Here is a 72089-nt window from a genome sequence, read left to right as displayed (position 1 = left end):
TCCCCATCATTGAAGGATGTATGATAACACGGTGAAACATCGTCCAATTTCTCGTCATCCTCCATTAGAGATAAAACACCATGCTCGCCTTGTGCAGTAACATGATACGAAGAACCCACACTTTCTTCGTCTTCATCACGTTCTTTAGTGTAGACCATAGTGTATGGCTTCACCTTCAGTACCTCATCACACGAAACCATTACTTGTATCCCAAACCTTTAAGTGGTTGCCTCGTTGCATCTTCTGATGGGAGCTTCCCTAACTTTGACGGCTCATTGGGATTGTATCCAGCTTTTGCAAATAGCCTATAAGCATTAGGATCAAAACCTTCATCTGTTCGCTTTGTAGGGAGTGCCACATTCTGCAAACGATTTTGGGCTACAAACCCTGCAAGTGGCTTTGAGGATAACTTTACTGCCTAAATTTATTTTACCGGAAGAGTTAACTCCTTTAGCATGTTAGTTTGGATATTAGATGATTCACATTCATCTTTCTTTCTTTTAGGGACATATTGGAGTGCAGGACTTACTTTCTTGCCATATGACACAATATCCCCTCTATGAGATTTATTCGCGTTGGGTTGTACCTCCTCAGTAACAGCTTTGACTCTACCAGCAATCACCTCAGCTCTTTTAGTTGTGGGCTCGTCATTCTTGCTTTTCATGCTATCATCAGCTTTTAGCTCCTTCACAATGCAGTTCTTCAAGTAAAACTTTGCAACAGTGAAGTGTGACTCAGCCTCGGTGAATGGTTCGTCATCAGCAATTATCTTCTTCTCGACTTCACCTTTGTAGTATTTCAAACATTGATGGTAGGTAGATGGAACCACTTTATTCTCATGTATCCAAGGTCTTCCAAGCAAGACGTTGTATGAAGTCATTGTATCGATCACATGCAACCATGCACTTGATTGCATATCTTCAATGGTGATTCCCAACCTGATCGCACCTATGGCTCTTTGCCCCCCTTGGTTGAATCCTTGGATCATCACACGACTTTTCGAGAGTTCGTTCTTGGGAATACCAAGTTCTTTCATAGTGCGGATTGGCAAGATGTTCACTGAGGATCCTCCATCAACCAAAATTCGATTTAACCTTTCATCACGCATATAGCCAACCAGGTACAACGGGCGGTTATGAAGAATGTCACCTCATGGAAGGTCGTCATTTGTGAACGTGACTTTTTTCTCACAAGCATTAACTTCTTGAGTAGTAGACTCAATGAGCTTTTCCGAAGATGGTGCCAACGGTAGGTCATCACTCTCTTTTTTCCCTTCGTCAGCATGGCAACAAGAGGCATCGATACCCCCATGGGAAATCTTCATGCGAAACCAACTTGGTAAAAACTCCTCCAAGGTCACTGGATTTTGTGGCTTTTGAGAGTGGTACACCTCCACTTTTGCTTTCCCCAAACGCATAACTAGATTCTATTTTCTTCGTCTTTTTACCATCATTTTTATTGTTGGTTGTTCTATTGATTCTTTTCGTGGGCTCCTTTTGTGGTGCCTACGACGAGTTACCAACGTCCAACCTTCATCATCATCAGGTTGATTGAACTTTATTGTTCTCCAATAATTCTGCATCTTTACTTTCTTTAAAACCATATAATTCATCCGGACTAAATAAGCCAAAGGTGATAGAGACTTGGTTTGCACTTTCTTTCTCATCTTCAAGCACAATCTTCTTATCACGGGCCAAGTCCCTAACTTTGTCCTTGAAGACAAAGCACTTCTCCAGAGGGTGGCTCACGAGTCGATGGTATTTGCAGTAATTTGGGTCATTCATTTTACCAGCTTCTTGGCTGCTTCGTCTCCAGAAGCTCAATGAGATTTAACTCAAGGAGTTCTTCAAAAATTGCTGGCACATCAGAATCCAAAAATGGGTACTCCTTCTCTTGCATTTCTTTTAGAATCAACTTCCCACTTGGTTTATCTTGAAAAGAAGTGGATTTCATACTCTCCTTCTTGCTCACCTTTGTTGTGAACTTCACAGGTGATGTGTTGACATTCATATCTTCTTTGTTTTCAGACCTGGGTACAAATTTGCTCCATTTCCTCACTTCTTGCTTGTCGTTCCCTTTGCGGGGCTCATAGATAGGCTGCCTTTTGTTTCCAACGGAGGCCATGCTTAACTCCATGTCGTGGGCATGAGTCGTGAGTTCTTCAAATGTGCTAGGCTTGATACCTTGCAAGATGTAGCGGAGTCCCCAATGCATGTCTTGGATGCACATCTCTATGCCAGAAGCTTCACTAAGCCTCTCTTTGCAGTTGAGGCTTGCATTTCTCCAACGATTGATAAAGTCGATAACTAGTTCACTCTTTCGTTGATGAGTATTTGTAAGTTCTATCATACTTACAGTACGTCTCGTGCTATAAAATCGATTGAGGAACTCTTGCTCTAGTTGATCCCAGCTATCAATAGATCCAGCCTCGAGATCTGTGTACCAGTCAAAAGTATTTCCTTTTAGCGAGCGGACAAACTGCTTGACGAGGTAATCTCCATAAGTCCCAATATTTGTGCACGTCTTAACGAAGTGCACCACATATTGCTTTGGATTACCTTTACCATCAAACTGTTGAAACTTTGGAGGTTTATATCCAGCAGACATCTTCAACATATCGACCCTTGCAGTGTATGGCTTTGCAAGGGAGGACTTGGTAGCATCTTCATACTTATTCTTAATGGTTCCTTCAATGAACACCTTCAGTTGATTGATTGGAATCATCCCTTCCGAAGAGACTGGAATTTCCTTAGTGGATGCAACTTGTCGTAGGGGAGGATCAATCTCTTGAACTTCTGGGAGTTTGCCAGGTGCATGTGTGGATTCTTCTTCCATCAAGATTCCCACCCAATCTGTTAGCTTGTCGATTCTAGCATCTTGATTTTGCATGCACTTAGTCAAGCCAGCGATTGCTTTCGTCAAGTTTGCCAACTGCTCCTCCACAGATGAAGTGTTTGTCACCATGGCTTGCATGATTGTCATGGACGATGGAGAGTAGCATGGATTTTCACACAAATTTATCCTTGATTGGCTCACGCTATGTGGTGTAAGTGGGGAGGATTCATCACTTGAAGTATAATCATCTTCCTTCACAGCAAAGTGCTTGGATCCAGAGAGGTCAAGCAGAGCAAGGGTTCTTGATCATTTCAGCAACATCGCTTCCTTCTTCGGGAACATTTGTGGAAGATCTTTCTCCTTTTGAGGATGAAGATCCAAAAATAGGGGTTGATACGGACAGCATTTGGGGTGCTTGTTATCCTAACGAGCTTGCTTTGCTCCTCGTAACTGGTCCAAAGCTTCCAAAGGTAACATCGAGGATGCTTTCCACATCAGCATAGAACCTGGAATTAGCAGCCTTGGCGGAAGTTGAACTGGAGTTGATTTTCTTTTAAGACATTTCAATGTTGTTGAACTTTGATAATTAAAATGTTGAGATGAGAGGTAGAGATTGTCCCACTGGGCATGCCAGAATTTGTAGACAATAAATTTGCGTCGAGAAAATAAAATCAGGACCGAAAAATATTACAACAATCGTAGTATTTGATTTCAAATAATTTGAGTGTACAATCTCTATTTATCCTCTGATTCTTCTTTCCTATCGTAAATAAATTCAAGGGCCTTTGAGCTTGATCTTGAATATGTAGTTGTTTCCACGAACGATGATCTTGAATTCAACTAGGACGAACCTTGATTTATTTTTCGTTCTTGAGCTTGAACTTGATTTGTTCTTCGTTCTTGAGCTTGAACTTGATTTGTTCTTCGTTCTTGAGCTTGAACTTGATTTCTTGAACTTGAACTTGATTGCTTGAAGCTTGAAACTTGTGGAGAAATTTGCACCGTTTGACCCACGAGCTCTTTCTTGCTTCTTGTTATAACTTCTAGTGTCTTTTCTGGATTATGAAGACCTCTATTTATAGTTATGGAAGGGAAGAGTTATGATAAGAACAAACTCTTTCCGACCAATCAAATCGAAGTGTGACAAGGACGCATTTGATTGGCCAGAATATGTCACTTGCACATGTGGCGCGATTTCATTAGCCTTTTAATGTGACTTAGCATGCCTTGTTATTTTGACACGTGGCATGATCCTATTGGCTCTTCTGCTTGACTTGGCGCGCCACGTCATATGACACGTGGCACCAAACTGGGCCTCTAGGAAGATGACATTTTGGGCTTAATGAAGTGGGCTCATCACTTTAGCCCAATTAAATGGGCTAGCCCAATGAATTATGACTTATTTATTTAATCCATATATATTGGATTTATATAATTAATCCAATTATATTAGCCCATAATATTTATTTGGACCAATATATCTTGAATTTAAAATATAGTCCAAATTAATTTATGAATTTAATTTCGCAAATTTTATATACCTACAGATACATTTAACATAAATGAAATAAGATTAACGGACATATTTAAGAGGAATCAAATTAACAATGGAATGTTGTTTTGGAATCGTTTGATTATTAGACAGGAAGAGAAAGTACTCAGAGGTTCTTTTTCTTTTTCTAGTATTTGATATGTAGCAAAGTTTTCGTAAAACAAGTTTTCACAACAAGAATCGATATATTTTCCTTCTTACACACATTTGAAGGAATTATAGTTGAATACAAGTTCCTAACTTTTAGTCCTAAATGTTGGGACTTGGGATACGTTTTCTTAATTTATGTAAAAAGAGGTAGAAAAGGTCAAAGTTGTATAATTATAGTAAGGCAAAATAGTCTAATAGACACCTTTACTTATTCGGTTTTGATATCCCGGTCCCCATACTTAACGAAATTTCATCTAGACATATAACGACTCGACCGGTCGTTTTGTGTATTTGCGCCTCGTTTCCCCTTTTGATGCTACATGTCTAATTTTGGTTTTATGACTTGCAGGGTTGATTGATTTCGTTCCGGAAAGATTTCGGGTTGATTTAGACCCTTTGGCTCTTGGTTTAAAAGCCTAAGTTGATCATGTTGACCAATGTTTGACTTTTGTGAAAACGACCCCAGAACGGCATTTTGATGATTCGGATAGCTTCATATCGTGATTTTGGACTTGGGCGTATGACCGGAATCGAATTCGAAAGTCCGTAGGTTGATTTATGTTGTTTTACCGAACATTGGCAATTTGAGGTTTAGAAGTTTGACCGTAGGTTGACTTTTGACTATCAGGCTCGGAATTAGATTTTGGGACTTGAAATAGGTCCGTTATGCTATTTAGAACCTGTTTGCAAAATTTGGTGTCATTTGGATTTGATTTGATAGGATTCAGACGTTTAGTTGCAATTCTAGAAGTTCTTAAGCTTTACTTTGAAATTCATGCGTTTTGGTATCTGATTCGTAGTTCTAGATGTTAGTTTTGTGTTTTGATCGTGCGAGCGAGTTCGTATGATATTTTTAGACTTGTGTAGATATTTGGTTTGGAGCATGAGGGCTCGGATGAGTTTCGGACGCGTCGCGGAATAGTTTTGGACTGAATCTGAGTTTTTGTTGTGTTGATGCCTCTAGTGTCGTATTTGCGAACACCAGGGTCCTAACTGCGAGCTTAGCAGGGTGATCATAAGTTACGCAATTACAAAGTTGACTTGGTCTACGCTAGGTTCGCATTTGTAAAAGGAACATGGTTCACATTTGCGAACCCATTTTCGCATTTGCAAGGTTTTCCTTAAGACTGTTAGTGCCGCAGTTGCGAGCTTTTCTTCGAAATTGCGAACCCGCAATTGCGACACCTGTAACTAAACAAAAGGTTAGGAAAGTCGGAATTTCATTTCATTTCTCTCATATTAGAATTCTAGAGTCGGTATGAGGCAATTTGGAGAGGGGAGTTTTATCTACAAACATTGAGTAAGTGATTATAATCAATTTTCAATTATGTTCCATTAATATATCTTAGATTTAGCATCAAATTCATGTGAATCAAAGTGAAATTTTGTGAAATTTTTCCTAAGTTTATGAAAGCAAGAATTTGAGTTTTGAGAGTCGATTTGGCCTCGGACTTGAAAACTAATCACATATATGGACTCGTAGGATTATGGGTAGTTGGAATCTATCCTTGGACCAGGTTTTTGATCGGACCGGCCCGGGGTTGACTTTTAGGGAAAAGTGTAAAGATCATAACTTTATTTATTGTAATTGATTTCTCTTGCATTGGTTGATAATATTAAGTCACTTTTGGTTAGATTTGATCCATGTGGAGGCGAATCTTAGGGGAAAAGCTATTTCTGAGGGTTGAGTTGGCCTAGTTGAGGTAAGTAACTTGTCTAACTTTGTGTGAGGGAACCAGTATTTTAAAAGGTATTTTCGGGGCGAGGCGCACCAAAAACACTCTGGGGCGATGGTGTGGGGTTAAAGTCTCAAGAGGCGTACGCCCAGCAATTCGGGGCATATGCTCGGGCATACGCCTGGGCATTCAGGGCGAGTTTTTTAGTGAGACGTAAGCCCTAGAGATGTTTTTAAATTAAAACAAAATTTGTTGAGTAAATCCTTCATATATTATCCAAATTTTCAAAATTCAGCTTAGTAATTACTCAAAAGTTTTAAAAAGGAACTAAAATGTATTAAATTTAAAAGTCAAGACCTTTTTATTGATCGAAGCCCCAATTCATGGTTTTTTCCAATTTTTTATCTTGTCCGCTAGTCTACTAATATCTCTTAAAAGCAACGAATATTTAATTTTTTTTACAAATATAAAGAGAACTCCATTCTCCTTCATATCAGCAAGTTCACAGTTCAAATTGAAGGTTAGTCATCCTTTTTGTTCCTCCATGTAGAAATCTTTATTCTTTTCGACTCAAGTTACTTGAACTTCTAAGTAGCGTATAATAGATTGTTTTGACTAATTTTTTGTGGGGATGAAGCACACATATATATATTTCACATATTTACAGTTTTCTTCATTTTTATGCAATTTTACCTGTTTATAAATATTTACTGTAATTATACTATTTTATAAAATATTAAAAATTAAATACCTATGGGGCTTACGCCTCGCTGAGGTATATGTAAAATGTCTCGCCTTACGCCCACGCTTTTTAAAATACTGGGGGAATTACCCCTTAGGATTTGGGATTGATTTGTTATGTGAAAGTCGTGTAGTGTAAGGTGACGAATGGTTACACGGGCTATATGTGATTTTGGCCGATTTTGGCTATTTAGACTCTTTCCATGCCTTTAATTAAATTGGCATAACATGTCATATCCCTTATTGTTAATCAACTCTTTCATGTGTTAATCTACCCTTACATACTTTAATTGACATTGTTAACGCTTGTTCTATTTCTTACTTGTTATTTTGCTCTTATATGCTTAGTTGAAGTTATTGCCTTATTGCCCTGTTACCTCCTAAATTGCTGAATTACTTTTATTTGAAATTGTTATTTCGTAAAATATCTTCTTGTTGAGTTATTGGTGTTGAAGTTATAAAAGTTGTTATCACGTTGAGGTCAAGTTGTTAGTTGTTGAAATATCGTTCTTGTTGAGCAATTCACATTCATTTTGTTATTGTTGAGATTCTTATACACATTGTGGTTGAGCCATGAGCTAGTTATTGTGGAAACATTGGCATTGTTTATTTTTGGCAAGTTGTGGTATATGGGCACTTATGGTGCGAGTTATTATTGTGTTGTGATATTGATGCGCATGCGGGGTATAAGGATAGGGATTAATATGCATGTAGCGGCATAAGGCGGGATTTATGTGCGTGTTGCTAGTAAGTGAATTACTTGAAGCCACGCGATGACATAAGGTGACCTAAAGTGTGTGTAGCTATTTCAGAAAAAATATTTTCAAAACTATCTAAATGTAAGGCTCACGCATCGGTATAAGGAAAGATTGTGATTGAAATTAAAAAATGTGAATACGAGGCGGTACCTCAGTTGTGGTTCTTATTGTGCATCTCATGTTGAAAAGAGTTATTGGTTGAACAGTTCTTGTTGCTTTTATTCTTCCTTGTCTTATCATTTTTTGTCCGTATTTGACTATTTCCTATTATTTGCTTCCTTCTTGTGTCTTTATGCCTACAATTCTGTCATTAGTTTACGTTATTAAATATTTTCGTTATCATTCATTTCTCCGTTTTCCATTACTTCTTGTTATTATATTTTTGTTTTGTTTATCATATTCTAGTAGGTGTCTTGGTATGACCTCGTCACTACTCTACCGAGGTTAGTCTTGATACTTATTGGGTACCGTTGTGGTGTACTCATACTACGCTTCTGCACATCTTTTGTGCAGATCCAGGTACGTTTGCTCGTGCTGGACTTTACTGATTGACTTATTAACTGCCTTCCGGAGACTTCAAGATATACATGCTCGGCGTCCGCAAGCATCAGAGTCACCTTCCATTATCTTCTCATTTTGTTGTTTTGTTTATTAGACAGTGTTGTAGTAGACGTTTTAGAATATTTTGTAGAGCTTATGACTCTGTTCCACCGGTTTTATGTTGTTGAGGTTATATTTTGGAAGTTATTATGAGTTTATCTGTTTTAATTTAGTATCTCAATTTGGTTATTCCTGTTATGTTATTATTAAATGTTAGGCTTACCTTGTCTTTGAGACTAGGTGCCATCACGACATCCGAAGGTGAAAAATTGGGGTCGTAACAAGATACTTCTACCCGTTCAAACGTAATATTTTAAACTCTTCTGACCGTGTGTGTTCCTCAATCATCTCACTGTATTATTCACGTCGGATAAAAATATTCCACGTCATTATTTTTATTCACAAAAACTATTTTTGGGAAGAAAAAAAAGTTCTAAATATTATATTTAGAGGATATTAGGCTATTCTGCCTTATAGTAAACTTCATAAGTTCTAAATATTAAGACATCGTACATAATTCAATCAAGAAAATATTTAATAACCAAAATTTTAGTCGATTTCAAACTATTAGGAAAATAATTAAATTACAACTTTGTCCAATATAAAATATATTTATAAAGGGTACAAAAGGCGAACGATATTTCACTAAGGGCCTTCGTGCTTTTAATATAGTACTAGTCTTTGGTACTTATCTCAATAAATTAATTTTTTTTTTAAATCATAAATATTATATTATAAATTGTATAACAAAAAATTAATATTATAAAGATAAAGAAGATAATATTCATAAAAAGGAATTAGAAATAGAAATATGATATGCTTTCGATCTCCATTATGGTTTATTCAAAGCTTCAATCACACCACGTACACAAAAATACTAGAGAAGAAGTAGTGTGTGTATATATATATATGTATATATATATTAATTGAGCAAATATACTTAACCAAATAGATTTAAAATTGAAGTGCTTTGGTGAACCCTAGAGAAATTGTGTTGTGATTTCCATTATTAAAGATCTATATTAGTATTAGGGGTGTACATAGGTTGGATTAGTTCGGTTGTATCATCGGATAAAGAGTTGAAATAAAGACTTGCACAACTATTCTTTATGTGTTTAAAATAAACTAAAAATTTCACAAAGAAATCCTAAATTTTAAAAAAGTAATTTATTAATGAAACCTTTAGTTGGTTTTAAAATCTTAAATATTCAAAAATAATTTTAAATTACAAAATTTTATTGTAACATTTATCTTTAGGTAAAATAAAATTATTTTCAAATTATAAAGTTACTTTTAACAATTTCTGACGTAAATAAAAAAGAAATATAATAATTGCGTAGATGGTAATAATTCAAATAGGGGAGGACATAGTAGATAAATATTCAAATAAGGAAAGGATTTACGTAAGGTAATAGATTTAAAGTACCATTTATTAGAAAATAAATTTAATTACAATTATAATTAGTTTACATAATAATATAACCTAACTCTAAAAAAAATTATATTATGTATAATACTTGCAAATTGCTATGAAACCCCAAGATATTTATTTACCAACTATCATCTCTTTGATTACCTAGAATACTACAGCAATTAACTTTGCATAATCTTAAGATCATCAACGTGTCTATATTGGAACTTCGTTTAAAGAATTACAATATTGGTTTACTTCAAATTCATATATATTAGATAGTCTATACGGGCCAAATAATAAAAAAGAGAATATTTCATATTAGGACTTTCTACCTAGTTAAAATTAATAATCAAAATTCTAGTTGATTGTAGTATCCAAAATATTAGGAAGGTAACCTAAATTACAATTTTGTTCAATGTGAACTTTATTTTTAAAGGGTAAAAAAGGCGAATGAGATTTCGCTAAAGGCTTTCGTGATGGATAGATATAGATTATATATTTGTATATAAAGCATGTACATAATGTAAATAGTTGTGTATAATAGCGTATAAGAGTATATTATAATAGTGTATAATACTCTATTGTACAATATTATACACTATCATATAAAAATTGACTATGTCTTCTTCCTTGAATAGCTTCTGAAATTTTACTCAAATCTACTCTAAATCACTTCAAATTTAAGATTTGAACTCTTCATGATATTTCCAATGGACGGGAACAACACCGAATCCAAATAACTTAAAATCCTGAAAAAGGCCCAATTTTCGAAATGGGTCAAAAACATCATCAAATGGATTATAAATTCTAGGATGCTCTTAACCCCAAATAAAATCTTCATTCTTTCCATAAGCAGAAGTATGAGTAGAGCTGCTCTTACAAAAAGTTGACCAAATCTGACCACTATCACTATTTTGTGTTCTCTTCCTTTGTTCTCTTAAAATGCTTAGTTTGGTCGCGCCTCTGTTTCGCTGTAAAATTGTCATAAGACAAAACTTTAAAATGCTCTTTAGAGTGGATCGTGGATCAAACAGTTGGTAGCTGATCTCTTCTTATGAGTTTGTTCGCCTAAAACCAAAGAAATTTTACCGTCCGTCGTCAAAAAAAAAAAAGAAGACTAATCTCATTTAGATTGCTTTTACCTTTGCTACTGCAGTTTCCATCAATCACTAATCAAAATTCCTGATTTAAAAAAATGGGGATAGTAATGAGGGTTAAAGGATGAAAATGTACACCCTGGGCTAATCCGGGTTGAAAGCAAAAATATGGGCCAAAATCGGTTGGGCTGTTGGCCCAACAGACAAAGAGTGTATTTTTTTCCATTATTTATCTTCGTAGAAAACAACCATTAGGTTTATAATTCCTAAATAACAGATCCGTGTACGGTGTACCAAACAACCAGTTCGGGTTTAGACACTCAATTTCTCAAGTAATTTCAAAGAATGATCTGTTTCTTTGGCAGAGTTTTCTTGATCCCTTGATATATCACACGATATAGTAATCAAAAATCGAAATAGCTGAAGAACCTTAGAAAACAGGCAAAATATAAACAGTTAAATAATAAATATTACTATGAATTACCAAGCAGTAATGTCAATATTAAACCATAAAATGACTACTATAATTGGAAAAAAACTGTCTTTGAAGAAAGAAAGAACCCGGACCTTTTGCTAGTAACGAATAGTAGGAATTAATTAAACCATAGTGGCAACTATTAAAAGCATGGACAACCAAAGCTTAAAAGAGAAGATCATTTCTGAGGATCCACTTGCAGCAGGAGATGGTGAAGGTGCCCATGTTGATGATGGAGTAATTGGCTCCAATGGAGAATTAGGCTTAGGCGAAGGCGACGACGAGGACGAAAGTGAGGATGAGGGCGAAGACAATGGCGAGGACGAAGGCGAGGACGATGATTTCGTTGGCTTAGGAACTCTGATGTCAATTTTCTGGCCATTTTGACAATGGCCAGGGAAGCTGCAAATGAAGTAGAAATGGCCTGGCCTTATGATCACAAAGGTGTCATTGCCAGTGTTAAAGGTGGAATAAGTTGTTGTCGCATTGCATGCATTGAAGTTCTTGTGTGTCACTCGAACCACGTTGTGGAATTGCTTGTTGTACTCAAACACTGTCCCAAAGAACACAATAATAAGGGTATAACTCAAAATCAAAAGCGAATACATAGTAATATACATTAACATCCAAAAGTATCTCAATTGGTCGGTTATAATTAATGTCATTTTCAAAGAAGGAAAACTCTTGGTGGTTAATTTCATACCCTAATAGGACCTTATTCCCTAAAAGAAAAACTCTACTGATAATTTATAAAGTAAGAATAAGTAAATCCATATTATAATATATTTGTATACAACTACAACGTAACGAAGTAGGCCAAAGTTTCGCAATACATTAGAATAAAAGATTCTATTTAGTTCCTTGATAAATTATATGATTACTGCTATTTTAACAACAATTTTCCATATGAAGTTCTGCATGTAATAGATGGTGATATTAAACACTGTTTTAATATTATGAATTTGGTTATTTTCGCCTAAAAGAGAATTTAATTACTTTTGCTATTTGATCTAAAGCAGAGAAAACATATTAACACTTCATAAAGGCCGTACAATCATTGGATTTTATGCGGCCTAATTTACTTTTGCATTGAAAGTTCATATAAGCATACCTAAACTTGGTGTTCTTCTGCAAGGAACACAGAAAAAAGATAGATCTATCATCTATGCATGTGACCAAATCTTTTCTCTTGTTCTTAATCCCCTTGGGTGAAAAAAAGCATCTCTACCATTACTCAGTTTTATATAAAATAATGTTAAAACTTTTTAATGACATAGATCCAAAATCCCATCACATTTCTATTTCGAAGAGTATGACTCTTTATTTTTAAGTGATATAACAAAGTAAATACTTTTTTTCTCTATATCGCCATCTCATCATGGTGAATAATTACCAAGCCTACACTTTTGTGATACAATTCCTTTTAGTAATTCAACATTCACATGCCATGAGTAAATTACTTACCAATGGAATCGCCAACACGAAAATTCTTACTGGCAGACCAAGATTTGTAGTCAAAGTGACCAATGTCTGCCCACCCAGTGGAGTCACCAACCTTGTATACTTCACCCTTTGTTACGCCACAAAATACCAGAACCATCAAAAACAACAGCATGGCTTTCTTCGGCAGAGTCATAGCTAATAATTAGTCAAAAGAAATCGAGGCACAAATAAGTTTCGAAAGGTGAGTGAATGAGAGTGTCTAGTTGTATATAACAACCAGTTTTATCAGTTTTTGGAAAGAAAAAGATTTTGTTAATTGTATATAACAACCAATTTTATCAGTTCTTGGAAAGAAAAAGATTTTGTTAGAATTTACCATTTGGGCATATGTGATTTCTGGTAGCTCCTTTAATTCTTTTCAATTCATGATTTTCTTTCCTTTTTTACTACTGATGTTAATTGATACTCACGTAAGTTATTAATGGTTACATCTGTCATTCCAACCTATCATTGTGATTATTATCAGCGATTTGCATTTTTTTTTTCTAGTTTATGTTTGGGAGTACGTTTTATACTCTTATGTCTCTTTCACTTTTTTTTTCCGACGGAGATCAAAGATTCCAAAGGCCTCAAATCTAGTTGAGAATAATAAAATACAGGATTTTATTTACATAGACTTAACTTATTTTCCATATCACTTATTCCAACTTATTTTATAAAATATTATTTGTACCTATCTTTTAGGTGTCATGATAGTTTAAAAATTCTTTTACAGTGTTAGTGATTAGAAGTTAAAACTCTAGAAGAATCATCCAAGAGGACAACTCAATCGTTAAGAGACTACAAAACAGAACGCAATGCACGAGTTCGAATAAATTAAAATCTACTAGCATTCCCATACAGACTCATACTAGAACCCAATAAAACAATGGCTAATCACCAAAATGCTCCAGATCATGAAAATTAAACTACAACATCATATTATAGCACAGTACAATTAAAGTAAATAAACTGAACCAATAACAATCATTAACAAAGTGAGGGAAAGCCTAAGCCCATTATTCAAGAACAATGAGGGGGCACTGCTCTTTGTGACTGGGCTAGGTGCAATTACATGCCCATTAGTAGTAGATGAGGCTGGAGCTGGACTTGGGCTTTTACTACTGAAATCAGTGGGCTCAGAAACTTTAAGGACCCTGACATCAATCTTCTGTCCGGCCTGGCAATGGCCTGGAAAACCGCAGATATAGTAGTAGTGACCCGGACCTTTGATGGTGATGGAGTCGTTGCCGGAGGAGTAAGTGGCGATTGGATTTGCAGCGTTACACGAGTGGTAATCGGGGAGGCTCACTCGTAGTACGTTGTGTTGTGTTCGGTTGTACTGGAAAACTACAGTACCATTTGAAGTTGAAATCAATGACAAATGCTACAATGTGGTAAATTTTGATTTTTATCATCTCACATATCATGAATTTTTCAGGTTATCATGTTATTGTTAAAAGCATTTAAGTAGTACTAAACTAGACAAGTTATACAAGATACAAATTATAGGTAACCTTAGAGAAAAGAAGATATCGATATACTAACCTTAATAAAGGAAATTAGTAATCAGGAAAAATAAGTCAAACATTCTAATTTCTATATCAATAACAACGTTCTAGAATCACATCCACGACTCTAGTTCTCTCACAAGATGTATGATAGGTATATGTATAATATATATATACGTATTCAAACTTACTTTATGTAAATCATGATTTTATTCAACTTATTAAATTTAAATCCTGAATCAAAGAGTACAACTCGATCAAGCATCAGTTAACAATAGTGTTACGAGTACGAAATTTAGTGGAAAGACACAATTTGTTTCTCAATTAAATTGGTTTAATTTTATCACAAGGGGACTACTCAATAGCCCCTAATTTCACGATCAAGAATCTCAATAATTAGTTCTTTGTTCATAAAATTTTCATGCTCTCTACTAACCAAGTGAAAAAGGAAAAAGAACTGCCAAATGTCAATTATCTAAACAATCTTGTGTTACAAGTAGTTAGCCGTGAACCTCAATCGAACACAAATTGCTGGAAGATCTAAAATGATCGTATGGACTCAGGAAATTGAAACTAAAACGGAAGCTTTATACAGAAGGCGGACTTACCGAGAATGTCGCCGACCCGGAAAACTTTAGAAGAAGCCCACATATGGTAGTCAACATTGGCGCCGCCGATCGTCCAACCAGCAGCATCACCCACTTTGTACACGGCGCCGCCGCCTAGCGTGGCTGTAAACAAACTAAAAACAGCCATTGTTGAGAGCAAAAACATAGCTTCATTCGTAAAAACCATGATTCAACAGCCAACAGCAAAAAGAATTCCAGTAATCTATAAAAAGTAACTTAGAATTCAAATGAAAGGAGCGAGTTACACAGAAGTGTTGTTATGGAATCGATAGGAAATGCATTTCACACTGTCATTATATAACGCTTCTGCAGACTGAGTGAAGAAAAAGCCAAGACTTGGTCTTTGTATGACTCACAAATATTTCGTGAATTTGGAGAACTTTGTGAGTTGGTTCCGTTGGGTAATGCATGCGAGATATATGCCTTTGTCCAGATAGGCTAGTCATTACCCATGTGTAGGGTGACAAAAGTTAACCGCCCAGTTTATTCACTAAAAAATGGGTTGGATAATAAATTTTTTAAAAACGGGTCAAATATGAATAATAATCATATTACCCATTTGGATAATAACTAAATGGATAACTAATGAGTTTAACTTTTATATTTGTAAAACCTTAAATTGGGGTTCCTCAACTTTGGGAGATTAGGAATTCTCACAAAAGTGATCATATTCATGAAGCCATAAATAATATGATTACGCATATTGTCCGCCGGTTAACCCGTTTTTTATCCGTATTAAATATGGATCGGATCGAATAATTTATCCATTTTTTTCATTACCCATTTTCGACCTGCCCCCTATCCGACCCGCCCGTTTGTCACCCCTACCTATGTGGATGAAATACCAGTACAAGGCTGCTCACTAATGTGACATATATGTCAAATGATCAATCAATTCAGATACGAATTCAAAATTTTAAATTAATACGTAATGCATGGACATGGTCTCGTTGATTTATTTTCTATGGGAACATCAAGTAGTGGAACTTGATTATGAACGTGTTAATCCAAGAAGAGAATGCTTTATTTAATTCTATTGTTTTTTATAACAATGGAGGAATTTCATACCCTCCTTGTTTAACCCAAAAATAGTTTTTATGGTCAAAACTAATATTAAGAAAAATTGGGTTACTGATAACCAAAATTACTTCACTTTCTTGATAATATAGAAATAAAGTAAACAATTGAGATAATAAGTAAAGGAAAGAAAGCTTATCTTTTATTGCTAATCTCCCCCAGAATTGCGGATTAGAATCTTGAATCAAATAAAAAAAATGATTGATTGCATAAATTTAGAGATATTCAGATGAAAGTACAAAATGAGGTATGGGTCCTTATATAAGGATACACAGTTGTAATGGTTTTCCTACTTAATTCTGACTCGTTAATGGCATTAATTGCCTTGATTGCCCGTTACCAAATTTACTTGTAACGGTTATAGTAATAACAGAGGATCACACGTAATCAAAGCTAATGTTGATTCCCCTTCCATATTTACAACCAATTCATGAATCTTCCCATTTTATGGTCTTCATACATCTCGTGCCTATTTCCTCTTTTTCAGTTATCAGATCTGGTACCTTCTCTGATAAAACAATGTGGGTATTTTATCTGTGTCTTTCTGTCTTTCTTTATTGACCTAATTATAAGTGCCACGTGTCACCTCGTTGTTGGTCCACGTATCATGCCTTTTTTTCACCAATACAGATAGTCTCCCACTTTCTGAATAGTTCATAATGACGGTTTCTAAATGATGTTTTTTTTATTTTTCCTATAAATACCATATCATACACAACTTTGAAAATCTCTTCTACCTCCTTGCATCCATATTCTAACTTCGTCTTATAGTTCTCTTTCTTTCTCTGTGTTTTCACCATTAAAGATGTCTTCTCGTTCTTTAAACCCTTATTCATCATCGGACCCCCGTAAGATAGTGATTATTGATGAACTTTCCCTCTCTTCTGCTCCAATTTGAAGTAGAAGAGGTGGCAGACTTTGTAGCTTAGGCTCTTTTCTACCCCTTCTCGGAGGGATACTGCCAAATCTTCCTCCTCTAGAGCTAGAACTTCCATAACCCATTGTATCTGAGATTGTTCCTCAAGAATTTTCTTTCATACCAAACTGTAAAACTATGAGAAAATAGGTTTCTTTCATGGCATCACTTAACCCTGCTGATCATTACCCTAGTTTGATCACTCCTGGCCTCCTTTCCTTGGTCCGTCGTGAATGCAATTGGAAACCAGATTTCCCAGTGATGACCTCTAGTGCTGATAATAGAATTACCTCTTATCATGAAGGTTATTCTTTTGTTTATACCTATGCTTTTACTTTAGGGTTTAACCCCCCTATTGACCCCGTAATCATTGAATTTTGTCGTTACTTCAATGTCTGCCTTGGCCAAATAGGTCCGATCATGTGAAAGGTAGTAGCTTGCCTCTGTTATTTGTCAAGTTTGGTTTTTGCTCCTTTTACTTTTCGTCACTTACTCCACCTGTACTCCCCAAAGCTCTTTCGCGGGGATGATTTCTCTCTTGTGGCAAGAAGTAAGAGAGTTTTAGTTAGCCCCGAGGATGACCATGACCGTGGCTGGTATGTCCGGTTTGTAGATGTTCTCACTCGTGACTTAGTGGATGATGAGAATGTGCCCTTCCTGAGAAGTGAAACTTTGCACGTGGGTATTTTTCTCTATTTCTTTATTTCTCCTAGGGGTGTTCATGGTTCGGTTTGGATCGATTTTTCTCTAAAAAGAAGCCAAACCAAGTAAGTCGGTTCTTCAAATATTGGAACCAAACCAAACCAATTAAGTCGGTTTTTTATCGATTCGATTCTTGTCGGTTTTTATCGGTTTTTCGGTTATTTATCGATTTTTTTCTTAAATATGAAACATACACTACCAAACACATATTCCGGTGATATTTTCAACGTAACACTATCAAACTAATTGCTCTTTGATAAATATATCATTTACCAAAATATATTGATGATAATTGAATCAAATAGTGATGAATAATTTAAGTACTCAATTAAAAATTAATTATTTTTAACATAAAATAAATTTTTATACATGTACTTAGCAAAAGCAAACTACCAATCAAACTAGAATGTAGAGGCAAAGAATTAGATTATTGTAATAGCAAAGAACTAGACTTAAAATACAAGCGATTAATATGTACCATAACATTTTAGAAACTTTATATAAAAATATACATGTATATAGGTGTAATAATAAATTTAAATAGCTACTTCTATATTCGGTTTGATTCGATTTTTTTCGGTTATTTTTTGATTAAAACCAAAATCAAACCAAATTTGATCGATTTTTAAAATTCAAAACCAAAACTATACCAAACCTAAAAAGTATAAGTTTTCGGTTTGGTTCGGTTTTTCGGGTTTTTATGAACACCCCTAATTTCTTCCAATGTTTCAATTTTTCTCACATACGTTTATATTTATTTTTCAGCTACCATGGAAGTTTTCAGAGAATTCCCTGACTTCCGTGATTGGGTAGAAAAAATATAGATTGTTGCTCTCATGGACCAGAGATCATGGTGGATGGAAAGTGAAAACCCACGATATATTTTTATTTCCATGGTTTTCTTTCCCTTTGTTTTTTTTCTTCTTTGATCCCTTTTGTTATTGCTGTTTCTAGGGTTTGCCAATTCGTGGCATCAGCCCTGCTTCCGTTCCTTCTGCTAGGCTTTCTATTAGCTCTGCACATAAACAAATTTTGAGTGTAACTTCTTCTAAGACGAAGAATGCTGAAGTCAGTGACTCCGAAGAAGAAGATAATGAAGAAGGTTCCTTAGTGAGGAGGCCACGAGTTAGAAGATGCGTGGTTTTAAATGATGAAGCCACTGTTTCTCGAGACCCACCTTCAGGCTCCGCGCCTTTTAGTCTTATTGATCAGCCAGAGAGTGTCCGTTTGGATATCTCTGATGAAGATATTGACCATTTTGGTAATCCCCCTTCAAGTCCCATTGATAGATTTTTCGCCCAAGGATTTGAGGGTGAAAAAGATTTTGGCCTCGTATCTGAAGAGCCACCACTTGCTACTCTTTCAATGACCCCAGTTACTTCTGCTGTTAATCCTCCCATTTCTTCTGCTCCCTTACCTACAGATACCCTTGTTGTCGTTCCTGCCACTGCTTCTTATGATGAAGCCAAACCTTCTAGCGGTATACAAGACATGAAGAAAGTTTTGATTGAAGTCCCCGATGGTGGTAATCTGTTAAAGAAATCAGGCCAAGCTACTGTATGGTTGAAACCATTGATTGGTCCCGTGGAAAGGAAAAAACTTGAATCTCACAGCTCTTTGACCTTAATGAATGACGTTATTCATTCTGCCCTCAAGGTATATCTCCATTATCTTTATATTTCTTCCTTTTCTTTCATGTTTATAATTCCTCTCCTTTGTCTTTCTACAGATCAATTTAACAGGTATGTAGCTCATGAGGAAGATATCTTGGGCTGATCAACAAGTGATTAAGCTGTGCACCAAGCTGATAATTAGAAGGAACAATTTGAAAGCCTTCAACTTGAAAAGGATGTTCTTGCTGAGGAAAAGGGAGCTTTGGAGAAACAACTGAAGATAACCACCGCTAAATTAGTGGTTTTTAAGGCTTCTTCCAATCAAGTTGAAAAGGATAAGGATAGATTGGCATCTTCCTTTGATGAGCAGTACTCAAAGGCAACTGAAGAAATTAGAAGCTTGAAAGAACTTATAAATCAGAATGAGGTATACGTGGGTGATTTGGTGCAAACACTCACCCAAGCTCAAGAGGATCTCCGTGCCTCTTCTGATAAGATTCAATTCCTTGAGAGTTCTCTTGAACCTTTGAAGGCATCCTATAAAGCTTCGGAAGCTGAGAAAGAAGACTTGAGGGTTGAGATAGAGTAGTTAGAGAAAGATTATGAAGCTCTTAAAGACAAGCTAACACTTGATATTAGCTGGGCTTTTCTGAATACTCATCTCGATACTTTGACCGAGACTAACCAGGAGGGTTTTGACCTTAATGATGAAATTGCAAAAGCTAAGGAAGCGATTGAGAAACTTAGCAACATCAAAGCTTCTCAACACCCGAGGATGAAAGTTTCAAAGGTGATGGAGATAGACTTAATCCTGGTGAAGCAGATGTCCAACCTTCGTCTTCTCAAGTTGATCTGTCTACCCCCGTTAATGATGCTCATTAGTTTTTACCCTTTGTCTCAGAAGTGGCGTGTGTTGGTGTTTGTTGAAACTTTATTGTTTTTATTTCTAAGTAGTTTCTGGGAAGTTTTGCCTTCCCTATATTCAGGATGTTGATATAAATATCATTTCGTTGCATATTATGCCTTTTTGCTCTTTAAGTTCTCGAGCTTATACTTGCATTCAAAAATGCTTTAATAGACCACGTTTTTAGTATGCACAATTTTTTTATATTAAAAAATGGACCTTTTATATTAACAACACTAATTATGATGGCGTCTCATCTTCATATTGATGTAAAGATATGAAATATGAAGTAATTTGAAGAAGTTTTTATTTTTGAACTTTCAAATAAATATTCATGTACAACATTTTCATAACTGCTTTCTTTATAGCAGGTTTACAAGTACATGTACATTTTTCCGTGATTAAATCTATGGCCTTAACCTAAATTTTCATGGGAGTTTTCTGTAGGTTCTTCAACTCTTTACTGCCCATTCTTTCTGCGAGCTTGAACACTTTGAAAATTTGACATTTTATTCCAAGTTTTGCCTTTGGCTAAGTTATGCTTTTGTGGTGTACATCTTATTTTCTTGTGTACTCTTCCATATGCATAGTCCCCCCAGTTTTGGAGCATTGAAGCATGAGGTCTTGAACACTGGATCAACTGCATACTTTGGTCATTTCCCTAAAAAAAGAAACACACACGGGACTCAGAGGTAACTTTTTAGATGATGACTGCTTAACCCTTGCCATCAGAATTGTTGTAACCTAGACCGAAAATAATTAAATATTCTGCGTGTCTTTCGGGTCTAATGTCATCATTTTGTACGGGCTAGCTTTTTGCCTATTGTCTACAATAGTTAGTAAAACTTAAATGAACAACGTAAAAAATGAAATTCTAGGATACCTGACCATGGGTATTAACTTCTTCAGAAGTAATACTTCTTCAAATGGACTGCATTCCAATAGGATGGTAACACCTTGCCGTCCATAGTTTCCAACTCGTATGCTCCTTTTCCAGCAATGCCTTTAACTCTATATGGGCCTACCCAATTTGGACTCAACTTTCCTGCATTTTCTGCTTGTGTTGATCGAAACACTTTTTTGAGGACAAAGTCCCAAATTTTGAAATACCTTAGGTTCTCCTTCATGTTGTAGTACCATTCAATCATCTATTTTTGAGCCGCCATCCGAGTCCATGTTGCCTCTCTTCTATCTTCTGTCAAATCTAAGTTTATACAAAGTTCTTCTTCATTTGACGCTTCATTTGTATGCGTGTATCTTGTGCTCGGTTCCCCTATCTCTACTGGAATTAAAGTCTCAGTCCCATATACAAGCAAGAATGGGGTTCTCCCGTGCTTATCTTTGTCGTAGTTCGGTAAACCCATAATACCCCCGATAGTACTTCTGACTACTCCTTTTGATTCTTCCAATCGCTTCTTTAGGTTGTTGATGATGACCTTATTTGTCGACTCAACTTGACTATTAGCTACGAGGTGATAAGGTGCCGAAGTAATTCTTTTAATCTTCTAACTTTTGAAAAATCAGTAACTTTCGCACATACGAATTGGCCCATTATCATAAATGATTTCCTTTGGGACTCTAAATCGACATATTATGCTTCTCCAAATGAAGTCCATAACTTCCTTTTCTCGTACCTTTTTAAAGGCATCTTCTTCTACCCATTTTGGAAAATAATCCGTTAGAATTAACAAAAACCGTACCTTTCCTTTAGCTTGAGACAGTGGACCTACGATATCTATTCGCCATTTCCTGAATGGCCAAGGTGATATGACTAAATGTAGCAATTCTGTTGGTCGATGCATATTATTTGCGTACACATCTTGTTACGAAATTTTCTGCTTCATCTTCCATTTTTGGCCAATAGTATCCTGCTCTTATTAGCGATTTTATCAACGATCTTTCCCCGCCATGATTACATCACTGCCCCTCATGTACTTCTCTCATTACATATTCTGTTTGTGAAGGTCCAAGGCACTGTGCTAAAAGGTCTTCCAAATATTTTGCGATATAAATTGCTTTCAATTGTAGCAATCGAGATTTATTTTTATCATCGGGCAACATTCCTTGCTACAAAAAGTTCACAAACTCGTTTCTCCAATCCGAAGTTAAATTATTGAAGTTTACCTCATTCTTAGTTTGGTCGAGGGCTGAATAAAACAAGTGTACCACAACTGTATTTTCTGCATTTGACGCATCAGCCACAGATGCCAGATTTGCTAATGCATCTGCTTCTGCGTTTTTCTCCCTAGATATTTGTACAGCTTTTCAAGTCTGGATATGCCTCAGTAATTCCCATACCTTTTCTAGGTATTGCTACATTCGTGTCTCTCTTTCCACATAAGTTCCTTGCATTTGGTTTACTACCAGTTGCGAGTCGCTTTTGATTATGATTTGTTCAATACCAAGCTCTCTCGTGAGCTCCAAACCTGCAATCACAGCTTCATACTCTGACTCATTGTTAGTAATTAGATAACACTTTATTGCCTGCCTTATGACTTCTTCTGAAGGTGAAATTAAATTAATTCCTAAACCTGCTCCTTTAACATTTGAAGAACCGTCAGTAAACAAGGTCCAAGTCCTCGGATTAGCTCCAGTGAACACTCGCAGCTCTTTTTCTGCTTCTGGAATCAGGTTCGAGCTAAAATCTGCTACGAAATCCGCTAGTACCTGAGACTTTATAGCAGTTCTAGGCTGATATATAATATCATATTCACTAAGCTCTATAGATCATTTAACTAATATTTCTGACAATTCTTGTTTGTGTAATATATTCCTTAGTGAAAAAGCAGTTATAACAGAAATGGGATGACATTGAAAATAAGGTCGTAACTTCCTTGATACCATAATTAAAGCTAATGCAAGTTCCTCTAAATATGGATACCATGTCTCGGCATCTAATAAGGATTTATTAACATAATAGACCGGAGGCTGCTTACCTTTGTCTTCACGTACCAGTACAGGGCTTACCGACACTTCTGACACAGCAAGGTAAATGAGCAATCTTTCCTCGTCTCTTGGCTTTGCTAACAGGGGCGGTTTTGATAAATATGACTTTAAATCCTTCAGAGCTTGTTGACATTCATTATTCCATTCAAATTGATTTTGCTTTTTCAATATTGAAAAGTATTTAAAATATTTTTCTGAAGATTTGGATATAAACCTTCCCAGAGCTACTACTCTACCTATTAATCTTTGTACCTCTTTTTTGCTCGTGAGTACATCAGGTATTTCCTCAATTGCTTTGATCTGCGCGTGATTTACTTCAATACCCTTGTTAGAAATAAGAAAACCCAAGAATTTCCCTAAAGATTAGAAAACGTGCTCCAAAATTTACAACAATTTTTAACCCCGATCGAAAAGTCGATAAAAATCACCCTCGGGCCCATGTGCCCGAATTCTAAAAATTTTTAAAGATAAACTCTGCCCATGACATCACAGACTCAAATATATAATTTATTCTCAATTCCATGTCCAAAATTCGTGGTCAAAATCCAAATATACAAGATTCTAGATTTTTCCACCAAAGCCCTAATTTCTACTAATTCCCATGTCCAAATCCATATAAACTCATGTATTTAACTCAAAATTGTGAAGAAGGTACTTACCCTATTATGATCGATGAAGATGGCACTCCAATGTGCTCCAAAAGCGGCTCCCATGGGCGAAATGAAATGAGATTGAGCCACACCTTCGTTTTAAAGAAGACACTGCCCAGCTCCGACTTCCGCACCTGCGGTCACTTGACTGCTTCTGCGGTTCCGCTGGTGCGGCCCAACTACCGCTTCTGTGGTCTTTTACCAGACCCCTCAACTCCGCATCTGCAGCTCCACGCGTGCAGGTGCGGTCCCGCTTCTGCGGATCTTGACCGCATCTGCGGTCCATGCCTCCCCCAGCAAAATCCGCTTCTGCAAGTCCTTTTCCCGCACCTGCGGCCCTCCTCACGCAGGTGCGATTACACCAGAAGCTCAGCAGCTTCAGCCCTTCTTCAAATTTCAAATTCTATCTGTTAACCTTCCGGAATCCACCCGAGGCCCTCGGGACCTCAACCAAATATACACATCCCGAAATACGTTACAAACTTAGTCGAGCCTTCAAATCACATCAAAATAACGTCGGGCTTACTGAAATTTAGAATTTCAACTTCTACATTCGATGCCAAAACCTATCAAATCACGTCCGATGGACCTCAAATTTTGCACATAAGTCACATTTGATATTACAGACCTACTCCAACTTTCGGAATCGGATTCCGACCCCGATATCAAAAAGTTCACTTCTGGTCAAACTTCTCAAAACCCTTCAAATTTATAACTTTAGCCAAATGACTCCAAAATGACCTACGGACCTCCGAATCCACTTCCGGACGCGCTCCCAATACCAGAATCACCATACAGAGCTATTCCAGACTCGGAATCCCAAACGGACATCGATAACATTGAAATGCACTTCAACCTAAATTTATGAAATTCTTCCAAAATGCTAACTTCCACAATAGGTGCCGAAACGCTCCCGGGGCATCCAAAACCCGATCCGAACATACGCCTAAGTCCAAAATTATCATACAAACCTGTGGAACCTTCAAATCCCGATTTCGAGGCCGTTCACTCTAAAATCCTAACTTAGTCAATTCTTTCAACTTAAGGCTTTCGAAATGAGAATTTTCTTTTCAATTCAACTCCGAACTTCCCGAAATTCAATTCCGACCACATGCACAAGTCATAATACCTAAAGTGAAGCTGCTCATAGCCTCAAACTGCCGAACGATGCGCTAGAGCTCAAAACGACCGGTCGGGTCGTTACATGTACGTTACCCCATTAACTTCTTCTTCCCCGGTTATGACGTTTACCGTTCTTTTTGGAGATGGGAAATTTGGTGGTTCTTGCCTGTTTTTCATGTAAGATTGTTTTTCTTTCTTACTGAGCGGATCAGTGAGATAGCCTTGCTTCAGTAGATATTCAACTTCCCCCTATAAGAGCCTGCAATCTGATGTTCTATAGACATGATCGTTGTGAAACTCGCACCGAAATTCCTGATCCCTTTTGCCAGGATCTGACTTCATTTATTTCGGCCATCGTACCTTGTCGCCCATTCCTATCCGAACAACCACAAATTCGGATGTACTGATGTTGAAATTGTAATCTCCTATTTTTGCATGAGAGTTTGAATCATTGCCTCATGTATTATGTTCCCTTTTGAATCGGAAAGAGGAACTCGTCTCCTTTTGTCTTGATCTTGAATCAAACCGTGCATTTTCTTGTTTAGATCGGGAATCTCATCCTGCGAGTCCCATGTAGGGCTCGTACCTGTTCTTACCAGTCATTTTTTCCATTTTTGAACGTCTAGATCTTGGCCTTTCTTCTACCCTTGGTTGAGTAACCATGTCTTCTTCTATTCGCAACTTCGTGTTGTATCGATTGTATACATCGTTCCAAGTAGTTGCAGTAAACTCCCACAAACTCTCTTTCAACCTCCTCGTGGCTTCTGAACTTTTCTCATTCAAATTACTTGCCAAAGCCGCCCAGTTATCAGGTACTTGTGGCAACATCATTCTCTCACGTTGATATATTCCATCATTTTTTCTATTTTTTTTGCCCCCAAATGTGCTTTTATAAATGAATATGCAAGCTCATCAAAAGAGTCAATAGAGTTTTCAGGTAAGAGTGAGTACCATGTTAACGCCCCTTTCGTGAGAGTTTCGCCAAACTTTTTGACCAAGACTAATTTAATTTTTTGCTTGGTTAAATCATTGCCTTTGACCCCTGTGGTGAATGCAGTAACTTGATCTCGTGGGTCGGATGTCCCATCATATTTAGGGATATCAGACATTTTTAACCTTTTGGGAATTGGTAAAGGTCGCACTTGGCTTCCAGGGCTGTTACGAATATTTGTCATTATTCGCACCCTTGATTACTGGAGACATGCCAGGTATTTGCTCTATACACTCGTTTTGCTCCTTGAGTTATTTCTGCAAAGTTAGTACTAAACTTTGTAAATTAGAATTATTAGGTGTACCTGATCCTCCATCTCTGGATTCGTTTGATATTTCTTCACTTCCAGAATTGTCAAGCCCTGAACGCGGGTTTTCCAAGGTGGTATGTACTAGTGGAGGAGTTTGCACAACGTTGGGCAATCGACTCGCAAAAGCCCGCAGTGCTTCATTCACGTGTTGTGCAATCAACTGTTTCAAAGTATCTTGCTCGTTAGCTTGTTCACCTGCTTATTGCCCATCAATGCGAGTAGCAGACCTTTCAGGTGAACTTTCTTGTGAATGTTGTGGAGTAGCTATGAGTGTGTGATATGGTAGAGTTCCGCCTTGTTGATTTATTTGATCAATTTCGTAAGCAGTAGATATGTTTTGTTGCTAAAAAATGACATTGGGAAAGTTAATAGATTATCAGATTCCCGGTTACGGAACCAATTTGTTTAACTCAAAAATAATTTTTATGGTCAAAGCTAATATTGATTCTCCTTCCATATTTACAACCGATTCATGAATCTTCCTCTTTTATGGTCTTCATACATCTCGTACCTATTTCCTCTATTCAAGATGTCAGATCCGGTGCCTTCTCTGATAAAACACCATAGGCATTTTTTCCGTAACTTTTTGTCTTTCTTTATCGGCCCAATTATAAGCGCCACTTGTCACCTCGCTGTTGGTCCACGTGCCATCCCTTTTTTCCACCAATACACTCCTAAATTGATTTTGGGTAACAATTTTTTTTCAAAATAGATTTTTGAAAGAAAAAAATATTCAAAATTTCTTTTATAATTCGATCGGTATGATTACAATCAACTGTTTTTTCCTCCGTCAAAGTAATATGCATTAAGCTAAAACATTAGTCAACTGCTTACCTAATGAGTTTAATAGCTTGTTTGGTTCAACTTCTAATATCAGCTTATTTTAAAAAGTGATTTTAAGAAAAGTACTTTCAGTGAGAACCGATTTGTGTTTGATTAGTTAATTTGAAAAGCACTTTTGAATAGTAATTTGTGTTTGGTCAAGCTTTTAAAAAGTATTTTTAAGTGTATTTTTCTCAAAAATGATTTTCAAAAAATTGGAGAGAAACTATTTTTTTCCGCTTCTACTCAAATATACTTTTTACTTGCTAAAAGCTTGGCCAAACACCTTAACTTTGGAAAGAAAAAAAAAACAGATTTCACCACACACAAAAAAAAACACTTTTGACAAAAAAGAAGCTAGCCTAAATTTGCTATATTTAGCATATTGTATTTGTGTATATAAACTATGTATAACTTGAGTCTAATTCGATACTTTTTCCCTGATTCAAATATTCAAAAGCTAGCTCATATAATATATGTTCTATTTAGTAATTAAATTTTTGTATGTTTAAATGGCATGCTTATGCATTGAGACTAATTAGTGATCAAGGTCTGCTAAAATGACATACTAATAGTTTTGAGATCTTGAATTCTAATTTCTTGAGTTAGGTAATTTTATTGCACTGCAAAAAAGAACAAACAAGCATATATACATAGCAAACACACAATTCGACTACAACGCTGAGTTATGTGTTGTGATACATTTTATCAACTGTTAATCATGTTAAATATTTTAGTGAGAAAATTTTTTTACCGTGTTTTTCTTCTTCTTTTTATAACACTTCTTAATTTCGTATTTCAGAATTACAGAACTTTAACTACTATGTTACGTGAGCCTGTTTGAGATTCTCCAAACTTTTAAAGATTATATAAATGTAGTTCATTTTAGGATTTAAAGAATGAACATCTATTTTAGTTTCACGGTATTTGGAACGAATTTTCGACACACGAAAAATAACTGCAATCACAAAGGAATAAAGTAATTCTATCAATCAATTGTGAGTACAATTATGTTTCTCCTTGATTTTTCTTTCCTGATTATCTCCGTGATTCGAGGGCTAGAGCAGCGTGTTTCTGGAATATAGGATGATATAGACATTCTTGGATGTATCTGATATCCATGAAAGTGTGTTGCGGATCTTCTTGAAGTATTTGATTATCAAGAATTATCCGGCCACATCTTGATCTTTTTGTGAGTATGCCGTGAGTTTATGGGATATTCGAGATGATCTTTATTTTTTAGATGCCATTTTTAAGGAAACATGTAACCCTTTTTATAGGAGTGACCTAAGATTTGGGTAGAGTAGCCTCCAAGTTAGGTTTTTGCTAGAGTAGCTTCCAAGCAACCCTAATAGACTCCTAGAATTTCAAGAGTAGAGTCTTGAATTTAGGATTTAGCCTAAATTTCATATAGGCTTGATCCATTAAAATTTCGATATCTACGCACGGTATCACCCAACCCTGTTAATGCTTTGAGCCTTCATCTTTATTTTTGAACCCTTTTTTGCTAGTATTTGTTTCGCCTCAACAATCAGCCAAGTCCTAAGTGAAAGAATTTTGAATTTACCTAAAAGTTGCTTTTATACTACTGAAATTTGATTGTTCTTTATCGTGTGCGTACTCGCCATTATTCAAAATTGAAAAGAGAGAAAAAACATAAGAAAGAGAATAACAAACTAAAATGTAAGAACTTAAAAGAAACAAGAAAATGATAAAAATATTCCCTTATGTTTGGGGTAGTTTAAGATGATCCTTTAAACATACTATGGGCAGTTTTAGTCATTTATATTTATTAAAATTAAATATTTTTGGTCTTTATTATTATCAAAACACATGATGGTGTTGTCTTTGATGAAGAGAAGTAAGAGAGACGTTTAAAGTGAAGAAAATCGTCGGGACAAACTTCTAGGGATTCATTTCCCCCAATTTGTATCTTAAGAAAAATCTTGTTTAAGCTAATTTAATACACCATTTACTCCCTTTGACCGTCAATATATGAAACCAAAGGATCAACATAAATATCTCCTTTGAACCCTTGATAGCACCTTTTGTTGTTGAAATCTTATCATTCTAAAGAAATTATTATATTAGCAATAAGATTCTCTTCCGTTTAAAATTTAAGTCGCACACATGTTTCTTACAAGTCAATTTTATTAGAATAACCATTATTATGTACTATAAACACAACAAAGATAGAAAAAATAAAACATGTTCATAAGATTCTCTTCAATTTAAAATTTAAGTAGCTCACGTGCTTCTCACAAGTCAATTTTGTTAGAATAACGATTGTTACGTATTACAAACATAACAAAGATAGAAAAAATGCTTAGTTTCCATAAACCAAGGACTAAAACTGATTGGGTGCATATTAGACGAATTATTTTATTAAATTAACCCCAAATATAAGGGAATAAAAAAACATAAGAGACTAGCTTTGTCATTTTCTCAACAAAAAAAAAAAAAGAAAGAAGAAGAAGAAGAAAAGACTTCAAAAAAGAAGAAAAAGAAAAGGAAAGGAAAGAACTCTTATCCTAGTTATCCAAAAGTTTGTGCTGAAGTTTCACTCCAAAAGACAATCAAAAGAAGAAAGATTGTTTCTCTGTGCGTTCCACAATGACGATAGCATTCTCGCCTGCAACTCCAGTCCGTTCGCTGTACCAAAAGCCCAATCCTCCCAAACCCCTCCTTTTCTTTCAAGGTATCTATCTACTACGTACTATTCCTTTTCCTCTTGTCTTTCTCTATGACACGCCGGTTGTAGCATTTCAACAAACACCTTGCAGATGATTTTCGCACTTCTGGTAATGTGGTTTCTTTGACGGCGTCTGCGAACTATGTGAGCTTACGTGTCGGAGCAAGGAGCTTGCAGCCTGTTAAGCTATCTTGGGTAAAGAGGCAAGTCCAATTCTATACTCTTGTGTTGTGCCGTTACTTTTCTTTTACTTTCTATTTTTTGTATGTCAGTTGAAAAAGTGAAGTATCTACTAGACACCCTTAATTTTCTAATTGAATATTGGAATGCAACGGGTCCATATTGAGTGGAATGTATATTGAGGAGTTATATAGACTACTCCAACTAGTTCGGGATTTAGGTGTATTAGTAACAATTTTTGTTGTTGTTGTCTTGCTGTTGCTTGCATTTATTTTCCGTGTTGACCAGATGCGAATTTGAACTTTATGGGTTTGTGTTCGAAATTCTACGGCAGCCCATTTGATTTACTGGATCAGAAATCTATTATTTGTACCTATTTAGTGGATCTTTTAACACATATGTACGGTCTGAGTCAAAGTTACGGGGTTTGGATGAAACCGTAACTAGTACACTAAGTCCGCCCCTGTTGTTGAATCTCCATGTACATAACTTGGGCTTGATTTTTTAGAAGAGGAACTGTGAGGTGTGCAACCATCGAACAAATAGAAGCGGAAAAAGCTGCGATTGAGAAAGATGTGGTGAGTATAGTGATTTTCGTTTTAATTATGAAAAGGTATGGCAACTCGTTTATTTATCCTTTTCATATAACCCTTGTATTTTACTTCAGAAAGAAAGGATGGAAAAGACAATTGACAATGTTAGGTCAAATTTCAACTCTATAAGGACGGGACGAGCTAGCCCAGCTATGCTAGATAAAATTGAGGTAAGACGTTTGTAGTTAACTTTTTTTTCAGATGACATTATGCTTCGTTGCTTATGATTAACATGACAAATTATTGATAACCATCATATTTGAATCCGTAGAACATAATGGAGGGCTTACAAAACCATTGAAATCCTATCAACAAATTTATAATTTATAAATGAATTGAAATTCATGTTATTGTAGGTGCCACATTGACGTTATGCAGCTTATGGCATTCTGCAAATTTGTTAACCGACATGTTTTCCTGTAAAATTTTCTTCAGGTCTGCCTAGAGTAACAGTTCCTTTTGTTTTTTCTTTGTCAATTGTACCATGTCCCTTCCCCTCTGGTGTATTATGACTTTTGAGTGATATATACATGTTCTTGCTTAGAGGCTGCTGCACCTTTCTCATTACTTCACTGCAATCCCCTAATATTTCCTTAGTATTTCTCATGTATTCATACTTCATAGTAGTTATCTGGTTGTAGAAATGTGTTGTCTGAGATATGGTAGGCAGTGACTAATATGCTTCTTGGGTAATTAAATTCCAGTGGTAAAATATATCGCTTTGTTTCTTATATGCAAGATGTCTAAGTACAACTTTTCTTTTTTTTTTTTCATTTTAATTGCTGATACAAGGTGGATTACTATGGAACTCCAGTCAGCTTGAAAAGCATAGCGCAAATAAGCACTCCTGATTCAAGTTCTATCTTGGTGCAGCCCTATGACAAATCCAGGTTGAACTTCTGAAACAATTGGAAAAAAAGAAAATTACCTCGGCTAATACTTTGGATGTGTGACCATTATCTCTTGCTTTCTTGATATCAATACTACTTGTAGATTCTTAGATGCATTTTGAAATAGGGTGAGCAAAAGAGTGAGTTCTGGAATTTGGATGTATCAAACAATAGGACGTCAACTTCATCAGACTCATTGCCTTTGTATACTGTTTTTCTTGTATAATTTACATGATAACAAGTCATAGAAGTTGTTTTCATTTTTAAGCTTTAGGCTAATGAAAGTGTCCTCGTGAGAGATTTCGTAGAACCATTTTGATCAACCAATGCATGTATTTGCTCTGCACTCAGCTTTACTTTTTGACTTAATTTTCAGTTTAAAAGCTATAGAGAAGGCTATTGTCAGCTCTGATCTTGGTATGACACCAAATAATGATGGAGAAGTAATAAGAATGTCTGTACCCCAGTTGACATCTGACAGGAGGAAGGTATTAAGTTTTCCCGTGCTCAGTCAAATTTGTTTCTTTTAGATGCCAACTTTGAGCTTGAATTTAACTGTAGCCATTTATGATGTAACCCCATATGGTATGGGTTGGATAGATATTATCTCCAATTTATTAACCCAGTTTTCGGTTAAGTCATGCTTTCTCGTCCTGTATCTTGGGAAAATATTTGTCTATTGTTTCTGGTAATTTTAAATCCCAATTTCATGTTCTCATTAGTGTAGCCACTAATTACAGACAAGGTACTTGCATTTCAGTGCATATCTCTTCATCTGCTCTGTATTAATATCTTGTATTGTTGTCATTAATTTTCTGAAAGTTTTTTGTTTCCTTTATTCTTGTGGTGTATGTGACATCATCTAGTATTATTGACTTGTTTATTTTCGGAGGAGTAGATGACTGGTGATTTTACAGTCTTATAGGTCATACGGAAACAAGAACATTAGGGGCACTAGCTTCACTATGCAGTTTATCTAAAATGACTGGATATCTAGGTTTAATAACTGGTTGGGAGTGACCTTGTTTTAATTAGAGGACTAGCAAACTTGAATTGCACCATATCCCAACTAGAGGTGACTCTTTGCTATTCAAGCTATGTGATTGGCGTACACTTAGGGTACAGAATGTCTTGCTGCCAAATTGACCGGCAGCCATTCTGTTATTTGATTGAGAATTCCTTTTTGATTATGATAAATCAAAAGTTTATGTCTTACAATAGCATGTTTTTATGAAAAAATGTAGTTACAACTTTTGATCTAATTCCAACTTAAGTCTACTTCACCCCGTGGGTTTTCTCAATGTTAAAAAAAAAGGGCAGCCCGGTGCACTAAGCTCCCGCTATGCGCGGGGTCCAGGGAAGCGCCAGACCATAAGGGTTTATTGTACGCAGTATTACCCTGTATTTCTGCAAGAGACTGTTTCCACGGCTTGAACCCGTGATCTCCTGGTCACATGGCAACAATTTTATTGGTTAAACCAAGGCTTCCCTTCGGGCTTTCTCAATGCTTATGATTTGGTAAATATGTGACCTTTCACACCTCTTGACCATGGCATTTATGTCTCTCCTCTGCACGTGCCTGAACCATCTCAGCCTCGATTCCCGCACTTTGTCCTCCACCGAGGCAATACCCACCTTGTTCCTAACAACTCCATTCCAAATATGTGAATAGTTCAGTACATTCAATTTCTATTTGAGTTTGCACTTTTACTTTTCTTATTTTTCTTCATTTTATGTAGGAGCTATCCAAAATTGTTTCTAAACAGGCAGAGGAAGGAAAGGTAAGTTTTATCTATTTTAGAAGCATGCTGTAACTCCTTTCTATTTTCTTTTCTGCTTTTAAAAGAAAATATCCTCTATTCATAATGTAGTGGGATCTACTATCAGAAATAACTCCAATTTGTCCTTTGGTGAACTTGATGTTTCGGATTTACAATTGATCACGACTGTGGTATAGTTATACCTTTACTCTGGTTCTTTTAGAGGTACCCTATCCATGGTCCTTATGGTAGCAAGCAGTAAACTTGGTGTTAAACTGCTCAATAGACTGAAATATGGTTGCAGTCAGTGTATGACATACACAAAGTACTTCATATTCTCTATCCCAATTTGTGATACACAATTACGATGGAAATTCAAACAACTTCTCTCTGTACATGGATTTCCTAAACAACTTAACTAGCCTTTCAATTTTAATAATGTGTTGAATGTAGTGCTGTTATTCTAATCTAAAATGTCCTATATCAATTTAAAGCTTAGATAGCTTCACCCACTATGACTCTTTCATTTGTTTAGGGATGGAGGAGGTAGTGTGTTTATATTGCCTATTAATCAAGTCCACTGGATACTGCTAGCTCTTTCTTATGAAACATTTGCAGGTAGCTTTAAGGAATATAAGAAGAGATGCCTTAAAAGCTTATGAAAAGCTTGAGAAGGTTTGTTGAGCTCTTGGCAACTTATGGTCCTTATCTTTCGGATGTTAGATATTGAGGAATCTTGCCTTTTTTCAGGAGAAAAAGCTTTCTGAAGACAATGTGAAGGACTTATCTGGTGATTTACAGGTACCTAACAAAGTTTGGTGTTCATGGCACAAGAATTCAGAAACAGAAAGTGATTATCCATAATTGTTTATTACCATTTGGCATGTTGGTGTGGAGATAATCCCACCAATTATGTACTCATTTTGTATGAATTTGCTGTGTCAAATTCTCAATCCATATAGAAGGCCAGGCTATACCCTCCTTCAAATTGTATCTTTTGCATTGCAATGGTAATAAAATCGTGACTTGGAACTAAAAAAAGAAAATTGTCTCATAAATCGTAATTTTAAACTGTAAATTACTACTTGGTTGTTTCGACGCCTTGGATTCTAATGGATGAGAGGAACTAAAATTGTTTTCTGGGTTTCTCGTAATACCTACTTCTGCTCTAATTTCTCAAACCCACTGAAGGAAATACCTCCAATGACTAATAAATATCACTACAGAACAACCTGAAGTCTTGCTTCTTATGACATTCTTCCTGCTTCTATGCAGAAAGTCACAGATGAATATATGAAGAAGATTGATACCGTCTTCAAGCAGAAGGAGAAGGTATGTTAATCAAGAATACTCACATGGTCTTTTGAGATTAAATATGCACAAAAATATGAGTAGACTCCAAATTCCCTGGGAACTTTTTCTAATAAGTAATAAACTAGCAGAAAAACTGAGTAGCAACAGTTAAGTTCTGATAGGGGCACTAAAGAAATATTTTCTTCCCCATCCTTTTACCATACCATGTTTCTCTGCAACTTTTCTGCTTCACTAGGCCCTTTCATATACTGTATGTTTCTCTATGCACATTGACTATGTTCTGAATAACAGGAAGTGAGTCTAGTTTCACGTTGTGGCTTCTATGTTCTGAATAACAGGAAGTGAGTCTAGTTTCATGTTGTGGCTGTTTACAGGCAATCCTTTAATCAGATGGAACCATTAATTTCATGCGTGCACGCCCTGAAGAAGCCTTTTACCATTCATATTTTTTCGAACTTTCTAGATTTGTGTTGTCTAGCAATCTTCCTTTTGCTCACCAATAAATAGGGCAAAGTTGGTCATCTTTTGAGAAAGGGTTCTATGGAGTGGCAATATTATATTCTAATTGTTTCAATTTATATTCCATAGCTGCAGCTGAAGCTGCTTTCCCCTCCCATTTACCCTTAACCCAACTCAGTCGTACCCCATAGGTAGTATGATCGTAGTTCATTATCTCTCCATTGTTTTCCACTTCCTCGTGAGGTTTGGCTGCTCACTAGTTTGCCATGCTTTACCTTTTGACTCGCTTATGCTTCCAATCTATTTATCCAATGAGGGTTAGTGGAATTTTTATCGAACACATCTACTTTTTACTCTCAGGAACTGCTGACAGTTTGACTACAGTTCCGTGCAATGTGTACATGGAGTTGGTGCAATAACGAAATTTTTCTTGGAAGGTTCATCTGGTGCATAGGCTTGTAACATGTCTTTGTTTTTCTGTGGAAATGACGTAAAGAGCACTCAGGAACTGGAATGGTCCCAGTTAATTTTGTTTGAATCTGTTGTTACTGGAAAGTATTGCTTAAAGAAGTTAATATGTTTGTAACAACCTGATTTGAGCACCCATCTTCAAGTTGAGGCTGCTGGGTTTTGTAACTATAGCATCCAGAGTTGAACGTACTTGTTGATTGTGAAAGATATACTGTCGTTGCTCTTCTTTCTCTTTATTTTGGAAGGCTCTATTGTCTATTTGTTTGACTAAAGTTGTGACATCTTGTTCATTAATGTGTATATATATACTCTTTTGAGAAGGAATACGCCATTGTCGATGGTGAAGCCAATAGTTTTTGCAAGTTTTCTAAGTCCGGGTAGTGCATTCGCTTTGTGAGCCTCTCTATGCATATACATAAGTGTATGTTTACCAGTTAATTTACTTGTCTGCCAGACGTATTCTTGTAAACCCCTTATATTGTTTGATATAATGGACAACAAAGTAACATACTTCAAACCGTTTCACTTGGCAACTCCCATTCCTTGTCTTTTAATATTATCTTCGAAACACTTTCAATCAAAGAACTCATAGAGCAACAGAAGCACTCGTTGGTTGTCAGCATTCAAAAGTGAATAAATTATTGATTTATCAAGATTTTTCTTACCTTTTGATGTCATTCCGTCTGTGTTGTCTTTAAGTAATTGCTTATGCGAATCTAAGCTTCCCCCTTTAAGTTCAGTTGTCTGTCTGCTTGTATATCACTCATTCAATTATTACATTATATAATATTGTTGAATATAAGTGATTGCCAAAATATAATATTATTGTTATAAAATAAAAGCAATTTAGTAAAACATGAACAAGACATGTTGTTATGAAATAAAAGCAATTTAGTAAAATATGAACAAGAAATGGAGATAGAGAGAAGGAAGAGATTTTCTTCTTCAATTGTGTGTATTTTCTTATCTATTACAAGGCCTTTATATAGGCATGAAAAGTGAAGAAAAATATGTCATTGAATATGTCATTAAGCATAGAAATATGTCATTGAATATGTCATTAAGCATTTGAGAAGATCATGGAGGAAGAGTAGACATCCATCATAATTTGATTTTTCTTATAACACTCCCCCTTGGATGTCCATAGATAATGTACCTCGTTAAAACCTTATTAGGAAAAACCCCTATGGGAAAAAAATTCTAGTGAAGGAAAAAGAGTCCACATGTTTAGAAATACGCCTTTTGGTTGCCTCGTTAAAAACCTTGCAAGAAAAACCCAGTGGGACAAAACCTTGTAAGGGAAAAAGAGTACAACGCGTATTAACTCCCCCTGATGAGAGCATCAATTCACATCCTTGAACCTTCGCATCCCAATCTTGTACACTAGTTTCTTGAAGGTTGACGTCGGTAGAGATTTGGTGAACAGATAAGCCATATTATCACTTGAACGGATCTGTTGCACATTGATATCACTATTCTTTTGAAGATCATGTGTGAAAAATAACTTTGGTGAAATTTGCTTTGTCTTATCCCCTTTATGAATCCCCCCTTCAATTGGGCTATGCATGTTGCATTGTCTTCATACAAAATTATGGGTAGTTTGTCACACTTCAAACCATATTTGTCTCGAATAAGGTGTATTATAGACCTCAACCATATACATTCTCGACTTGCTTCATGAATAGCAATTATCTCAACATGATTAGATGAAGTAGCCACGATTGATTGATTAGTCGATCGCCAAGATATGGAAGTGCCTCCATATGTAAACACATAGCCTGTTTGAGATCGAGTCTTGTCTGGGTCATATAAATACCCAGCATCGGCATAACCAACAAGATCGGGACTGCAATCATTGCCATAAAATAATCCCATATCAGTAGTCCCTTTTAGATACCGTAATATGTGTTTGATTCCATTCCAATGTCTCCTTGTAAGAGCAGAGCTATATCTTGTTAAGACATTAACTGGAAAAGTTATGTCAGACCTTGTAATGTTAGAAAGATACATTAGTGCACCAATTGCACTAAGATATGTTACTTTGGGACCAAGAAGCTCTTCATTATTTTCATGAGGTCGGAATGGATGTGTTTTATCCATATAGAATCGCTTTAAAATCATTTTAGTGTATGCTGATTGATGGACAAAAATTCTATTTTTCATATACTCAATTTGTAGACCAAGACAAAATTTTGTCTTTCCAAGATCTTTCATTCCAAATTCTTTCTTTAAAAAGTCTACTTCTTTAGGAAGCTCTACTGCTTTAGGAAGCTCCCTAGGAGTTCCAATGATATTTAAATTATCAATATACACGGTAATTATAACAAATTTAGATCCAGATTTTTTTTTATAAAGACACAAGGTCAAATTGAATCATTTTTGTACCCTTCTTTCAACAGGTACTCACTCACGCGATTATACCACATGCGCCCTGATTGTTTCAATCTGTATAAGGATTTTTTTTTTAAGCTTTATTTAATAAATTTATTGGAAACCTTAATATGCTTCAGAACAATTTAAATCCTTCAATGATTTTCATTATACGCATATCACGTTTTTCTTGTATTGCTAGATTAAAACCTGAAATGGCGACATCCACCACAGGAGAACATGTCTCTATATAATCAATGCCAGGATATTTACATATCTTCTTGTGACACAAGTCGCCTTTATGTCTATCGGCTTGTTTTTTCGTACAAGAACACATTTATACCTCCACTGGCTTTATACTTTCAGGTGTTGGGACTATCCGTCCAACTTCATATTTTTCAGGTGAAATCAATTTTCATTGCGTATTTTTTTTATTTGGACAATCATTTATCTGTCCAAATTTCATAATAGATTTGAGCTCAATATCCTCGTCAATATTAATAATATTGACCGCTACATTATATTAACAATATCGTCAACAATTATTTTATATCGGTTCTACTATTAACCAATAAAGACATAACTTATTGAGATCTCTTTATCTTATTATTTTCAGGTACCTGAGCCTCTCCCATGAGGTCTTATGAAGTATTATGTTGTGGTGCTCTTCTAGAGCATTCGCCTCCTTATTATGACCATCTTGAACATTTGCTCCTCTCCTTCTTCGAGGAGTTTTATTTTTGGAACCGATTAGTCTATTATGCTTCATGCATGTCATAGGCTCTATTCATTATAAACTTTATTTTATTTGGAGCATTAACAACTTAATATGATATTTAGCTTTGGGCCAGCAAATACGCCTGTCAATATTTTGCAAATGAATTATCACTTAAATTTCAAGTTCATATTTTCTCGTACGAGGATCTAGATGTACTCATAATAATTTATTACATGCATTACTTTTTTAGCTACCCATTTTCTTCCCCTATTGTTAGGATCACCAACACATATCCCTAGCCTTATTTGGGGATCCATCTTTGTGCATTGTGGTGAAACAATTAAATCATATAGCACATTCATATTTCTAGATGGAAATTATTTGGTTCTTGACCCTGAACCGATTGTGATAGGGAGAACTTATCATAACTTGGCTAGATGCGTACAAGTGCTATTGTATATTAAATAATACATCACATATCAAATTTTATTTTGGCAGTTTTGTTCTCATAACCAATGGTTTAGATATAATGGAGGCATACAATTTCTGCTAAACCAACTTGGATTTAAACCAGTATTATCAAGATAAATCATCATAATTTTTATTCTGGAACTGTGCTCTAATAATTTGAGCAATCAATCTTGCAAAAGCCAAACTGCAAGTTGATAACAAATGCACATGTGACCATAGAATAGATGCATCTATTAAAATCATATAATAGTAAACGGTCCACATGGAAGGTGACTGGGCCCATATATTTATCACCTTTTATTCATTCCAGAAATCAAGGGATTCAATCCCAACTTTAACTGGTATATCATGAGAATAAGCAGCACAAGAGAATTCTTGAAGAATCTTATATTTCTTCAATATATGCCAATGTAATTCTCAATTAATTTTTTCGCATCATAATTGAACCGAGATGGTCAACCGGTCATGCCAACTAATATTTATTTCAGTAAACCTCTAGTTTACTTGTGGCTTGTGATTGCATCATCATGCTTATACTTGTGTAGGACAAATAGAAGAAAATTCAGGTAACCTTTCATATTTACCCGGTATGATTATAGAAATATAAAGATATTCAATCTTCTTTTTATTTATAGTCTCAATATGCCAACCACTTTGGCTAATATATTTGTAAATCAAAATATTTCTTTTGATACTTACTACAATATTAATGTCATGAACAGTTTCATTCATCCGGGTAGTAACAAATTAGTTCTCTCAGAGCTCATAACTGCTTTTGTACTACAAGATCTTTTGTCATACCATCCATATAATGAATGTCTCCTTCACCAAGAGAATCATATCATAATAATTGTCATGTTCAAAATAATCATAAGCAAAATAATTTCTTGCTTTAATTTTGCTTTTAATAACTTTCATAAGGCTTGACAAAATAATTTTGGCGTATCACATGTATGCGACCAATGATATGTTTATGTAACTACACAGTAATATTTATTATCTTTCTTTGTCTCAAACCTCCCTTAGAGGTGAGTTGTAGTATTTATCCAAAAATGCACAAGTATATTATTATGCATAATCTTTATCACATATATATATATTTTCACATTCACTTTCAGGAATGAGTATGCAATCTCAATGTTTATCACAAGTCACATTCTCTTCAAATAATTTCTCCCTTTTTATAATTACCATAGTGATAACTATTATTATTTTGGCCTTTCGCTCGCCCACATTCATTGGTCAACCACTTGTCTTTATTTAGACTTATCATGCACTGCTATCACATTCACTTCAAGAATGGAGCAAATCAAGGGGGACAAGTTTCATATTTTTTCATGAAAAATACATTATTTTTCTTTAGTTATTATTATTATTATCAATATGGTGCATTAGGACTCAAACCCAATGGCTTACCCATATAAAGGCATGCTAGGCTATAATGCGTTGGAACTTAAATCCAACGTCTTTTCATCAACATAGTGCGTTGGGACTTGAACACATCGTCTTACCCTCAATCTTTGGCATAATAGGCCAAAATTCACTAGGACTTGCACTCGGGCCTTAAAAATATTATTACTTCATAATTATAGGCATAAGTAAATTAACTTTCAAGAATACTTATATAACTATTTCAATCTTGAAGTAGTTCCTCCAACAAAAATATTAGTTATGATATATGCCAATTTTTTTTTAAATGATACAATCATTTTTATATTTTAATAAATTAATTAGGGGAAAGGTGCAGATAACCTATAATCACTTATATTTCAATGACTATAAGAACTTCACCAAAAAAATCCAATACGGAGGAATGAGCCTTATGTTTCCGACAAAAAATATTTAAGGCTTAATGCATAACCGTGACTATTATAAATTATAACTATAATGAGTTTATATTGATTGTATATTCGAATGCCAAATTTGCAAGGTACTGTAAAATCACCTACATATTTGATAATTTTGCTTTCAATGAAATACATCATGTGATGGTAAAAATATTATTATTAAATTACCTTAATAATGATCTATCATAGTATGTAAACGGTCAGAACATATATATACGTTGGAATATTATCTTTGTCCTATAAGAGATGTAGCAAATAAAGACATACCTTTCCAGTTCTTTATTTCACTTGATACAATTAAAAAGATATTTTAAATAAACACTGCACATAAAGTTAATGCAAAGATATGAAAGTATGAATGAGTTTAGATGGATGTAAAACTTATCTTTGTATTATCATCAAAGATATTTTTCATTGTACTTGAACTCATTGTTTGCTTATAATTTACATAATCTTGACGTAGAAGATCATGAAATGAAATGAGCAATTCGTGCTGATAACGTGTTATAAAATAAAAGCAATTTAGTAAAACATGAACAAGACATGTTGTTATGAAATAAAAGCAATTTAGTAAAACATGAATAAGAAATGGAGATAGAGAGAAGGAAGAGATTTTCTTCTTCAATTGTGTGTATTTTCTTATCTATTACAAGGCCTTTATATAGGCATGAAAAGTGAAGAAAAATATGTCATTGAATATGTCATTAAGCATAGAAATATGTCATTGAATATGTCATTAAGCATTTGAGAAGATCATGGAGGAAGAGTAGACATCCACCATAATTTGATTTTTCTTATAACAATATGCACAAATGTGCAATATCATATTAATGTTGGTGGTTTTCTTTCTCTAAGAACTTGAGGTAAGGATAAAACAACAGGTAAATGATAATATTAAATAAGGGCTTGTTAAATAATAATCGTACCGCGTACGTAAAGTTTTAAAAAAATATAGAATTTAAAATATAAAAAGGCATTAAAATTGTTCTAGTGTAAATATAGAAAGTGATCTTCTAATTTTGGAAACAAAAGTTATATATTCAAGACACATAATACTATAGATTCTAAAGTTTTAAAGTTAAATTATTAGGAGTACATATATAGTAGATCGATAGTATAAGAATATCACGTGAAGCACGATACGTTGAAATTTTTGGCTTAATTCGGGCTGTTTGCAACAAAGAATATCACTTAAATCCATGCTACTTCTTCTTCAGACTAATAATCTGTATTATCTCCGACGTACAACCAAACGGACTCGTAATCACCAGAATACAACAAGTAAGGAATTAACTAAGATGAAGAAGAAAGGCAAGATTGAAATTCAAAGATCTCAAGTTTGAAGCTAGCTTAGTCCAACTTCATATCTTCATATCTGATGTTTAATTTTTAGATTTTAAAATTCAATTTCAGCCAAAAGGTTTGAAATTGGAACTTGGAAGCTGACTAGCCTAACTTTATTTTCTCATGTCCGAAGTTCAAATTTTAATGATTTTGAAGTGCTAAAATTTAAATATTTTGAAAATTTTAGCTATGTCTCGAGTAGTGGTCCTTCAAGCGGCTATTTGTGCACTTCCACTAATAAAGACACCAATGTTTGATTCTCGTTGGCTACCTCCAAATCCTTTATATTCTTGCCTGCCCCTTGTTGCCTTTATTTATAAAGGTCATTTAATATATTTGGTGGTTGGTCAAAAATAATCATACCTTTATATATATAAAAAATATATGCTGATTATATAATATGGGGCGATTTACTGTGTAAAAATCCCATTTATTTATTAAATGAAGTTTAGCCCACGACTTGCATCTTACCAAATGAAAAATTTGGCGGACCCTCGATTATTTTCCTTTAGCAGTAGAATTCCTAACCGCTATGGCCTCTAAATAAAAAACCTCTGAAAAATAAAACTAGACCAGAATTTCAGCGTTGGCTGTTTTCAATCTATAAAAAGAAATCTTTTAAAGTTAAATTGTGTAACGTGTGTTTTAATTGGGATACTAAATGGACCAAGGTTCACAAGTGTGTCAATCTCCCTTAACTACCTCTTTTACTAGGTGATGATAATGTCTCCGATGCACCGTTCTGACTCAACTGAGATCCAACCTGATTCAACGGGAACTCTATCACCTATTGCCAATGGATCTGTTTCGGCCATAAGTTATCTGGCTTTCTCTGATGGGTCCTTTATGATGACACTACGTATAGTGGTACTGTCAAAGCTAATTCTGTCCAGGTCCTTCTCGACGACGGAGGCACTCATAATTTTATTGATCCCCATATGTCAAAATTTCTGAAATTGCCTAATGAAAGTTCCTCAAAATCTCCGGTAATGGTGGGAAATGGTTCACAGTTGAAGTGTTTAGGTATTGTTCGTCAGCTTTCTCTTACCATTTAGGACTATATTTTTGCTAATGACCTTTTTTGTGTGATTGAGTTTGAAGGTGAAAATCTTGTGTTAGGTGTGGTGTGGCTTGCAAATTTGGGCCCAACTGTAACAGATTATGCCACACGTATACGCCAATTTTACGCCCAAAATAAGAGAATTACTTGGGTGGGTATCCCTGGCCCATCAGTGGAATATGTCTTAACTTTAATCCTTGCAGCGTTTACACTCCAATAGCTCTATCGCTTATATGTTTCACCTTGAACTTATTTCTTCCCCGTCCTCTATACCTAGGATATACCAACTGACCTCTGTTCTCTCCTTAACTCTTATCCTAAATTTGTTTGCCCACACTTTATCCCTGGTACCTCATAGTCTCTAAGATAATCGTAATCTACTTGTCCCAAGTTCTACCCTATTAATGTTCGGCCTTACCTTTATCCACATTTTCAAAAATCCTAAAAGTACGGGGGGTTGGGGAGGGTGAATTGACTCCCGTTATTTCTTTTTGAAAGATAGTCGACTAGTTTATCAATTAGTCAACTAATAGTTTGAGCGAATGTAAATAATAAGCGCAAAATGTAAAGTGCAGAAAGTAAATGACACCAATATTTTTATACCAGCTCGGATTCAATGTGAATCTTAGACCAATCCTCTTGGATTGCAAGAGGGTTCTATCTTTAAAGCTCATTAAAATTCTTCTTACACATATTTTGATGAGTAGAACACCCACCAACATCTTTTAGAGATAAAGTAAACTCTTAGTGTTTTGATACAATGCATCATCAATATTTTTAATTCTTCTCTCTACTAGTTACACAGTAAATCAATTAAAGATTACAATGCTGGATAAGAGTATAACAAAGAGCTTGAGGTTGGCCAGATGAAAGTATGTTCTTCTTATACTTGGCCTTCGACTATATATACGTCTTGAGGGATGATTTGTAATTTAAGAGTCTTGATTGGAAAAGATCTCGAGAGATAGGCAACCCAAATGATTTGATCCTTGGATTGAATCTTGATTAATTTCTTCCAAGAATAAGGGCGGAGCTTTCCGATATCTAATCTTTGAAACTCGATAGAACTGGTGTTGATACTCAATTTTGCCCTCATGATTCTCATTTAATCTTTGTGGGTTGGTATGTTTTATAACGTATCTTTATATAATTTTTGAGTATTATTTATAGAATAATTCCTGCATTATTACTCAATGACATGCTTTAAATATTAATTTATTATCTTCATGGCATTTTTCTAAATTTTTTTTCTGGAGTTCTTATTTTTATGTATATTATGAGCACTTTCAACTAATTCCAGCATTTATAATTGATAAATAGATTATTTATTATTCTCTTAAAATTATTTATGAGTTACAAGTTGACCAAATTAGTTATCTACATTTTTAGTATTTTATGCACATTTTATATCATTCCATCTAATTGTACGGCATTTTATATCATTTATCAATTATTTGCGATAATAGCCTATATTTTATAATAATTATATTATTTAAGTCAAAGTAGCATTTTATATTTTTATAATCACAACTTACTACTTTTATGTATTTAATTGCATAAATAAAATCTTATATATATTAGTTAGTTATTTTTATTAATTTATTCTTCTCTTAATTTCGCATTTTTAAAAACAATTCAGCCCAAACCAGGCCAAAATTTGGACCAAAAGGTCAAAAATGCCCATGCCCAATCCCCCTAAACCCGAAATTGAACGACCTAATACCCCAACCAGGATCATACCCGCTACACCCGACCCATCATTCATTTTAATCCCAAAAGATCAACTGCTCACAACTCGTCCTCATCTTTTATCTTACTAGACCCCAAACCCTAATACCATTTCACTCGCTCAAAGCCGCCCTTATACGCTCCCTTCTCTCTTTGACTAAACCCTATCCGACTTTAAAAGATCTTTCCGCACCCTTTCTTTATACGCGGTTATATGCGGTCTCACTTACCTTATTTCTCTCTTACTCACTTAATCATGGTAACTTTTGTTACCAATCCTTCTATGGCAAAAGCGATTCTCCTAAATCGGGCATACACAATCACGACCTTAAGGATTTGGATATGCTTTTGGCTTTATACATCTGGGACGAGGAAATATCTTCCCATTTTGGCATATCTTCGACGATTTCTTCGTGATTGGGGTTTGTGTGCAATTTGCCCTATATCCGACTCCGATTAGGTTTGCATGGTTTGATTCTTTCCTTATTATTTTTAATTTTCTACTGGTATTATATAAATCCCCTTCCCTTTTCCCCCTAGAGGCATACCTAGGTCACTTATACTCTCATACTCAAAACTAGCATATATTGTTCTATGTTCTTTTGATTCCATTTGGTTTTACTGTTTGGTTACTTTGTGGCCGGCGAAAAGCCAATGCCATCGTATATTAATTCTTTAGACCTTTTCACGGTATAAGTACTACTCGGGATCCCAAGAGGTCCTCATGAACTCTGACTTGCTGAGATTCGAGGTTCTGGAGATACTATTGGGGCTCTTTGCAATTTCTGTTACCCGTTCTTATTACCGTCTTGACTGGTTAGTCTCTTAGCCATATTATTTTACTCTTACCTATTTAATTGTGAAATCCGCTATGATTGACTTTCCAATTGTGTTCTTTTCTTTGTATGCTTATGATAAATCTTTGCCAGCCTGACTACGCTCAATGTTTATGCAATTAGACCTAGCTAGTCGATTGGGATAAGAACATTGTTCAAATTTTGTTTTCAGATTGCCATTCTTTATTGACTGTCCTGCTATATAGTTTTCTATTAAAGGGTGATTCAAATAGGTTAGAACTGGTTGAATGTGGATTGTAGATGCATCTCACTCGCTGCTTAATAAGAGACTTCACATGTGTTCCTTTACAAGCCAGACCTTAAGTTTGCCTTAATTACTGCTCTTGATGTTCTTAATCCCTGATAAGGCCTGAAACTGGAAGCCACTAGTTCATGTGTATTCATTGAGACATGTTTCTTTCCTTGTTGATAGTGAACTTGTTTTTAAACCTTTGTCACTCGTGATTCATTATGGCTTGGATATCCTGTCAAAAATAAGTAACAAGCATAATGGGGTATAGACGTATAGTATATATGGCTTAACTTATCGCTCGCGTTGTCTATATAAATTCCTTCTTTTTTGCACCATGTTGGTAGTTATTTATTATAATAGACACTAAGCACTAGCACTTAGAGAGTCTGCCTCTAGGAATGTATATCCAGTGGCTCCTAGTCCCTTAACTTGGCAAGCACATGGTTTGGTAAGCCTGTCATCGAGATTAGTCAAATAATACCTTCAATTGGGATTCCTTTCGCTGCCACTGAGTTCTGGTGCAATTTATAGGCCTCATTCGTGTTCTGGGAAACTTTGAAGGCCCAGATATACTTGGGTTCACGCTGTATCTTGTTACTATGTCCTTGGCATGTGGCAGTGTATTATCGACTTTCCTATTGGACCTGTAATTGTCTTCTTGGTTTGTAATAAAAATAATGGGGATAATAGTTTAAAGGGGTTTTGGGATAGTTTAATTCTTGCATAACTAGGTAGACAACAAGCATATAGGTCCAAATAGCCTTGCCTGCTACTTGTCAACCATGCTCTATTTCCACATATTACTTGTTACTAGATATCATGCCCATAGGACCTCCATCTTTGCATGTCTCGCTTAGAAATCATGAGCTTAGGATCTCAAGCAAACGATAATCAAACACTGCCTATGTGATTTGCAACGTTGTTTAGAAACCATGTCTATAGAACCTACTCTGTGCTAATTTGTTCAACTATCTGCGGTACTACACTTAGAAGCCATGCCTATAGGAGTTTTATGCTAAAAAACCTAACAATTTGTGTTACCATATTTTAAGAACTATGTTCCTAATACCTTACACCTATAAATCATGTCTATAGCATTACAATCAATGACCTATATCACTTGACCATTGCATAACCTAATAATTGGAGACTTAAATCATATAGAGATCCTGCCTATAAGATCTAACAATGGAGTCTTCTTTCTATGATATCCACGGAGAAACCATGTTTATAGGCTTAACATCTAATTGGTTCATATTCATTCACTATTACGATTGGCCACTTACAACTTCACCTAGAAATCATGTTCTAGGTCCAGATCTATTAATTCAATAATACAGGTTTACTGGAAAACTATTCGACATGCCTCCACAATTAGAAATAATGTTCATAGGGAAATTTGTTGTTCCAAGCTTTAATTCTACCACCTCCTTATAAACCACTAGATTAGTAATAATTTGGCACTTATGTGAATCAATCTGTGGAGGTAAATGTGAACCCTTTATGCTAACTATGCTTCTGCCGATTCCTATTTATTTTTAACTATTTGATGCTTAGTCTTTTAATTTTGAGTAGCCTAGGATGAGTCTAGAACCACCCTTATAGTTTTCCAACACCTCCTAGAAAATAGGCATGGGACGAGTAGGCACATATGGGGTATGACTTAGAATCGAATCAGCGCGATTCAGTTCATACTAATTTGGTGCTCTCGTTGACCTTCCCTACCAATGGGTGAAGGTGAAGTCCCTAATACTCGATTAAGGACCTTAGATGCTGAATTGAAACTGGTCCAACAATAACTGGCTGCTCCTGAGAAGAAGTTTGATAAAATCTCCTCTACTCTATATGAAATTATCACAAACTTAGTTTTATGAAAGCCCATAACAATCAAACATCAACTCCTAACCCAGCAATAAGTCCTGCTCCAATTATACCACCGATTTTCCGACCTCGATTTCCACCAGTTTTTCATCCAGCTTCACCAAGCTTCCAACCCCATGCTACAACACAACAACCCTCTTTTTACTTCTTACCAACAGACTACATCACCATAAAATATTTTGACTCCTCAACCTCTGTTATACTAACAATAGGCAACTCTTTCCTATCTCTTGAACCCATTTCGCCATGATAAACCAGCTCCAATAGATCTGCCAAAATTTGATGGCTCCTTTGTTGAGAGTTGTGTCATGACCCGAAATTCCCACCCCCGGGACCGTGATGACGCCTAACATTTTACTTGCTAGGCAAGCCAAAGTTAGATGTAGTTATAAAATATTTTTTACAAATTTCAAATACGATGACAATAAAGAAAACTGAATAGTCTGAAACAAGGTAAATAAACTAAAAAAAAGTGACGAAATCCAAATTCAAATCCCAGAACTGGTATCACGAATACATGAGCGTCTAAGATACTACTAATAATGGTCTGAAATAATCATAACTGTCTGAATCAAATAAACAACTATAAGTAATAGAAAGGGACTTCAAAGTTGCGGACGACAAACGGTTGTACCTCAAGTCTCCTTTGAATAGCTGGACCGAGCAAGTCTACGGAATGTCGATGTGAGCAACTCCGGTATCTGCACAAGAAGTGCAGAGTGTAGTATGAGTACAACCCACCCCATGTACTCTGTAAGTGTCGAGCCTAACCTCGACGAAGTAGTGACGTGGTTAAGGCGGGTCACTTACATTAACCTGTACACAGTAGAAAATAATAATACAAAAAAGACTGGAATAAAAGTAAAGCAGGTAATTCATATCAACGAACTCAACACCAACTAACAGAGAGTCCCGAATGACAAGTCATATAACTCATCTCAACAACCGAGGCCAATCCAACAATTACAACAAATATAACTTTTATCAACATGTTGCGGCGTGCAACTCGATCCCACAATATGAACTTTAAACAATCCATTGCGACGCGCAACCCGATCCCACAATATAATCATCTGTCAACATCATAGTCCGTCCTTATTCCGCCTTTTCAATTCATTTCCTTTCAATTTCTGTTACGGCGTGCAACCCGCTCCCCAAACAAGTTCAATTAATAATAATAACTCAGTAATCAAGATTTACGAGAAATCATACGTCAAGAGAACAAATGTACGAGCAATAGAGAATAACATGATAACCGAAGAGACTCGGACTACTCAGATGTCTCAGCTTTACCAATCCAACGGTATCTACCATTTAACAATGCATTAAAGTAAAACTACATCAATGAAGGCAACTGTTAATACGAAACTATAAGGCAAACAAGGCATAAGATAATTTAGATATATAAGGGAAGCAAATAGAGACAAGTAATAAATAAGCATGGAATTATGGAGGGGATGGAAAATTTAATCTCAGAAATACTAAATGGCAAGTAGCAATTATGGCACGGAAATCAAATAAGCATGTGGCAATTAAGGTATGAAACAAGATATACTATGAATCAATGAAAATAGGGAAGCAAGTAATGTAACGGCCCATATACACTCTCCACCTCGCATATACATCGTTTCACACATAATTCACATAACATGTAGTCCAAGGGTCCCTAATTTCCTCAAACCAAAGTTAGACCCAACACTTACCTCACTCTGCAATCAACTCAAGGTTCAACCACGGCCTTGACTTTCGAACAAGCCTCCAAACCAAAAAAATCTAGCAAATTATTAACCTAATGATTCAAAATAAGCTTTAAAAACTACCCGCGAATGAAAAAGGTTCAATTTAGACCATTTTTGAAAAAATCAATAAAGGTTAACCCCGAGCCCGCTTGGTCAAAACCGAAATTCGGACCAAAGCCCGAATACCCATTCACCCCGATCCCGGTTATGTAATTAATTTCTAAATCCGACCTCAATTCGAGGTCTAAATCCCAAATTATAAAAATCCTTAATTCTACCAAAATCTCTAATGTCTACCATGAAAATCCTAGACTTGATGTTGGAATCTTATGAAATGTAATGGGTAAATGAAAAGAAGTATATTAAAGTCACTTACCAATGTATTTAGGAAGAAAATCTCTTGAAAAAATTGCCTCTAGGGTGTTTAGGGTTGAGAGCTTGAAAGAAATGAGCTAAATCCCGTTTTTCTCCTCTTTTGTCCAAGCGCAAATGTCGCAATTGCGATCTCGGGTTCGCAAATACGAACCCCACAAATGCGAGAAATGCTTCGTAAATGCGAAGAAGCCCACATCTCTGCTATCATCGCATTTGCAATGATTTGTTCCCAAATGCGAACACTGGTGTTTCGCAAAAGCGACTAATTGATCGCAATTTCGATCCCTGTTTTCCCAGCCTCTTTTCGCAATTTCGAAGAAATTGTTTGCAAATGCGAACCTGACAGCGGCCCTGTACTATCACAAATGCGAACCAGACCTCGCAATTGCGAGGTTTGAGGCCTGTGCACCAGAACCACCAAAGTCCTAACTCTTTCAATACTTCGCCACGCGTCCTAAACTCACCCGAGCTCTCGGGGCTCCAAACCAAACATGCACACAAGTGTAATAACATCATACGAAATCACTCGCACGAGAAAAATACCAAAATAACATCTAGAACTATGAATCGGACACCAAAACAAATGAAATTTTCAAAGAACTTAAGAACTTTCAATTTTTCAATCGGACGTTCGAATCACGTCAAATTAACTCGTTTTGCACCAAATTTTGCAGACAAGTCATAAATACTAAAATGAAGATACACAATGTTCTGAAACCGTAATCCGAACCCGTAGCATCAAAGTCAACCTACAATCAAAATTAGGAATTCTTTAAACCTTTAAACTAATAGTTTTTAACAAATTACGTTAGATTAAGTTAGGGACTTCCGAATTCGATTCCGGGCATACGCCCAAATCCCAAATCACAATATGAACCCACTAGGACCGTCAAAATACTGATCAATGTATGTTTACACAAAATATAGACCATAGTCAACCCAAATGTGTTTTACTTTAATGCTAAATTTCACGTTTTCATAGATTTTTCACATAATATTTTTTGGAAAAAGATACGGACTGCACACACAAATCGAGGAGGTCTAAACGGAGCTATTCGAGGTCTCGAAGAACAGAAATAAAAGGTAAAACTATAGATGACCTATTGGGTCATTACATTCTCCACCTCTAAAACAAATGTTCGTCCTCGAACGGACATAGAAATGTACATGGACTAGTGAAAAGGTGTAGATGTATACTTCGCATGTCCGACTCGGACTGCATGTGGCTGCTTCGATTGGCTGACCACTCCACTGCACTCGAACTGAAGGATAACTCTTAGACCTCAACTGCCGTACCTTCCGGGCTAAGATAGCCACTGACTCCTCCTCATAAGTCAAATCTTTGTCCAATTGGAATGAGTTGAAATCTAACACATGGAACGAATCGCCGTGATACTTCCGGAGCATAGAAACATAGAACACCGGATGAACTGCTAATAAACTAGGTGGCAATGCCAGCCTGTAGGCCACCCCCCCACACTCTCAAGAATCTCAAAGGTTCCGAGATACCTAGGGCTCAACTTGCCCTTCTTTTCGAACCTCATAACACCCTTCATCGGTAAAACTAGGAGCAATACCCTCTCTCCAACCATGAATGCAACATCACAAACTCTACGGTCGGCATAACTCTTCTGCCTAGACTTAGTGGTGCGAAGTCGATCCTGAAAAATTTTGACCTTATCCAAGGCATATTAAACCAAATTTGTACCCAACAACCGAGCCTCTTCGGGCTCGAACCATCCAACTGACGAACGACACTGCCTACTTTATAATGCCTCATAGGGAGCCATATGAATGCTAGACTAGTAGCTGTTGTTGTAGGCAAACTTTGCAAGCGGAAAGAACTGATCCCAAGAACCCCCGAAATCCATAGCACAAGCTCGAAGCATATCCTCCAATATCTGAATAGTGTGCTCCGACTATTTGTCCGTCTGGGGGTGAAGTGCTGTATGCAACTCAACGCGCATGCCCAACTCATGCTGTACGACCCTCTAGAATTGCAAGGTAAACTACGTACCTTGATCAAAAGTGATAGACACGGGCACACCGTGAAGACAAACAATCTCGCGGATGTAGATCTCAGCTAACTGTTCTGAAGAATAGGTAACTGCCACTGGAATGAAATGTGCTGACTTGGTCAAACTTGTCCACAATAACCCATATCATATCGAATTTCTTCTGAATCAGTGGGAGTCCAACAACAAAGTCCATAGTGATACGCTCCCACGTCCACTCAGGAATATCTGAAGCAAACCACCAGGCCTCTGATGTTCGTACTTTACTTCCTGATAATTTAGACACTAAGCTACATGTGCAACAATGTCCTTCTTCATCCTCCTCCACCAATAATGCTGCCGAAGTTCTGATACATCTTGGCGGCACCTGGATGAATAGAATACCAAGAACTGTGGGTCTCTTCAAGAATCAACTCCTGAAGCCCATCCACATTGGGCACACAGATATGACCCTGCATCATCAAAACCTGACGAGCGCAAAACACACGCTAAAATATGCTTGCTAGTCGAATATAGTAAATTAAAATACCGTATCAACATGTATTGTAGTTAAACAATATTATTTTAGTTTGTAACTAGATTGCTATCCAATATGATCAACAATTTAGGTTTATGTGATTAAAACTAAAATTTACTAAGAATCTATACTATTGGCTTATGACAATCAATACAAGTATTAAGCAAATGAAGTTATTAATCCTAATAACATGTATGGAGGATAACAAACTTACGTCACTCCGAAAGGTTCAAAGTGTGATTCCAATGAGTCCAGCACGCATCATATATATGTATCTATTTTACTCTTCCGAGTCGCGCTATAGTCGGCCGGGTACGACACCTATTGTACAACCATTGATCAGTTGGGTTTTACAGAGCTCCACATGGCCGGGTACTATTCTATCGAGCCTTATGATGGCCGGGTACGTTTTACCGAGCCTATTACGACCGGGTACGATATGATGATGATGATGCCCACAGAGGAGTATGTTTTAAAAGTTTATGTATATATATGTATCATGCATTTCAGGTCAGTAGCCCTCAGAGGTACCCAAATGTCACAAGTTGTATATTCTCTATCCCTGTTTACATTATTGTTCTTACTTTTGTTTTCCTGCCTCACATACTCGGTACTTTATTCGTACTGATGTTCTTTTTATTTGTGAATGCTGCATGTCGTGCTGCAGGTCCTGTTAGATGAGTGGACGCAGCTCCCCCACCACAGTAGGCTGCGGTTATTAGTGAGATCACTTCTCCGGACTTGCCGTGGTCTTGGTATGCATTTTTGTTATAGATATTATGGGTATGTCGGGGCTCTGTTCCGGCAGTGTTGCAGCACTTATGTTCCTTTAGAGGCTTATAGGCAGGTGTAGACTCATGTATGGTTTGGAATGCCTTGTTGGCTGATTTTTGTTGTATAGTCTTTCATGGCAGCGTGGTAGCTCGTTCCTTATATATAGTTTCTTGACAGTCTTGTTGTCCCATATTATGTATGTTCATGCCATTATCTTTCATTGTTGGTTGTTCATGATCCATGTCTACCATTTATATTGATCTTGTCAGCCATTAAAGATAATAAGGAAGGTTAGATAAAATGTACGTTGGTGCTCGATAAGTATGGCCCGGGTGCTAGTCATGACCCTCTAGTTGGGTCGTGTCAAACTTGGTATCAGAACAAGTCTGTCCTAGGGGTTGTCTATGAGCCGTGTCTAGTAGAGTCTTGATTATGGATGTGTAAAGCGCCACATTTATAATCAGGAGGCTACATGACATCTAGGGTTGTTACCTTCTTCCTGAATTTAGATCGTGCGTAGAGTTGAGTCGTAAGTGTTCATATCTAATATTCACCTTGTTTTATTTCAGCGATGCCTTCGACTAGGAAGCAAGCGATTAGTAAATGGCTTGATACAGCTACGGCAGAGGGCACCAGTCAGGTGCCTCCAGCCAGAGCAGGCAAAAGTGAGACTCAGAGTGAGATGCCGTCTCATACCTCTCCATCTCCTCTAGAGGATATTAGGAGTCACCCAATACCTACAGTTCCTCCGTCTGGCACTACAGACCACGATATGCGTAGTGTAGTGCAGTTGTTGACTAGCTTGGTAGCTGCTCAGGCTCAGAGACAGAATACTGGTGCTACTAATAAACCGGTTAGTTCGAGAGTTTGTGATTTTATTAAACTAGACCCTCCAGCGTTTACCGGATCAGACCCCAAGAAGGACCCGCAGACTTTTATTGATCAGGTTCATCGTACATTGCGGGCCCAAGAATCCGCAGACTTTTATTGATCAGGTTCATCGTACATTGCGGGTTATGCATGCTAGTGATACGGAGGCAGTAGAGTTAGCTTCTTATCGGTTACGGGATTTAGCAGTTTTCTAGTATGATAGTTGGGAGAGATCTAGGGGTCCGAACGCTCCTCCAGCTGTGTGGAAGGAATTTTCTGAGGCCTTTCTTTGTCACTACTTGCCAGTTGAGATACGGCGAGCTAGAGCTGATAAGTTCTTGAACCTTCGACAGGGTAATATGAGTGTACACGAGTATAGTATGCAGTTTGATTCTTTAGCAAGGTATGCTCCCCATATGGTGGCCGAGATGAGCGATAGGGTGCACCTGTTCGTGAATGGGTTGGGACCACATCTGATAAATGAGTGCACGGCAGCCTCCTTGGTAGAGGGAATGGATATTTCCCGTATTCAGGCTTATGCCCAGACCCTAGAGGATCGTAAACGCCAGCAAAGGGCAGATAGGGATCAGGATAGGGGCCAGCATAAGAGGGCGAGATTTGCAGGGTATTCTGATGACTTCATAGGCAGTATAAGGCCCCAGTCTTCGAGGAGTTCGGCGCCACCTGTAGCTAGTGCTCCTCCATAGTTTCAGAGGCCTCGGTATGATCGGTTTACCTATTCTGGTTCAGGTCAGAGTTCGAGGGCATCAGGCTCACAATATCATAGGGATACTAGTCAGACGAGACCCCCAACACCTCATTGTGATCAGTGCGGCAAGGACCACTTTGGAATGTGCTGTCGAGGTTCCGATGCATGCTATTCTTGGGACAGCCTGACCATATGATGCAGGATTGTCCTAACAGAGGAGGTGGTGGTATGGCTTAGCCGACTGGATTTGTGTCTGGTTCTTCCTCATCAGTTCGACCTCCAGCACAGGGTTTTCAACAGTCAATAAGTCATGGTAGAGGTAGAGGTGCAATGTCGAGTTCGAGTGGTGCTCAAAATCAAACCTATGCTCTAGTAGGTCGACAGGATATCGAGTTATCTCCGGATGTTGTTACATGTATATTGTCTGCGTTTTCTTATGATGTGTATGTGCTGATTCATCGGGGATCTACATTATCATATGTTTCACCCTTTGTGGCTAATAAGTTTGGCGTTGAATCTAAATTGATAAGTAAACCACTTACGGTATCCACTCCGATATGAGATTCTGTGATTGCTAGAAGGGTATATAGATGTTGCATTGTGATGGTTTGTAGTAGTCAGATCTCGGCAAATTTATTTGTGTTAGAAATGGTTGATTTCGATGTGATAATGGGAATGTACTGGTTAGCCTCATGCTATGCAAATGTTGACTGTAGTACAAAGGTGGTTAGGTTACAGTTTCCTAGTGAACCCGTCATTGAATGGAAGGGGAACATTGCTACGCCGAAAGGTAGGTTTATTTCATATCTTAAGGCAAGGAAGATGATCTCAAAATGTTACATTTATCATCTTGTTCGCGTTAGGGATGCGGAGGCAAAGCCTCCTACTCTACAATCAATCCCCGTGGTCAATGAAGTTCCAAATGTCTTCCTAGATGAACTTCCAGGCCTTCCTCCTGAAAGGGAGATTGAGTTTAGCATTGATGCGTTGCTTGACACTCAACCGATCTCTATCTCTCCATACAGAATGGCCTCGACAGAGTTGCGAGAGTTGAAGGCGCAGTTGAAGGACTTACTGGATAAGGGTTTCATTAGGCCTAGCACTTCACCTTGGGGTGCGCTAGTCTTGTTCCTGCGGAAGAAAGATGGGTCATTAAGGATGTGTTTCGATTATCGATAGTTGAATAAGTTTACTATAAAGAACAAGTATCCACTTCCAAGGATTTACGACCTGTTTGACCAACTCCAAGGTGCCAAGTATTTCTCCAAGATTGACTTACGTTCAGGGTATCATCAGGTGAGGGTTAAGGAGAAGGATATTCTAAAGACGGCCTTCCGGACAAGATATTAGCACTTTGAGTTCTTGGTGATGTCGTTCGGGCTAATAAATACCCCACCAGCTTTTATGGATCTCATGAATAGTGTATTCAGGCCCTATCTTGATGTGTTCATGATCGTATTAATTGATGACATTCTGGTGTATTCTCGTTCGGAGGCAGAACATGCAGGCCACTTGCAGATAGTATTACAGACCCTTCAGGATCATAAGTTATATGCTAAGCTCTCCAAATGTGAATTCTAGCTGAACTCAATAGCATTCCTTGGCCATTTGATATCTGATGAGGGTATTAGTGTCGACACTCAGAAGATCGATGCAGTGAAGAATTGGCTGAGACCTACAACACCGTCAGAAGTCCGCAGCTTCCCGGGGCTAACAGGATATTATAGGTGGTTTGTAGAAGGGTTTTCCTCTATATCAGCACCATTGACTAAGTTAACACAGAAAGCTACCAAGTTTCAGTGGTCTGACGCTTGTGAACGTAGTTTTCAGGAGCTAAAGAATCGATTGACATCTGCGCCAGTGCTCACTCTCCCAGAAGGAATAAAAGGTTATGTGGTATATTGTGATGCCTCAGGTATAGGTTTGGGGTGCGTATTGATGCAACGTGGGAAGGTGATTGCTTATGCATCAAGACAATTGAAGAAGCCTGAAAAGAATTACCCGACTCATGATTTGGAATTGGCTGCAGTAATATATGCTTTAAAGATATGGCGACACTACTTATACAGCGTCCATGTTGACATCTACACAAATCACAAGAGTTTACAATACATCTTCAAGCAAAAGGAGTTGAATTTGAGGTAGCGTAGGTGGCTTGAATTACTGGAAGACTACGACGTCGAGATATTGTACCATCCCGATAAAGCCAATGTTGTGGCAAGCACTCTCAGTCGTAAGTCAATGGGAAGCTTAATACACATTGAGGCAGGTAGACAAGGGTTAACCAAAGAGCTTCACCAGCTGGCCAATATGAGAATAAGATTGTTAGACTCTGATGATAGATGTGTTACTGTACAGAATACAACAGAATCATCTTTGGTAGCCGACGCAAAATCACGGCAATATGAAGATCCTACCTTATTAAGATTAAGAGAGGGCATTCAGCAGTGTAATATTACAACTTTTGAGATCGGAGGAGATGGGGCACTGAGATACCAGGGCCGATTAGGTATGCCTAGTGTGGCATGGTTGCGAGAGAACATTATGATTGAGATTCATCAGTCCCGATATTCTATCCATCCCGACTCGACAAAGATGTATCATGAAGTTAAAGAGCAGTATTGGTGGGATAACATGAAGAAGTCTATTGCATAATTTGTAGCTCGGTGTCCTAATTGTCAACAAGTAAATATCGAGCATCAGAAACCCGGTGGATTGATTCAGAATATAGAGATTCCGACCTGGAAATGAGAGGTGATTAATATGGACTTAATTATTGGATTACCTCGCTCTTATCATAAGTTTGACTCCATCTGGGTGATAGTTGATCGACTTACAAAATCTGCCCATTTTTTGCCAGTTAAGACAACTTACACGGCTGAAGATTATGCGAAGTTGTATATCAAGGAGATTGTTAGGCTTCATGGTGTGCCGGTATCTATTATATCAGACCGAGGAGCTCAATATATGGCTAAATTTTGGAGGTCTTTTCAGAAGGGTTTAGGCACACAAGTGAATCTCAGCAATGCATTCCATTCGCAGACTGACGGACAAGCTGAACGTACCATTCAGACGCTTGAAGATATACTACGAGCATGTGTTATAGATTTCAAGGGGAATTGGGATGACCATCTGGCACTCATAGAATTCGCCTACAATAATAGCTACCATTCCAGTATTAAAATGGCCCTGTACGAGGCACTGTACGGGAGGAGATGTAGATCATCAATTGGATGGTTCGAAGTCGGTGAGACATAATTATATGGGCCAGATTTTATTCACCAAGCCATTGAGAAGGTGAAAGTGATACAAGAGCGACTGAGGACGGCACAAAGCAGGCAAAAGTCTTATTCCGATGTCCGATGTCGTGATCTGGAATTTGAGGTTGGTGATTGGATTTTCCTGAAGATCTCGCCGATGAAGGGTGTTATGCATTTTGGGAAGAAGGGTAGGCTGAGTCCGCGGTATATTGGGTCGTACAAAATTCTTCGACGAATTGGACAGGTTGCTTATGAGTTAGAATTGCCATATGAATTGGAATTTTTCCACCGGTATTCCATGTATCTATGTTAAGGAAATGTATTGGAGACCCTTCTCGGGTCGTTCCTATCAAAGATGTACAAGTTACAGAGGATATATCATATGAAGAAGTGCCAGTGGCTATATTAGATAGACAAGTCCGCAAGCTGAGAATAAAGGATGTAGCTTCCGTCAAAGTATCTTGGAGGAACAAGAATACAGAAGAAATGACATGGGAAGCAGAAGAGGAGATGTAGTCTATATACCCTTACATGTTCCAGATTGAAGATAACGAGGATGCCGGGGGAAAGCAAGACACATTAGAAGGTGAAACGGCTCTATGAGGTAAGCAATAGTTTGTGAATACTTTATTTTGATACAAAATGGTGATATGCAGATAATGTACATATCCATAATGCTTTGTATAGTCATGTAAGGCGATAGGTTGGTTTTAACTTCTTGCAAGTTTGGCTAGTGTCCATTTTATAGGGGAAACTGAGCCGGAAATTTCCGTCGGAATCCACGATGAGTTAGACTCCCCATAAACCCTTACATTCGAGGATGAATGTTCCTGGGGGGGGGAGGGTGTTACAACCCAAATTCGCGTACCTTAGATCACGCCGTAAGTTAGTCAACGTAAATCCGAGAAGAGATTATCTTTGAGATGATAAGAAGTTAATCCTATTGGTCTTAAACGATACAAGGGTGTATAAGAGTTGTTAACAAGTATTAGAAGTTAAACAAATCAAGGATGTTGTAACCCGTATTTTCGGGTAAAACTAGAGGTGCTTAATTATCCCAAGAGGTCATGTTTTAATTTATTTGAATCATATAATATCCGTATCATAAGTCTTGAAGTCGAGTGTGTTATGAAACAAAAGTCGACAAAAGTTATCGCAACTTACGTTTATAATTTTACTTAAACTTTAAGTCAAATGTTACTACGTTTTTCTCCCAATGTACTTTGAATTACGGGGTGATATACTCACCAAATTGAATATCAATGAGTCTAGTTTAAAACGCATTAAACCGTTAGATGATACGATCTCGAAATAGAGAGATATTTGCGTGTTTGCGAGACTGCGCCAAGCAGCTCTCTATGGGGCCCACATAGGAGGTTTAAGACATATGGATATATATAAGATGCAACAACCTCATTTTGAGTCATTATTTTTCAGTATATTCAGACCTTAGAACCCTAAAAACACTCTTTCAAGGTTCTCTCATGATCCAAGACCCAAACAAAGGGCAAACAACACAAATCAAGTGTCGAGAATCCCGTGGTGCTAGTAAGTTTCTTGTTCTTCTTGTTGTTGCTGATTTTTGTGTTGTTCCAGCTTGCGTGGGAGGTTGTTTTAAGTGTTTTATGTTCTGTAAATACTCCCTCAAGTTTTTAAAATCATCCCTAGGTGATTTCAAGTCTTCTAAAGTAATTCTAATGCTGAAAAAGCCGAATTGATTGCTAGTTTCGCTTCCTTGTTGTTGTGGCAGCATTGGAGGGATATTTTGTGGACAATTAAGGTCAAATTGGAGTTGTTAATTCCGGTTAAAGGTAAGGAACCTCTTACCAGTGTTATAAATAGCGCTCGCCTCAGTGCTAATAGCGTGAGGCGAGGCGAGGCGAGACAGTATCGCCACAGAGCCTCTGTTGCGTTGCGTTTCGAAATAGCGCTCGCCTCTGCCTGCGTGGCGTGAGGTGACAGTGTCGCGAGAAGCGACCATAGCGTCGCCTTTTGTTTTTTTAAAAAAAAAAAAGAAAAAAAGCAAAGACTCAACAAAAAGGGTCGTGATTAGGGCTTGACAACATATCTTCTTCAACTTGAACAAAACAACAGAGCTTCTTTGAGACTTTGACATTCTGAACTCGCGAGCCATCGTCTTCTTCTTTCAGAAACTTGAGGTTCCAGCCATTGAAAGTCCAGGTATGCTTCTTCTCCTTTCTTCTTTCTTCTTTTTTCTTTCTTCTTTCTTCTTCTTCTTCTTCTTTCTATTTTTTTCCCTCTGTTTTTGTCGAAAAGAACAGAAACAGAGGTCTGTTTTCTGCTCTATTTTTCGAGCAAAATACAGAGGTTTCTTCTTCTCCTTTCTTCTTTCTTCTTTTTTCTTTCTTCTTTCTTCTTTCTCCTTTCTCCTTCTTCTTCTTCTTCTTCTTTCAATTTTTTTTCCTCTGTTTTTTGTCGAAAAGAACAGAAACAGAGTTCTGTTTTCTGCTCTATTTTTCGAGCAAAATACAGAGGTTTCTTCTTCTCTTAACAGAAAAAGAGGTCTGTTTTTGTGCTCTATTTTTTTTGGTTCTGTTTTGGCAAAATAACAGAGGTTTTGAAGCTCTGTTTTTGCAAAATTACAGAGGTTGTTTCGAAGCCCTGTTTTTGCAAAATAACAGAGGTTGCTTCTTCTCTTAACAAACTTTCTGTTTCTTTCAGGCCCTGTTTTTTTTTTTTCCAATTATTGACTTATAGTCTCTTATAGAGTAGAATTAATTGCATATTGACTTGATAATTTTTTTTTCAATAAAACAGCGTTGAAATGTCATCCGATAGTAATAAACGAAATGATATAGCTTGGAATTATGCTATACAAGGCTCATCAAGATCCGCAATTAAATGTGTGTTTTGTGAAAAAACATATAATGGTGGGATAACTCGTCACAAGCAACATTTGATAGGTGAATTTAAAAATGTAGTACAATGTACCCTTTGTTCGCCCGAGGTTAGGGAGGAAGTAAAAGCGTTTGTTGATAAGAAAAATGTGACAAGAACTCAAATGAATTTTGAAGCATCGATGAATCTAATTGATGAAGATGATGAAATAGATGAAGATGGTGAAATGAGACCTCCCCCCCAAAAACTCATAAGATATCTTCAAATAGTTCTAGTGGGTCATCCACGATAGCACGTACAGTGACAAAAGGTCCTCTCAATCTTTATTTCTCGGCAAAACAACAAGAAAAGGGAAAAGGTGAAGAAGGTCTAGGTTTAGAAGCCAAGAAGATTTTGAGAGACCGCGCCGTAAGTGCCTTTGCAGCATGGATGTATCATGCAGGGCTTCCTTTCAACTGTGTTAACTACAAAACTTTTGATAAATTCATTGAAGATGTAGGACAATATGGCCCAGGAATGAAGCCTCCTAGCTATCATGAAGTTAGAGTAACTCATCTTAAAAAAGAGGTGAAGAAGATAGACCAAATTATTGAGGAGCATAAAGTGGAATGGAACAAGTTTGGATGTTCCATTATGATGGATAAATGGACAGCACGGAATGAAAAAATGATCATAAATGTGTTGGTGAACTCTCCAAGAGGGAGTGTTTTTCTTGAATCTCACGATGCTAGCAACTCTTCTACGGATGGAAGCAAAATGTACAGCTTGTTTAGAAAGACTATTGATAAAATTGGAAAGGAAAATGTTGTACAAATTGTTACAGATAATGCCAGTGAGAATGTTAGTGCGGGTAGGATGATGGAAGCTATGTATCCACACATTTATTGGACTCCATGTGCTATCCATTGTATCAACTTGATGTTTGGTGACATATTCAAGGAAAACCCATATGCTTCAGGTAACTTTAATATAGTTATTTATACTTATGTCCTATCCTATTAAGTATTAACTATAAAATTGTTATTGTTACTTTTACAGTTTTCACTAAGGCCGTCAGGGTATATTCTTACATCAGTCAGAGGCCGTTGTTGTTGAATTTGATGAGGAAATTCACAAATGAAAGAAATTTGGTGAGACCGGCCAAGACTAGATTTGCAACGGCTTTCTTAACTTTGCATAGTTTTTACTTGCAAAAGAAAAAATTGAGAAAGCTAGTTCTTTCAAATGAATGGAAAGATAATAGATATGCAAAGGAAGTTGCAGGAAAAGAAACTGCTAAAGTTCTTATTTCTCCATCATTCTGGAATGACGTCGTTCAGGCTCTTAAAGTTGGTGGTCCTTTGACTAAGGTACTTCGTATGGTGGATGGGGAGAGAAAACCACCAATGGGCTATCTTTATGAGGCTATGGATAGAGCCAAAGAGACTATTGCAACGTCATTTGAGGGAGATATTAGAAAATATGAGAAAGTTTTTGAGATAATTGATATCAGGTGGGAGAATCAACTCCATCGACCTTTGCATGCAGCAGGCCATCTTCTGAACCCGGGATTATTTTACAAGAACACTAGAGATGAAACTTTGGCTTCAGAGGTGTGGATTGGATACCATGCATGTCTTGAGAAGTTGGTCCCTAATTCAGCGACGATAGATCAAATAGGGGAGGAGTTTGGTAGGTACTCACAAGCAGAGGGCCTATTTGGTTTACAAGCGGCCATTAGAGCCAGAGACATAAGGTCGCCAGGTAACTAACTTTAATATAGATATCCTTATAACTTTAAATTAATTTATTTGATTTATACTTATTAACTTTTAAAATATTTTTCTATAGTTGAATGGTGGAAGCAATTTGGACATCAAACTCCAAACTTGCAAAAGTTTGCCATCAAAGTACTAAGCCTAACTTGTAGTGCATCTGGATGCGAGAGAAATTGGAGCGTATTTGAGCATGTAAGAAGTAGATTTATTATATTAATATATTTTATATTGTATTATTATTAGTATCGATTAATTAATCTAAACAACTTATGCGCAGATTCACTCCAAGAAAAGGAATAGGCTTGAGCTATCGCGTCTCAATGATCTAGTGTATATTAAATACAATAGAACATTGAGGCGACGTTATGAAGCTCGCGATACCATTGATCCAATTTTGTTGGACAACATTGATGAGGCAAATGAATGGTTAACTGGAGCCCCCCAAAATCATGAAGTTGAACAAGTGTATGAAGGAGATGATCTTGATTGGGGTACTGTTTCTATGGCAGTTGGAGTTGAGGAGAATATCTATGGTCTTAGAGGGAGTTCTTCAAGTTACAAGGGAAAGGGAGTAGCAAGTTCAAGCCAGTCCCTAATTGATGAAAACTCCGAGGATGAAGAAGATGATAGCCAATATAATGCTAACATTTATAAAGTTGTAGAATTTGAAAATCTTGAAGAAGAATAGACGTTGCTTGTTTTAGACTATTAGACTTTAGTTTGTGAATCTACTATGAGTCTATGACTATCTATTGTGTCTTTAATTTTTGAATGATATATTTATTAATATATAATTGTTATTGAGTTTTTAGTTATATGTATATAATATTTTATGTTTTTGTATAAATTGTCGCTTCACATCAAAAAGGCGAGCGCTTCGCTGCGCGCCTCTCGCCTCAGTGAAGCGGGCGCTCGTCGCTATTTGTCGCCGCACGCTATCCAAAATACTGCTCTTTCTAAGCTTCCTAGTTTTGGATGCGCTTAGAGAATTTCTTATGAATATCTAGTTAGAACTGAAAATCTGACAGCAGAGGGAAACAAAACTTTTACATAGGGAGAGGGAAAAGTGAAAAGAATGCTTACAGTCTCTTTCTTTCCTGTGCAGCACATGCTTAGTGCTGGATCAATAAAATTCTTACCCTTATCAAAAAGAAAAAGAAAGTAGTTTTTCCATAGAAGCACGTTCATTCCTTTCCCTTGTACCACCCAACATATTTGTGTTGGAATGGCGCTCCAAATTTTTCATAGATCCTTTTTCATCTTACGATCCTCTCCAGCACCAAAAGAGGGGTTTTGACTTTCTGTGATATTACCAGTTTCACCCTAAAAATATAAATAAAATTCAACAGTTGAATCGCAACCCAGTAATTCAAAAAGAGTAATTACTGTTTTCAACCTCCTTTTACACATGCAGCATCTACTGCAAATCTGCATAGCTCTTCTTTGATATTCTTGTCTTCTTGAGTAGACACGCTTCATTAACTATAACCTAACTGAAGCATGCAACCTTATAGGGAGCTCTAGTTTCAGGGAATAGAGATAATCCATCTCTTGTACATGTTGTGTACCATTTCGGTACTATTAATAAAATTTCTTTACTATATAAGGAGCTCTAGTTTCCCAACTAAATTTAATAGGCTATTGTGGGGGTAGTGCCACTTGCAACAGATATGTTTGATAGCAAGACTTCACATTAAATATACCATTTTCTTGGAACTGTCGAAATCAAAGAATCTGGAGCCTCTCACAATGTCTGCACATCTTCCAGGTCTTTCAAAAACTGGGTCATCCTTTCGATTTCCCAATCATAGCAGTGCCTTCCGAAGCTTACTTCTCATCCGTTCTGTCATCTACGTCGAGCTATTGGAACAACTTTGTGTAACATAGAGCTGAACAAGTCTGGGATCTTCTCTTTAGTGGACAATGTACTATCCTGGCTACCTGCCAAAAAATGATTCTTCTACCATACCCTGCCTTAAATAGTATTTTAGGGCTTCACATTTATTTGTAAATGCAACGAAATCCCAATAACTGACTCTCCTCCGTAGGCCCTGTTTTGGAATTTGCTTTTAGTTTCTTGGAGGGGTTGTAGTTTAATTCACGGTTGTACATGTGGTTTCCTGTAGTTTGCTGAATGAACAGAGATGGAAAACCCACTTCTTCCCCCCCACAAAAAAAAAAAAAAACCAAGACACTCCCCTACCACTATGTAGTCCTCTACTGTTCCTCTTATAATAGTCCTATAAGGTCCTAATTAGTAATAATCCTCTATTTTTTTTCTTTTTTAATTCTTCTATTCGGTCTTGACCACAGATACCTGGTACCCCGTGATATGTCCGTTGGCCAATTTATCCACATTCTGAGTGGCAGACTCCATCTGGCTCCTGGGAAAGCTCTCTACATGTTTGTGAATAACACCTTGCCTCACACAAGTAACTCCTAGTTTGTTCACCTTGCCTCAATTTTTTTTTACATGTTATAACACCATGACAAGGATTATTTGCCCCGTCACTGATATCGTATGGATTTTCTTTTGCTGCAGCAAGCTTGATGGAGACTGTGTATGATTCTTTCAAGGATAAAGATGGGTTCTTCTACATGTGCTACAGCAGTGAGAAAACCTTTGGTCGTGCAAATAGTTGAGCATATTGTCACTCTTAGAAAGTGTACATTGTGAACTAAAATATGTAAATGGTATCTGTATTGCATGTCTGGCATGCATGATGGTTCTTCCTGTAAATTCTTGCACTGGAATGTCCATACTCTCAACTGAAAGGGGTTAGGTGTTGGGACCAAACACACTCACGCAAGTATACGCGGTCGTCAAGTAATAAAGTCACTAAAAGTCGGATGTCGAACCCACGAGGACTTATGATTAACTATTAACTAAATTAGACTATCCCAATTATCTAAACAAGAATTAAATCTAAAAATATTTTATTCTAGACTAATTAAATAAGAAATATAAATAACGAACTTTGAACAGAGAAAGAGCAGATTTTTATGATATCAATGTAATGAAAACGATCTAGGGTTATGGGCTATCTAATAATCCTATTGTATTCTTCAATTGAATTGACCGACTAATTTATCTAGCTTATTGGTTGACAGGGTTAATATTGCTCATAAGAATCTGTCGAGTTCTTACTCGCCTATTCAAGCTAAACTAACGCCTATATGTCTATGGAGTTAGAATCAACAAGAACGCATTTATAATTCCTGTAAATCAACCAAGCAAGGCAATTAGGTATATGTCTATCCTAACCACGAATCCGTTCCCCGATGCCCGAGTTCAAGAACTTGCTTACTCAATCCTATATGCAATCTAGAATTCCCACTTTCGAGTTCAATTCTAGATTCGTGGATAATATTTAATTGGTGATCAAGCAATTAAATAATGAAGCGCAAGATTGAATAAATAAACTAATATGATAAATCAAGAAGTCAAAATCAATATCCGAATAATAATAGTCATGAAAGAACCACAACCCTAGAACGTGAAGTTTAACTCCATATAGACATGGTAGCCAAACAACAAATCATACAAAGAAACATAAAGATTACTAAGTTTGGTGGGAGAAAGAAGAAACTTGATGAATTCCGGCCTCCACAGCTTTGTGGCTTTTTTTTTCTCTTCCCAATATGTTAGATGCCCTAAAAGAAGCGTTTTTAGCTTATATATTGCGTACAAAAGTCGTGGGCCAAAGTTCTCTTATTCCTAATCCGACTTGGCTACAGGGATTGATGCTGGGGTGGATGCGTCGCATCCACCTCGTCCTCCACTTCTCAGCTTCGCATGCTAGGGTGACACATCTACCCTTTGTTCCTCCTTCTCAGCTTTGCCCAGGTGCGGATGCTATGGCGGATGCTATGGGCTGACTTCACTGTTAAGGGTGCACGAAATCCAACCCCTCTTCCTCTACCTAGAGCACCTTTTCTTCATATTTTTATACTCCAAATACCCTAATTCATCACACACAACTCAATTAGTTATAAAACCAATAATTAAACCATGTTGGGCATTTTAAAGATCAAATAGCATCAAAAAGCGGTTAAAACATGGGTAAAGTAACATCAACACATATCGAAATATGCCCAACATCACCACCCCACACTTAAACCTTTGTTCGTCCTCGAACAAACCATCACTATAGTAGACGAGGCAAAATTAAGCTCTTATCATTCAAAGCATACTACACCTATGACCATGGTCATTTGCCACAACTAGGCTCTAGAATATGCATCATATGCACTTACCTTTACTTGTGTCATTCTTTTTAAAAATATTCAAACAAAGACAACATGCTCACAACAAATGCTCACAACAATCCTAACCTCAAAAACCGACTCAATGTCACAATGCACTCATGGCTTGAACACCCAACATCATAGAGAAGTCTAATAACGTTACCTATCCCTCGTGAAACCATGTGCCCTCACAACAAGAACAAGAGAGCGAGTTCAATCCACACATTCGAATCTCATGATCAAATATTTTAATGACTCACATATATCAAAGAAAATCGCTCACTCTCACAGAGAAGTCACATGCATGCAATTGGTACCATAGGCTTGCCCTTAATATTAATCTCTACTAATGTAAGCTCGCTCGATCTAAAATCAATTAGGACTTTTTCATCGTTGTAATGTGGGCAAAGGGAAAGGTAGGATATATTTTAGGAATAGTGACTCAACCTCCTAAGCACTTTACACATCATCAAATAACTTAAGCGCAAATTCTTCAACACCACTTCAATTTCACAAATAATATCACCCCAACAATATTTCCTCTTTCTTTAAGCACTACTTTAATTCATACCCACTAGCAAGAACAAGACAACAATTTATTCATCTATATTTTTCTTTCTTTTTTTCCAGATTTTTCTCTTCTTTTTTTTTCCTTCAATTTTCGCTAGTGGTGTATTATTTTACAAAATAAGTGCACCCTTCTTTCTTTCATTGGTTCCACTCAAAAGTCACCCCACACTTAGTCCCTTCTTACTTCTTTTAGCGCTCATCTAACAATTAAAGTGCTTTAAGAGGTAAAAGGATCAAAACAATATCAATTAAAAATAAAAAGGGTATAGGCTTGTAATGTGGGTACCAAATAAAAGGTCTACAGGCTCAAAAGGGTTAACTAGGGATAGATTTTATTTGTGATAATAAATAAGCTCAAAAAGATCAAAGAAAGCCTAAAATCATTTTTCAAACCGAGCATCACCTAAAATTTCGCTTCAACTCACATACCGGGCAAGTTCTAGACACAAGTACAATACATGGACAACACAAAAAACCTCACCACACATGGCACATGACTCACTAAGGACGATCACATTCCGACTCTCAAGCAATGCAAGTATTCACGGAGCCACGAGATATTAAGTATTAAACACAAGGTGAACATAAGTCATGTAAACGAGACATAGGCACCACAAAACATGCTATCCAATTTAACAAGGCATCATCAATAAATTCAAATCATACAGAAGATACTACACATGCCAAAGTATAAATATGTTACTATCAAACAAGTCAAGGGCGCCTAGGTTCATCATTCTTGCTCCTTTTATTCCCTAAATTCCTAATCTATTCGGAAAGAAAAAAAAACTACTCGGTTCAAACTACATCCCATGGAAAAGAACCGAGGCACAAAGAAAAACCACAGGGGATTATTACTACCTAAAGAAAGCTAAAAGACATATTTTTGGATTTTTGTTTAGACTTTAATCCCTCAAGAAAACTGTCTAGGAGATCAATCGTCGGGAAAAGTCCAATTTTTCTACTTTTTTCGTTTTTTTTTCTTTCACAAAAGCTACTACACTTAAGAATGAGTACTACAACTAAGCTAAAATAGCACAGAAACTCATCCAAACGATCTCTTCACCCCACACTTAAAATTTTACAATGTCCTCAATGCACACTATAAATAATAAGAGGGTAAACGAGACTCCCTGGTAGGCCAAAGGCCGAAGCAATAGCGGCTCACGAGGTACTCAGACTTTCCCCAGACATCGTCCTTTGTGTGGGCACCCCACACTTAGTCCTCACCATCTAGCTCGCTTTTGCACTCTTCTAATGGCTTTGCTTCCTATGCTCATAATCATACAAAACAAAAATAAATACTACAAAATAATAAAAATAAAATAAAATAAAATAAAAACAAAAATAAAAGAAAGCAGTAAAGCTGGGTTGCCTCCCAACAAGCGCCTGATTTAACGTAGCGGCACGACGTGAATCACTTTTTGCCTCCACCTCGAACTTATGAATTGAGCCCCTAACATGGCATCCAGTTTGCGGCTATGCTCCAGTGGTGGGGCTACAATGATAACCAGGCCAAGTAATAAATTTTTCACTCTACACTTCTCGGCCTTTAGATGAGGAATGTATTTTTTGCTTTTTGGCATGACAAATTCAAGAATACAAGCACTCTCATCCTCACTCTTTGACTCCCCCATAGGCTCAGATGTCTTGATTACTATCTTACTATCTAAACACAATGTGGAAAAATGATTGGAATGAGGACCAATACGCCCTAACTCTAGAATTGTATTACTCTTTACATCCTCATATTTACATACACAAGAATCTTCAAATATAACATTATCTACTTCCTCACATGGCTCTAGTGTACTTTTCTCAACATGGGCATCATCAACAAAAATATTCTCGAGTGATTGGCTCTCCACTTTTAGCTCCTCAATTTGGCGTATAAGCTCATTTTCAGCTTTACACAACTCATTACTGTTTTGTTGGGCGTTAGACGCATCAACCTTTGTATTTAATTGAGCCTCTAAGTCGTGAATAGTAGTACCAAATTTATCGATCTCTTGTCCCAATTTGGCTCTTCCTTCTATAAAGTATCTCATCTCATTTATAATTTCCTCACGTTGAGCCTCATATATTTCTAATCTTTAGGATTGTTCCACCAGCGACATATGGCTCAAAATCTCCACTTTTTCAAAATTATCTGTTTGCTGGTACGCGCTCTCTTCATTCAATTCTTCCATATTGGCCTTCATTCTTGTGATTGCTGCCCTCATTCTTTTTATATCTTTTTTGAGTTCATCCTGTTGCTCTGCTACTTGCCTCAGAATATCCCTAATATATGCATCAGGCTCCATATCCTGCACTTTATTGCCCCTATCAAACTCAGAAACATCATTAGAAAGATCATAATAAGGGCTCAGAGAAGGATGAACAGGATTAGGACAACCATCCCAATGGCCATCTTGACCACCACACATATTACAAATATTCCACTCAAAGGATTGAGATTGTGCGCACAAATCGGTCCCGGGAATATTCTGACAATTTTTCCACCAGTGGGGTCTTCCACAATATGGACAAGGATCATCAAAATAAGAATAACCATCATTCGAATAATTTTCATTCCAAGATGCCATGTTAAAATAAATAACAAATACTAACTAAACAAAAAAAATGAATAGATAAAAAATGTCTAATCTAGAAAAATAGCTAATTTCTAAGTCCCCGGCAACGACGCCAAAAACTTGTTGGGACCAAACGCACTCACGCAAGTATACGCAGTCGTCAAGTAATAAAGTGACTAAAAGTCGGATGTCGAACCCACGAGGACTTATGATTAACTATTAACTAAATTAGACTATCCCAATTATCTAAACAAGAATTAAATCTAAAAATATTTTATTCTAAACTAATTAAATAAGAAATATAAATAACGAACTTTGAACAGAGAAAGAACAGATTTTTATGATATCAATGTAATGAAAACGATCTAGGGTTATGGGCTATCTAATAATCCTATTGTATTCTTCAATTGAATTGACCGACTAATTTATCTAGCTTATTGGTTGACAGGGTTAATATTGCTCATAAGAATCTGTCGAGTTCTTACTCGCCTATTCAAGCTAAACTAACGCCTATATGTCTATGGAGTTAGAATCAACAAGAACGCATTTATAATTCCTGTAAATCAACCAAGCAAGGCAATTAGGTATATGTCTATCCTAACCACGAATCCGTTCCTCGATGCCCGAGTTCAAGAACTTGCTCTACTCAATCCTATATGCAATCTAGAATTTCCACTTTCGAGTTCAATTCTAGATTCGTAGATAATATTCAATTGGTGATCAAGCAATTAAATAATTAAGCGCAAGATTGAATAAATAAACTAATATGATAAATCAAGAAGTCAAAATCAATATCCGAATAACAATAGTCATGAAAGAACCACAACCCTAGAACGTGAAGTTTAGCTCCATATAGACATGGTAGCCAAACAACAAATCATACAAAGAAACATAAAGATTACTAAGTTTGGTGGGAGAAAGAAGAAACTTGATGAATTCCAGCCTCCACAGCTTTGTGGCTTTTTTTTTCCTCTTCCCAATATGTTAGATGCTCTAAAAGAGGCGTTTTTAGCTTATATATTGCGTACAAAAGTCGTGGGCCAAAGTTCTCTTATTCCTAATCCGACTTGGCTACAGGGATTGATGCTGGGGTGGATGCGTCGCATCCACCTCGTCCTCCACTTCTCAGCTTCGCATGCTAGGGTGGATGCGTCGCATCCACCCTTTGTTCCTCCTTCTCAGCTTTGCCCAGGTGCGGATGCTATGGGCCGACTTCACTGCTAAGGGTGCACGAAATCCAACCCCTCTTCCTCTACCTAGAGTACCTTTTCTTCATATTTTTATACTCCAAACACCCTAATTCATCACACACAACTCAATTAGTCATAAAACCAATAATTAAACCATGTTGGGCATTTTAAAGATCAAATAGCATCAAAAAACGGTTAAAACATGGGTAAAGTAACATCAACACATATCGAAATATGCCCAACATCATTAGGCTATTGCCTTGAATAGTTGAGAAACAGTGGTCGTAGTTGGAGATAAATCATCCTATCTGTTGATTTTGTTCTCCAAATCCTAATCTATTGAATTGAAAAGCAAAAAAAATAAAAATCCCTGTGCTAAACTTTTGAGAGTGCAATTGCTAATGTAGACCCTTGGCGAGAGCCTCTTGAAACTAATGTACAATGGATACCATTCATGTGCTAATTTCAGGTCCTTTCTCTTTTCTAACTCGGCTTTTCACAATCTAGTTGAGGTTGGTCAAAACAATATTGAATAAAACAGTACAAATTGAATAGGTGTTTAGCACAACCATTTCGAGTCAAGTGTTTGTATAATCTAAGGCAAATGCTGTTGGACGAAACCAAATCGTGGTGTCATATTTCTCATTTGATCTACCATGGCCAAACCAATTGCTCCTTCAGCTTATCTCTGGCTAGACGTCCCAAGTCCACGTTCACCATGGCCATGGAATGCCATGTTGGGGTCCCTCCTGGAAAAATGATCGACGTGCAAATCAACCCAGAAAATATTCCA

At 36.7% G+C, this 72089-nt stretch overlaps 4 protein-coding genes across 4 annotated transcripts; 2 read left to right on the top strand and 2 right to left on the bottom strand.

Moving 5' to 3' along the window:
- Window positions 1-11314: 11314 nt before the first annotated feature.
- Window positions 11315-13035, bottom strand: LOC107778987 (chemocyanin-like). The gene is made up of 2 exons (XM_016599316.2): window positions 12763-13035; window positions 11315-11851 (listed from the first exon to the last, which is right to left on the bottom strand). Exons 1-2 carry the CDS (start codon window positions 12932-12934, stop codon window positions 11421-11423), a joined length of 603 nt encoding a protein of 200 aa, XP_016454802.1. The 5' UTR covers window positions 12935-13035; the 3' UTR covers window positions 11315-11420.
- A 584-nt stretch (window positions 13036-13619) lies between these two features.
- On the bottom strand, window positions 13620-15298 carry LOC107778988 (mavicyanin-like). Its single transcript, XM_016599318.2, has 2 exons — window positions 14900-15298; window positions 13620-14130 (listed from the first exon to the last, which is right to left on the bottom strand). The coding sequence occupies exons 1-2, from the start codon at window positions 15084-15086 to the stop codon at window positions 13739-13741; spliced, it is 579 nt and encodes a 192-aa protein (XP_016454804.1). The 5' UTR covers window positions 15087-15298; the 3' UTR covers window positions 13620-13738.
- Window positions 15299-29403: 14105 nt separating this feature from the next.
- On the top strand, window positions 29404-35656 carry LOC107778986 (ribosome-recycling factor, chloroplastic). Its single transcript, XM_016599315.2, has 11 exons — window positions 29404-29671; window positions 29757-29868; window positions 30354-30423; window positions 30513-30608; window positions 31231-31328; window positions 31705-31816; window positions 33068-33109; window positions 33707-33763; window positions 33839-33889; window positions 34364-34420; window positions 35222-35656. The coding sequence occupies exons 1-11, from the start codon at window positions 29587-29589 to the stop codon at window positions 35237-35239; spliced, it is 798 nt and encodes a 265-aa protein (XP_016454801.1). The 5' UTR covers window positions 29404-29586; the 3' UTR covers window positions 35240-35656.
- Window positions 35657-42805: 7149 nt separating this feature from the next.
- Window positions 42806-71663, top strand: LOC107825111 (uncharacterized). Its single transcript, XM_075239107.1, has 10 exons — window positions 42806-42975; window positions 60878-61179; window positions 61251-61916; window positions 61997-62701; window positions 62789-62907; window positions 62993-63370; window positions 64230-64290; window positions 64974-65147; window positions 65258-65498; window positions 71548-71663. Exons 1-9 carry the CDS (start codon window positions 42806-42808, stop codon window positions 65356-65358), a joined length of 2676 nt encoding a protein of 891 aa, XP_075095208.1. The 3' UTR covers window positions 65359-65498; window positions 71548-71663.
- The last annotated feature ends 426 nt before the right edge of the window (window positions 71664-72089 follow it).

This window comes from Nicotiana tabacum, chromosome 19 (genome assembly GCF_000715075.1).
Source record: "Nicotiana tabacum cultivar K326 chromosome 19, ASM71507v2, whole genome shotgun sequence".
Taxonomy (NCBI): domain Eukaryota; kingdom Viridiplantae; phylum Streptophyta; class Magnoliopsida; order Solanales; family Solanaceae; genus Nicotiana; species Nicotiana tabacum.
This window is presented reverse-complemented; position numbering and strand designations above follow the sequence as displayed.

Bases quoted from the DNA above. Each gene is read 5' to 3' on its own strand.
- LOC107778987 (XM_016599316.2), bottom strand. From the start codon at position 12,934: ATGACTCTGCCGAAGAAAGCCATGCTGTTGTTTTTGATGGTTCTGGTA. The intron at 11,852-12,762 runs GTAAGTAATTTA...TCTTTGGGACAG, and splicing joins TCGTGTTGGCGATTCCATTG to TGTTTGAGTACAACAAGCAA.
- LOC107778988 (XM_016599318.2), bottom strand. From the start codon at position 15,086: ATGGTTTTTACGAATGAAGCTATGTTTTTGCTCTCAACAATGGCTGTT. The intron at 14,131-14,899 runs GTAAGTCCGCCT...ATGGTACTGTAG, and splicing joins CCGGGTCGGCGACATTCTCG to TTTTCCAGTACAACCGAACA.
- LOC107778986 (XM_016599315.2), top strand. From the start codon at position 29,587: ATGACGATAGCATTCTCGCCTGCAACTCCAGTCCGTTCGCTGTACCAA. The intron at 29,672-29,756 runs GTATCTATCTAC...AACACCTTGCAG, and splicing joins ACCCCTCCTTTTCTTTCAAG to ATGATTTTCGCACTTCTGGT. The intron at 33,110-33,706 runs GTAAGTTTTATC...AAACATTTGCAG, and splicing joins AACAGGCAGAGGAAGGAAAG to GTAGCTTTAAGGAATATAAG.
- LOC107825111 (XM_075239107.1), top strand. From the start codon at position 42,806: ATGTCTCCGATGCACCGTTCTGACTCAACTGAGATCCAACCTGATTCA. The intron at 61,180-61,250 runs GTGAAATGAGAC...CATCCACGATAG, and splicing joins TGATGAAATAGATGAAGATG to CACGTACAGTGACAAAAGGT. The intron at 65,148-65,257 runs GTAACTCCTAGT...CTTTTGCTGCAG, and splicing joins TAACACCTTGCCTCACACAA to CAAGCTTGATGGAGACTGTG.